Raw genomic sequence first — 69,516 nt, 5'->3', positions numbered from 1 at the left:
CCTGGGGTATCCTGTGAACTTGGGACATCAGGAAAATGTGAAACACATGACCATTGTAAGCTGGGGAATGATATGTCCACCTCAGAGTTTTCTGAGATCCCTGTGGCTGCTGTGGGGCTAATGCCATGAAAGGACTGGTGAGCACGTGGTAGGGGGTGGATTTCATTGTCTGGTGGAGAGATGATGGTGTCTCAGACACAGGGGGTGGCAGCAGAGAACGGAGACAGGGGAAATACGCAGGAGGCAGAACGAGCAGAGGTGGATTTGATGCGGGGGTGGGGGCGGTAGGGGGGTGGGGAGAAGAAGATATAAAGAAGACTCCGAGAGTTTCTGTGAGAACTGCCGAGATAGAAGATGGGGGTGGGGAGGGCTTGTTTCAGAAATATCCAGAGTTCAGTTTTGAATCTGAGCTCCCCAGGAGGCAGGGGATCCCACGAGTCTGGAACCTGGAGAGAATCTGGGCCGGAGATGCGGTGTGGGGACCAGGAGCCATGTAGGAAGCATCGGTAACCGTGAGACAGGTGGGGGTGAGGGTGGGGGAGGGGACGGAGAGGGAAGAGAGAGGGGTGAGCATGAATAGGACATGGAGCGGAGCCCGGAGTAGCTCCAGTGTTCTGACAGTGGAAAGCAGGCAGAGGAAGCTGGGAGCCAGTGGTGAATTCTCAGCCCTCAGGATTCCAGGAAGGCTCAGTGCCTGCCGAAGCCGAGGGAAGAGAGGTAGCTGACAAGAGACACGGTTAAGTCCCAAATGCAGAAGGACGACAAGTCAGGTCAGGACTTGGGGGGTGGAGCACCTTGGAGGTCACTGATGACTTTAGCATTTAACAGTTTGCTAGAGGATTGGTCAGGGCGGGTGTCAGATTGCCAAGGGAAGAGGAATGAGTGGGAGCTGGGGAAGAAGAGGCCGGGCGCGGGGACAACTCTTTTGTAAGTCTGGCTGTGGAGAGAGGAAAGATGAGCCAATTCGTGGAGAGCGACGTGGGATCCTACTTTTAAGACCAGAGAGTTTAGAAAGCAGGTTTAAACACTGATGGAAAGGGACCCGGCGAAAGATGTGGTGGGGCGGCGGGGGTGGGGTGGGGTAAGATTTAACCAACAGGAGGGCAGAAAGTGAAGGGTAATGGACAGCCGAAGATTCTCCAGAAGGCAGGAGGGGATGATCACACAGTTTGCCCACGCTGTTGGCAGACTAATGCCGTTGGTGGGGTCTGAGGATCAGAGGTTCACGGGAGGGATGTGATGCTGGGGGAACCCCAGAGCTATGTGCCCTGCTACTTCCCTCCAGCTTTTTCCACCTTAAAGATATTTTGTTTAATCAAGATGTGAGACAAATAGGCATGTTAGAGATTCGATATTCCAAAAATACAGCTTGGGAATTGACTACAGCAGACTCCGGGGGACATCCAGACTATGGAGGTATCTGCTGGCCAGCAGCTCATTGTGAGGGTCAAACTGGTAATGACCGTGTAATGTGACTATTGCCATACTTGCAGAGGACGTGGGAGCTACAGTGGTGCAGAGGAGGGACCTTACACACGGAGAGACTATTTCAGGAAGTCCTGGCGGTTGGTCTCAAGGAAAAGGGAGAGCAGAGGAGCTTTCCAGACAAAGAAGAGAGCAGGTATAAAGGGTATAAAGGGAGTCGTGTATGAGGACCTGCATGGAGCTCCCCCGGCAGAAGGGACAGAAGCAAGAGGCTGCAGAGAGGAGGTTGGCAGAGACAGACAAGGGCAATCTCCCAAAAAGAGGTGAATGCCAAACTAGGGAGCTGAGGTTTGCCTTGTAGGGATGGGGAGCCATGGAGGGTCATAACAAGTAGATCAGAAAACTGATACCAGCAACAGTGGACTCCACAGAATAAGTCTGAAGGTTGGCAGGTCCATTAGTTGGCCATCAGCTAAGGCAGGGGCCAGTGGGTCCGAGACAGGGCCTGGTCATCAGTAGAGAGAAGACACTAGTGTACACAGTGTTAAAAGGGTAGAATGAACAGGACTTAGTGCCCAAATGGATGTGGGAAACCCCGAGTCGAGGAGATCACAAGTCTCCAGCTTGCGTGGAGGGCTGGAGGGTGGGGCCATCCTCTGGGATGGGGATAATAAAAGGGGCTACATTGGGAGGGGAGAAGACAATGGGTCCTGATGTGGGCACACTGAGTTCGAGGTGACTCCATGACATCCTCATGGAAACGTCCAGCAGGCAGGTAGCAATACAGTCTGAAGTTTTGGAACAGTCACTTCTGGAAATAGCAAATTGGAAATCAAGAACCTTTAGGGGATGTGGAAGACTTCTCTTGGGGGAGGTGTATGGAGTGAGAAGAGAGTCCAAGTGAGAATCCCCATGGATCACCAACATCCTGGGGACCAGAAGAAGAATCCTTGAGAAGCAGTACTCAGGTAGGAAGAGAACCAGGAGAAAATTAGCTATACTGTCATAGAGCAGGGGGCACACCAACATCTCAGGGTCAGGACCATAAAGCGATCACCTTGGACAGGGGAGAAAAAGTGTCTGCAGGTCATAGCAAGGACACCGTCTTGCTCGGTGAGGGTGATTTCAACAATGTAATGACAGCAGAAACCAGGTTATAAGGTTTGCAGAGTGATCAGAAGTGAGGAAGAAGAGGCAGCCACTGCAGAAAGTTCTTTTGAAAACGTTGCCAGAGCTGGGAAGATGACAGGGAGCAGGAAGATGACAGAAATGTTCCAAGACATGGCGTCTCCAGTAGAAGCCCCATCACTGTCCAGCTGCAGAAAAACACATGTCATCTCCTCCTCATTCTGGAATGGCCTGTCCTGGGAGATTCAGAGACAGACGGTCCTTTACTTGGGGATTTTCTCATGGAAAGTTTGCTGGTAACATTATCCATTGATCCTACCTTTGTGTTCAGATATTTCCCTAAGTGGCAAACATCGATACAATAGGTAATATTTATGGAACACCTACTAAGCCCTGTGCCCTCAGTCTTACATGGATTGAGTCCTCAAGATATCTATCAAGAAAGTATCGACAAAGAAGGGAAACTGAGGTTTGGGAAGATTTAGAGAGCCATGTGGTTAGCAGAAAAACCAGCATATGGACCTTCCAACTGCACTGCCTCAGGGCTAGCTTCTCTGCTGTCTCTCTCCTTTCTCCAGACATGTTCTCTCTGGCCCTGGTGCCACTTCCCTGGTACCAGGGCCCAGTCCTTCTGGGAATTCAGCTTGCAGATGGAATCCTTTTTCCCTCCTGACCAGCTTGCCTATCTCAGTCCTACACTATCAGGCACAATGGATTGCGTGCTAAGATTGCTACCATTTTTCGAGCTCTTGTCTCCCATGTCCCTTCCTAGGGTACAGGGCTTGGTGCTATGTGTTCTTATTTCATTCCATCCTCAAGGCGACCCTATGCAGTCTCCATTACTTTGACCATTTTGCAGATAGGGAACCTCAAGTTCAGAGAGGGTACGTAATTTGCGCAAGATCACACAGCTAGTAAATGGCAGAGTTGGGACTGAAACTCAAGTCTGCCTGATGTAATAACTTCCCAAATATCCACTCTCCCTCCTATGGCCACAGGGCAGCTGCTCCCAACCCTCAGGTTTCAGGATCTTTGACACGCCACCCTATCCAGAATTCAATCATTTAGTCAGTCATCTGTTTGTTAATATTCCCTGAGCGTATTTGTCAGGCTCCCATTAGTTGTATGAGATAGAAACCCAGCCAAAGAAGTTGGAGCAAGAAAGGCATTTATTGGCTCTTCGAGATGGGTAGGATGTGGTTGCTGCTCCCAGGACTGAAAGAAAGACTTTCAGGCCATAAGAGTCAAGATTGGGTTCAGTGCCACAAGCATGCCCTCTAAACTCCTCTCCCCTCTGTTGCCCTGATTGGCTTCTCCAATTAGTGGGAGAGCTGACTGTAAGTAACATCTATAGCCCAGTAAGGAGGCTTCCCTCCCCCCAGTGTCCACATATCAATTCCAGGGAAAGATCCAGGTTTTGCTTGGGTAGTGTGCCCACGCCTTGGGCCGGTCACTGGTGCTAGACAAAGGATGACGTTCGATAATATGTGCATTTCAGGTCACTGGCTGGCAACGCGGTAGGATAAGTCAGCACAGCAATGGACAACCCACTAGGTCTCTGTGACAATAGGGGGAGTTTCCCAAAGGAAAGGGATGCCAGAAGTGGGATGATGGAAAACAGACTAAAGAGATAAAAAGTCACTAACTGTCACAGTCCATTACATTGGTCCATGCAAGAGACAGGGGCAGACACGACACAGACACCATCTTGGGGAGGTCAGAGCCTCACAAAGCTATTAACAAGAGCTGATAGCAACTATCATCCATGGAGCATCTATCAGGTACCAGGCATGGGGCCAAATACTTCCAGATGCATTATTTTATTCCAAGCTCACAATGGCCCTGGAAAGTAGGTACTATTATCATCCTATTTTTCTGAGTCAAAGAGACATTAGAAAATAACTCCCCTCCCCCCTTTTGGCAAGGCAGCCAATATAGGGAAAAATAAAAATGTTTATGGGCTAAGGATAAGGATATCCCGGCTCAGAGAGGTTAAGGGACTTGCCCAAGGTCACACAGCTAACATATTAAATGAACATCCTGGGAAACATTTGGTTAAGGGCCAAAAGAGTTCTTCTGTTTCTGTCTGCCAACCAAGGACTAGGGAAGTCTGTCTAGAGGTGGAGAGGGTGGGAATGTGGATCTTGAAGGGTAGGACATCTGGGCAAGTAACCAGGGAGGTCGAAGGGAAGAGAGAATGGGTCAGTCTCCAAGAACTAAGGAAGGCAGGCCTGAGGATCACCCAGAACCTAGTTATTCCCTCTCACCTGTGGTAGCCCTTTGGAGATGTATAATCAGAGATATCTTCTGACAAGCCTCTTCTCCAGTCTGCTCTGATCAGCCTACCCCATCTTCAGAAGACATATACACCAGTACCTCTGCTTTTCCATTCTGGATGCTCTCTTGGGTGTCTACCCAGTGGATGTGGGTCCCAGACATTTGATCCACACAGGTAGCAGAAGAAATATCACCTCCCTTTTCCTAAATAACTCACTTCTTTGAATGAGACCCCAAATCAAGTAAGTATTAAGCAGTCCCATCTTAGCCTCTGAAACCAAGTTCACTGTCTCCTAACAACTCCCATGTTCAAACACATCTCCCCCATCCTGCACGTGCACAGATGGTCCCGTGGACCCAAGGATAGAAACTCCTTCAATTTCCTCAGGCTCAGCCCGTTTTTGATGTTGGCTAGCCTTAGCATCAGACCTTCTGTGAAATGGTTGGTGGGACTATAGGAATCCATTTATCTGAACTGCCTAGAGTAGTGACATTCATGGACACAGAAAACACAATGATGCTTGCCAAGGGCTGAGGGAGACAAAGAATGGGCAGCTATCACCAGCTGGATTCAGAGTTTCAGTTTCTCAAGATGGAGAGAGTTCTGGAAATGGATGGTGTTGGTGATTGCCTGACACTGTGAATGTACTTAATACCACAGAACTGCACACCTAAAAATGGTGAAGAAGGTAAATTTTATGTGCATCTTACCACAGTCTTTAAAAAAAATGATGATGGGTGTGGCCTCTGGTTTCACCACATCCCCAGGAGAATATCTCCCCCCACCCGAGGCAACTAGACCCTCACCCGTACGGCTTCTGGAGGACCCGGGGCCTCTGGAAGACCCCGGTACACACCCCTCTGACTGAGAGAGATTGGAGAATTGATGAGGCCATTACTGGCCTCAGCACACTGCTGGCCCCAGAATTCAGAACCCCCCATGGGCCAGGCTCAAAACCACCATCTAGCCCCATCTCTCTTCATCCTTCCTCCGCCTCTAGTTCCAGATCTCTACCTCCCCGTCAACACGAATTTTTGATAGTGTCAGTTAGACTTACTTCTATTCCTCACCAACATTCAGCACCCAATGCCCCATGATAAGGCTCCTGCCACCTTCCTTCTCCTTCCTCCCCCAAAAGCCCATCACTTGTGGCCTCCTAAGTCCCAAGGCCAGCGGGTTCCTTGCATTCCACCTCTCCCAGCAGCTCTGCGCAGCCTTTGACATGGCGGAGCATGCCTTCCTTCAAACCCTGTCCTCCTAGGCCCACAAGATGCCCCGTTCTCTTGGTTCTTCTCCTACCTCCCTGACCATTCCTGCTCCATCTCACTCATGAACTCTTCCAAAATTCCAGCCTCGACTTCCCGCTTTGGGTGCTAGTCTACACAATCATCCTGCTTAATCTCATCCTCCCGAAAGACAATTCAATTTAAAACACAACACAACACACCTCTCAAGGCCAGCCATAGAACCGTATAATCAGTTGTCCTCAGGGTACCTCCCCCGTCCCAAACTGGACCCCTCATCTTCACCCCAGACCCATTCTTCCCCATGGTTCTCCAGCAAAACTGTGCGCACAACCATGCGCCCAGCCTCCCAAGCTATAAGCCATAAGTTCAAAGAGGCATCCTGGACTCTCCCTCTCTCTCAAAGTTCAGCCCTAAATCCTGTCCTATTTTCCTAAATTTTTTCTTAAAGCTTCCCCTCCTCTCTGTCTCTGCTCCCACTCCAGCCTCCGCCTCTCTCAGCCGGATTCTTACAACAGCCTCCTAACTGGTCTCCTCCCTGTGGCCTAGCCCTCAGCACCACAAGGCCACGGAGGAACCTCCTGAGAAGGCAATCAAGTCCAAGTTCCCATCTGACATCATTCCACCCCTCTGCCTCAGGAGAAAATCCTAGCACCTAACTGTGGCCTCCAAGCCCCTCAGGGATCTGGTATCCCTCTAATCCACTTTCCACAGAGCTGTCAAATAGCGCACAGTTTTAAAACGCACAGGTTGTTTTTTTTTTTTTTTTTAAGATTTTGTTTATTAAAAAAAAAAGATTTTGTTTATTTATTTGATAGAGAGAGAGAGATCACAAGCAGGCAGAGAGATGGGGAAGCATGCTCCCCGCTGAGCAGAGAGCCCCATGCGGGGCTCATCCCAGGACCATGAGACCCTGGGACCATGACCTGAGCCAAAGGCAGAGGCCCAACCCACTGAGCCACCCAGGAGCCCCTAAAACGCACAGTTTTAAAGCGCACAGTTGGTTCCGACTCCCTCTCCTCTCACTTCTGCCTCTGAGCCGCTGCTCTAACCCTTCCCCCCCACCCCCACCCCCCCAGGAGTGTTCATCCCCACCTCCCCCACACTGACAGTCACCTGGGTAACTCCTACTTCTCCTTCCAGAAGCAGCTCAGGGGTTGCCTCCTGGGAGAGCCTGCCAGCCCCTGACCTGGGTTGCTCCCCGCCCTCCCCAATCCCTTAGCGTTTCTTAAAGAACTTGCCTTTGTCCTGCAGTTTACCCCCCCAACTTCTCCAGGAGCTGTGAGCTTCCTGAAATGCTCTTTCCTATCTAGGACCCCAGAGTCTAGCATGGGGTCTGGTACACAGAAGGTGCTGAATAAATGTTGAGTAAATGGATGTGTAACTGAAGAAATGATCTATGTCTAACGCACACCTGTCACCAGAGCCTCCAACTCCCAGCTCTACCTACCTTAGAGCTTGGCACAGTAGGTGCTCAATAAAGATTGTCTGTATTCTATTTTCTGAATTAATCTGCTTCAAAGCAAGGTCTGGGGGAGGTTGAGATATGATGAAGGGAAATGGGGAAGGTCTGGGCAAAGAAAACTTCGCCAGAAGAGAGGTTTGGGGTGCACCGCAGTGGGGGAAGGGGCGATAGGGGTGTCTGGAAAGGCGGGAAGAACTAAGTGCCCAGACCGCTGCCCCTCCGCGCCCGGAGGTCAGACGGAGTCCCCGCCCGGCTAGTGCGCCTCCAGCCCCGCAGGCGTAGGACCCTCGTGGTCCCCCCGCAGCCAAACCCCCCGGTTCGCGCGCTGGGCGCTCGGCGCTGGGCGGCGTGTGTGTCGCTTTAAAAGCTCCCTCCCGGCGCGCAGGGCCGGCCCCTTCTCTGACAGCGCCGAGCGAGCCGAGCCGAGCGAGCCGGGCGGCCTTTGAGGGAGCCAGCGCCCGCCCGGGCGGCCAGTCGGGCGGGGGGCGGCGGGGCGGGCCGGGGGCGGCCGGGGCGCGGGCGGCTCGGCGGCGCGGCGCTCCGGGAGCGGGCCCAGGCCCGCGGAGCCCCGGCGGGGCAGCGCAGGGCGAGGCAGCGGAGGGAGGCCCAGCCCCGACCCCGCGCCGGTCTGCCCCACCGGCAGCGACCCGGCGCCGGGTGGCTGGCGAGGCGGCGAGCGGAGCGGGAGCGGGCCAGGGGGGCGGCGGGAGCGGAGCGGAGGCTGCGAGCCCGGTGCGCCCGGGCCCGGCCCGGGCCCGCCGCGCGCGCCCCCTCCCCTCCCTTCCCTGCGCCTCGCCTCCTCCTCCTCTCGCTCTCCTCGCCTCCTCTGCTCCGCCCGGCGCCGCTCCCGCCCGCGCCCGGGCCGCCGAACCCAGCCCCGCCTGGCCCCCTGCCTCGCGCGCTCTCGGCCCGGCCCCGCGGGGACCTGGTCCCCGCGGCCGCCGCCGCCCCTCCCCCCGGGTCCGACGGCTTCCGGACCTTTCCGACCGCAGACTGAGCGGTGGGAGCCTTCTCGCCCCCGGCGGACAGCGGGGCCGGGCTGAGCGGACTCTCGCGGCCGCTCCGGACGCCGCGGGTGCCGGAGTGCGGACCTTCTGGGTCCGGGTTGAGCGCGCCCCGGGCGCCCAGCGGTACCCGCTCACTCCGGGCAGGGCAGGCAGACCCCGGCGGAGCCCGGAGCCGGCCGATCTGGACTGGACAGAGCAAATCCCGGACTGTGCCGAGCCTGAGGGATCCCGGGCGTGGGCTGAGGAGATCCCGGCGCCCTCCGATCCCTCCGACTTTGGCTCACACGCTGGGACCGGCCCGGCGTCGCCTCGGTCGCCCGGCGCCCGGGTCACCTGTGGCCTCGGAGCCCCGAGCCCGCCGGACCCTCTCTGGTTCCCGACCCGGAGCCCGGCGGGGGTTGGGGGAGATTTTTCCGGCCCCTTTCCTTGGAGCGCGGAGGCCCCGCCCCCTCCCACCGTCCAGATGTCTCCCAAGGCGGCTCTGAGGACCTCCCTGTGGCCGGGGGCCGAAGGGTCCAGAGAAAGAAGCCCGCCCTAGGGAGCCTTGGGGGCCCCCCAACGTCCTCTTGGGGCTTGGCCCCCGACGCTGCTGAGAAGGAAGGCTGGTGCCCCTACCATTGGTGAGTCCGGGAGCAGAGCGGGGGTTCAGAGGGAAGGCGGGGCTGGGGAAGGGAGGAGGGTCCGCTGGGAGTGAGGGCACCCTGGGGGCACTGGGAGGGAGGACGGTGGACTGGAGAGGCCCTCTCATGAACCAGCGGGACCAGGCCTGGCTGGGGGGTGGAGGCACGGGGGACTGGGGGAGCTGGGGCAGGATGCCCCGTAGCAGGCTGAGGACTTCTGCCTTTAGAGCAGGGACTCCTTCATTTCCTTCTAGAGGAAGGGCTGTGCTGTAGATAATCTGCCTCCATCACCCCTCCCCACAAAGGAAAAAAAAAAAATCCCCAGCGACGAAGGGTGCAGGCTGTCGAGAGGAGGGAGGCAGCGGCATTGCTTGCCGGCTGGTGGTGCAGCCTGGGAGGGCTGACGCCAGGCTTGCTCTCTCTGCAGGGGGCTGCCCTTCTCCATCCAGCTCCCTTTTCAGAGCTGCCCACATCTGGAGCCCCCACCACAACCACATCTGGAAGACCCCAGCCACCGTCCCTCTGCAGGTGTCAGTTGCACCCGGAGACCTCTGCCTTTGCAACCTCCTAGGAGTTGTGAGGGATTCCTGCTGCCTTCCCCCATCCCAAGGGCATCTCTTACCCTTAGTCCCTGCAGAGTCATCCCCCTGCCTCGGTGTCCAGGCTCAGCCAGAGATCAGCTCAGCCCAGGCACAGGCACTCCAAGTCCTGGCGGCCACTCCTGAGACCCAAGGCCCCTCCCCCTGTCCTCCTGTGTCCTCACCTTGACCCCCTCCGTCAGACTCTGTCTTCCTCTGGGTGTCCCATTCCCCACCCAGAGGCGGAGGAGGCGGGGTGGCAGGGGGCAGGGGCTGGGTGAGGGCCACCCAGGGCCAGGGTGGGCTGGGGGGCCGTTAAGATGTGGAGCTCTGCCTGGCCGAGGGGGGCTCCGTGGTGGCAGACGCAGCGTGTGCCCGGCTGGGGGGAATATGGGCAGGCCTGCAGCGACGTGGTAAAGGATGAACATTCGGGGCGCCCCGGACCTCGGGCAGCCCAGTGACGACCCCAGCAGTGGTGGCCAGCGGGAGCGGATCCGACAGCGCATGAAGATGGTCATCGGGCAGCTTGAGGGCATCCTGCAGGAACTCAAGGAGGTGGCCAAGGAGCTAAGGGAGGTGAGTGAGGGGCCAGACAGCCCTCCAGACCAGTTTTCCTGGGCCTGGCCCAAAAAACACACATATGTGTTTCCATTTGTGTGTGTGTGTGTACTCAAAGCTGCATGCACACGTGTCACTTTGCTGGGTACTTCCTTTTCCTTGTTCTCCTTTCCCCCAAATCTGCTTTGCTAGGGACCTCAGCATACTCCAGGACTAGCGGGGCCCTGAGGTGGCAGAGCCAGTTTGGGCAACATGTCATGGGCCTAGGGTTCTGTGGTTAGCACTCGGGGCTGCCGAGGTGATAAATATAGACTAAATCCCACCGTAGCCTCTTAGTGGGAGACACTCTCCTGGGGCCCAAGCAGGCTTCTGACCCCACCATCTGCCTCCCAGACTCCGACCTGCTCAGAAACGGTTCTGGAAGTGTGTTGATAGCCCTACTGCGAAGGCCTAGCTCAGAGCATTCGCGAGAAGTCACACTTAGGCTACTCAGAACCCTCGATCATGGAAAAATTGAAGCAGCTATATGCTCCCTGCCCTGAGATGGGAATGCATCCAAGGGGCTGCTAGTGGGTACCAGGGTTCCTGTGTACTTTGGCTGGGGGCTGGGGGCTGGGGGCAGGAATCTCACCTAAATGTGTGCATCCCTGTCCAGAGTTCTGAATGTTTCTGCCAAGGCTGAAAATTCACTGAGAGATCCTGAGATGTGTGTTCCTCTCTGTCTCTCTAAGTGGAGCCCGGTTTAATTACTGCTTCCCACATCGCTGGGGTAATGAGGTACACATGTCCTCAGCCCTGCCCCCTGGGCTGTGTTCAAGCCCAAAATGCATGACCAGCGTTCTGAGCCACTGGCCTGAATTTGCCCACTGGGTGCCATTATGCCAGCCAGGTGGGCTTTAGGCAAATTTCACCTCCCTATAACCAGGGCCCCTGCAGAGATAGCAGAAAGAGTGATTTAACGGGAGTTATGGGTTCCTGCTTTCCCAGCTGTGCGGGAGGATGGGGGCTCTAGGAGGATTGAGAAGAAGGGTGAAGGTAGGTCCCAACTGCAGCCTGACCTGAGATCCAAGGAGCAGGAGATGTTTGAAGGGAGCTGTATCCAGAGCAGAGGGGTTGTGGAGAGGCTGGGACATGACCTGATGTGGGGCAGGGCAGGGCAGGGCAGCCCCTCAGCCCAGAATCAGCCTTGTGGTGAAAGCCAGATGCCCCCAAGCGACCCCTCCTCTCCCAACATCACTGGTCCAAAGAACTAAACCCCTCTTTGTCCCTCCCTAGCCCATCTTTTTCTAGACCCTCCTTGGGTTCAACAGGGCCATGGGAACCATCCAGAGTCTCGGTCTTGGGCAAGGGTATGGGACCTATGCCAGGAAAGAGCCCAACCAGAAAAGAGCCAGGACTGACTCTAAGTCTGGAAATCAGACAGCACAGAACCTACTCTCAATTGAGCATCTTCCCCGATCCGCCTCCCCTGTCCCCCCAAACATGGTCCTCCGGGTCATCCATAGGTCATCCATACCAGCCCTGCCCATTTTCTGTTTGAAGAAACAGGCCCAGAGAGGGCTAGGGCCTTATCCAAGCTCACACAGCCTACCAGGGACAGAACTAACTGGAACTCAGGTTCCTGTTGCCTCTTCTGAGGCTAGAGCAGGTGGGCCAGCCAACGACCTTTTTGCATCTTGACGGGGTCTTCTAGAATACTGCGTCTTCTAGAGATGCTATCTTATGCTCATGCCATGATGCCCTGAGGGGGGGCGCCCTTCTGGGGACGAGGCAGGGACACCAGAAGTACTAGGATTTATTTGCAGATTTTTAGATGTTCCCTCTCTCTCTTCTCAGCACATACACTCACCCACCCCCACGTCTCGAACAGCAGAGCCTCAGGTCCACAGGCTGTGCAGCCCAAAGGCCTGAGCCAGGACAGAGAGAGATGCATTCCCTCCCCCTATATACCCTGGAGGCCATGTGCCTCCACCCAAGACTTTGGCAGGTTGCTACGGCAACCAGCATCTACCCCGTATGCCACTGCCTGCCCGCTGCCAATGGCACCCAGCTGGGAGGGGGGCAGGCCTCAGAACTCCCCCATCCCCCAGGCAGGGTCTGGACACGGGGTGATGGGCCAAAGGGAGTGTTGAGGAAGGCAGGTGAGGCTCCGGGAGGCCCAGGCAGAAGAGGAGACACCCTAGCTGACTTCCCGTGGGATGGGATTTGTCAGGAATGGAGCTACTCAATGGGGATGCCATGACTTGGTTTGGTGTATGGGGTTATAGCCCTGTGATCTTGGTTCTTGATCCTCCAAGGGGGCTTCTAAGGCAGGATCTACCTGGCTCTTCTCAGTCCCTTTGGGTCTACCCATGCCCATGTGGGGCATGGATAGACCCAAGGTCCAGAGGGTAGAGGCAGGTGCTTGTTTGTTCATTATACCTCCTTCCCCAGACATGACCAGCTCAAAGCTCACTGAGCTGAGGACAGCAAAACACTTAGATATAAAGGCAAGATTCGCATGTAAGACTGCTGGGGGAGACCACAGGATGCTTGATTGAAGGAGCAAATCCATTCTCTTCATCCTGCTGCTCCACTTCCCTTAGCCCCAGATACCACTGATCAGGGCAAACTCTCCTTGTCCCATGGAGTATACAGCCTGAAATTCACAGAAAGACGACAGACACTAAAGCACTTCCTCCCCCAGACTCTGAGCCTCTGTCTCCTCATCTCTGAAATGGAGATGCCAATCTTCCCCATCTCAGGATGCTCTTACAAGGATTTCTCTGGGGCTTGGTATGTGGTAAGTGGGGCTAACACGGCCCTAAAGGTTTTGGAGTTCCCTCTCCCAAAGCTCCCCCGCCCTCCCAGACCCTTGCTCCAGCTCTCACCGGGCTCCCCCATGTGATAGGAAGTGAGGTCTGTCCCATGGGTGGGTAAAGTTCCTTAATGGACTAAGAGAGGTGAGGAATGTGAAAGTGCTTTGAAAGCCGAAACTGCCGCAGAGGGATGTGACAGTCGATCATTAATTAGCCCTCATTCTCCTAGGTTCCCCAATACTCCAGGATGCCAGGCCAATCTCAGCAGGCTCTCAAAGCTACACAAAATTCCATGCATCTTAACTCAGAGATGCAGCGCAGTCCAGAGGCTAAGAGCACGGGCTCTTGGAGCCAGAGGTCTCTGGTTCAAATCCAAGATCCGCTCCCTTCCTAGCTGTGTGGACTTGGTCAAGTTACTTCACCTTTCTGGGCTTCTGTTTTCTGGCAAATGAGGATACTGAATGTTATACCTCCGCGACCAGCCCCAGGCTGTTGTAAGAATTAAATGTACTACCGTGTATAAAGTACTTAGCACAGAGATGGACACAAAACTAGCTCCACATCTTTTCGATATTATTGATGAGACATTCTGGCACTCGCCGGCTCCTTACTCCATGTGTGGCCTTGTTCTTTTGGAGTCCTGTGAGCTTCTTAGCCATGATCGGAGTGATCCGAGCAAGGCCCCTGGCCTTCTCCTGCGATAGACAGTGCCACCCTCTTCCAGCATGGAAAGGGGTACGGAGTGACAGTGATGGGGGAACGGGGTCTTCAATGAGATGCCTTTGGAAGAGAGACCCGAAGGGCACAGGACAAATAGATATCCAGAGGAGCCTTCCGGGCAGTAGGTGCGGCTCATACAGAGGTCCCGAGGAGGAAGTGTGGAAGTGTACTTGGCATGTTCGAGATCAGCAAAAAGGAAGCAAGAACAGCTGGAGTGGGGTGAACCAGGAGGAGAAAAGCAGGAAAAAAGAAAGGTCAAAGAGAGAGCAGGGAGTCCAATGACAGAACCTTGTAGACCATGGTATTCAGATATACCCTCTGTGAGAACACCACAAGCTCTCCAGCAACCTCCTACTTGTGGTTCTGGGTGGGAATCTGCCTCCCCACTGCTCTCCTGGTTCCCCACCAGCTGCGGGGCCCCGAAGGTCAGGGTCAAATACCCTCATCCTTGCCCTCCAGAAGCTGAGTTCCTCCCCTTCCTCCTGCCCAAGATGTCACTCAGCATAGGGGCTCATAAATGAACCTCAGGTTCACTGTGGGGGGACATAACTTGGCATGCCTGCCCACCTGGGGTGGCCATGGAGGATCCCACACACACACCTGATTTTCACAGGGAACAGGCCTGCTAGCAGTTGTGCAGTCCCCTGGGCAAGGGGCTGCCGCTGGGGCGGCATGGAGAGCCAGGGGCTGTGCAGGCACGAGATGGTTGTGGCCCGGCCACGAAGCAGCAGGGCAGGAGAGGCTGGGACCACGGAGCTGTGCCAAAGTGGGTCAGCTCTATCACCCGCAGCTCAGCAAGAATTGTGCGGAGTTTTTCTTCTTATTTATTTATTTATTTATTCCTCACCTTCCTTTCCTCCCTTTTCCCTTTGCATTCTCTTCCTTTGGACAGATTCATGAAGCTCTCTGGCCAATTAGGCCAAATTGCAGGATGAGAGTCAGAAATCACAGTCAACTATTTCCCCCCTCCCCAGCTCCACAGCCCCTCCCCCTGCAAGACAATAAATAACATAATCACAGAATTAAAAAATAATCAGTGGTCATAAATAATGCAGATCTCCAGTTATGTAACCAGCTGCCTGGGGAGCTGGGAGGGAGGGGAGGAGGTAGCAGTTTGCAGAGGGAGGTGAAGGGGCCAGAGGTGAGGGAGATACCTGTGCTGGGAGTCCTGAGTCCTCAGCCCTGACTCTGGGGCCTTAGGGAACACAGATGTGCTTTCCTTGGCATGGAGGCTCAGCCAGGGCTGGAGGGAAGGCTGGGCAGGCGAGAGAGAACTGTGGAACTCCTTCTCCGAAGAGCAGCCCCCAGCAATTTGTTTGTTTGTTTGTTTTTGGTTTTGTTTTTGTTTTTCCCCCAGCAATTTTTTTAAGGCCTCTGTCTCACCTCATCTGCTCATCAATGGCTGTATTTGCCAACAGTGTGCCAATCTCTGTGCCAACTGGGGTTACCATGGTGGGCAAAACATTCACAGTCCCACCCCTCGGGGGGCTTACTGTCTCGGGGGTGGGGGGACATCCATCATATAACATACATGCGCATAAAAGTATAGCAGTGATAAATATCAGAAAATATTTTTAGGAAAGGCACAGGGTGCCTTGAGAGCCTGTCATAGGGAACCTGTCCTCAACGGAGCGTCAGAGAAGACTTCCTTCTGGAAGTGAGATGGATGAGTAGCAAAGGAGGGAGCATTCCAGGTGAGGCCCAGAGGCAGAAGCGGGCTCGGGGGAGTGTGTAGAGCTGGTGAGGAGGCCAGCCTGGCAGACTGGTAGCACCTGCTGGAGGACAAAGATCCTCCAGGCCAGAGTTGGTGGGGGTTTGCGTTCGAGAGGCTCAGGAGTCTGGGTAGGAGGGAAGCGCTGGAAGTGGAGGGGTGACATGGTCCCGTTGGCTGATTACTAAGTGCCTTAAATGTAGCAGGAGTGGGGCAGGAAGCTGCCACCAGACGGGGACAGTTGTTCAGATGAGCTAGCTGAGGCGGTGAGCAGGACAGCAGTTGGGGACGCCCTCGGGGTGGAGCAGGTTTGTCATGGCTCTCAGCCCCACCCTTCCCCTCCAGATCAGGCAAGTCTTGTTCTTAAGGTGCCAGGACTCCCGACCTGTGGGCTCCGTTCCGCTCCTCCAGTGCCTGGGGCTTACCTTAGTGTCCCCATCAGCAAGCACAGTGAGGGGCTGAAGTCAGCAGTGTTTCCAGTCCCTGTGGCTTTGAGGCTCCATGATTCTCTGATTTTTATGTTGTCATTTCTCTCTCCATTCTCTCTTCTCCCCCTCTCGGTCCTTCTGTATATATAATTATTTCCCTGCACTCCAAGACAATCCCAAATTATGTGCAGGCAAAATGATTATTAAATCTCAGAGAGAAATCACAGATTCGAGGCATCCGAAGCAGACAGGCAGGTAAGGTGGGGATTGCCCGCTCTCTGCCATCCCCACGGACCCCATGAAGTGAGGTAGAGGGGCCCTGCCTACCGTCTGTGTACACTGGGCACATGACTCCTCTTTCTGATCCTCACTTATGTCATTCAGCAAGTAGCTGTGCCTGTCCCTCAGGCTCAGGGCCAGATTTGCCTTTGAGCTTCATTACCTCTTGGCCATAAGACCCTCTTCTGCTTCCTTCTGCTCTGTCTGGAGACAGACCTACTTGAGGGAACATAGGTACCCCCCATGTGCTAGGATTTGAAATGCCCAACACGTCCCATTATTCTGCCACAGGCACTGGAAACTCCCATCCGCTCTTGGGCCTGGTGCGGGCGCTTGGTCCCGTAGGAGCACCCACGGGCGCACGGTGGGTACTGATCTAGTCTGTGTTGTTCTACCTGCTTCCCGTGCGTCATGTCATTAAATCCTCCCAACAGCCCTATCAAATAGATACAACTCAAATTCCCCTTCATGAAGACACTTAGCACGGGGACGCTGGGTAACTTGGCTAAGGTCACACAGCCTGTCAGGGTGAGGCCAGTGTTGGACCCTAAGTCTGACTCCATAGCCCGGCTTCTTAAGTGCTTGGTGGTGCCAATTCTGTGTTTTAAGCCACACCCATAACTAGTGAGGCCCTGTCACCCTGGTGAAGAGAGGAGTTTCATCCCACTTTCCAGGGAGGACACGGAGACTGGAGAGGGAAAATCACGTGCTTCAAGTTCCTAAGCTGAGATGTGGCCTCCTTGTCATGACTGCTAGTCCCCCTCTGTCCCATCCCTCCATACCCTGGGGATGAAACCAGAGAAGGGTGTTCTGATGGAGAAGGGGAAGGGGCTGAATGGGATGGTTGCCTGAGCAGGTGGCCAGCAGGAACTTCTTGGGTGGGAAGGAGAGTGTCCAGGCCTGACAGCTTTAGAGATACTGCCCCTTTAGAGATCCCTGACCTGTGTGGTCTTCCTCACAGGGCATTAGGAGCTCCGCTTCTGGGCCCAGCCTGGCCTCAGCCAACCCTGTGTGGTCATAGCCTGTCACTCAACGAGATTCCTATTAGCTGTGTCCCCACCCTGTGCAACAGCGGACTCAGGCTCAACTTGGTCAGGGTCTCATTTGAGGGTGTGGCTGTCCCAGAGACACAGGGCCTCTCCTCAGGCTGGCAGCACTCTGAGGTTCTGTGTCTTTGCCATCCCAGGCCCCAGGCCAGTGGTTCTCAAAGTATGCCCCTGGATTAGCCCCTGGAAGGTTGGGTATGTGCCTTCCCAAGTCCCCCTCCCCCACCCCAGGACCTACTGAATCAGAAACTCTAGGGGGTAGGCTGAAGCACACTCCAGTGTGCGAGCCCCCTGCTCTGGGCCGGGGCTCCCAGCCCTCAAGTGGGGCTCGGGCTGAGCAAGGGCATCTAAGGGATGTGAGCTTCTCTGAGGGAGAGGGAGTCACTTGGTGGTGGGGGACATAAGACAGGGTGGCCAGATTGGAGAGTGGGGCCCTGTCCCCATTGCCCAAGCCCAGAAATCACAGCAGCACCTCACAGTGGTGTGCAACTTTGCAGGGGAGCAGCAGGAGGGGCTGGGAACTGCAACCTCCCCCCACCCCCCGCAGTTACTTGTGCCTGTGGTATATCTTCTAGAAGCTCAGGAGAGGATGATCTCATGGGTGGAAGTCTGACACTTAGTAGGTGCTCAGAGATGGGAGATGATGACACTGTTCTAATCAGTGGCCCAGGGAGACTTTTCACAGCCCTCCTCATTGCTAAACATGAAGCCCTGGTGAGGATGGCAGGGCTGGGGTCATCACACTTGAATGGTTGAGGTCCAGAGAGGTTATGTGACTTACCCAAAGACACACAGAACAATGTCCAAGTTAAATCTGAAATCCAGATGTCCTAACTCCCCAGTTTGCAGGTTTCAGCCAAGTGTCCCTGCCACCCCTGGGGCCTCGGGCCATGAGGAGTGGATATCCCTAGGCATGGACACCCCAAAACAGCTTCTCAAGTCATCCCTATAAACACAGAGTTCTAAAATGTCAGAGATGGAAGGGACCTTAGAAATAAACCGTCACCCAACCTCCCCATTTGCAGATTGAGAAACTGAGCCTCAGAGGGAAAATGACGGACCAGGTCACCATCAGAAACCGCTCCCCCGCCCCAACTTCTGACCAAGTAAACGTCCTGCTGCCCCCAAACACCTCAGTCCATGATTTTTGGCTTTGTTTTCATCATGCACATTGGGGGACTCCCTACCCCATCCCTCACCGACCACCTAGCACACCCCTGGGTAGCAGTCATCCTCATAAACATCCGTTAGACTAGGGACTTCCTTAGTTCGTTCAGTAACAGACTGCTCTGACCCTGGGAAAAGGCCCCAGGGAGGTGCTTGGGACTGGATCCTGGGCTCAGTGACTCACTGTGTATGTCCTGTCCTTGGGTCATTTGGGTCTCTTGGTCTCTCTACTTGGCTATTATTGTTTGGCTGTTTTCAGTTTTGGTCATAATCATTTCTCCTTCTCTTACTCGGTCCTCTTCTGACATCTCTGATGTCTCCCTTTTCCCCTCACTGTCTTCATCCCAGTTTCTGTGCTGCAGGGCCTAGGCGAGGGGATGTCCCGAGGCAGGCCACCTGGATAGAGGCAGGGTGTCCCTGCACATGGGGTGAGTTGGGTGCCCTGAGCTTGGCAGCCAAGCTGCCCCCTAAGTGCTTGTAACCAGCGGCTCTGGGCCTGAGAGGGGGGTTTCCTTACTGCTTACCAGATGATGCTTGTGTTATTCCTTCCCCAACAGCCAGGGTTGATCTCCACTCATCAGGGCACAGGGTGGGGACGGAGGGAGGAGGCTCTGGGGTTTGTGGGGGTGCGGTGGAGGAGACCCACGAGGACAGTCACTGATCAGCAGCACAAGCTGGTCCAGGAGGGTTTGGAAAACGGGGGCAGAGTCTTCCTCATGGTCAGCCCATATCATTTCTTTTCCAAAGGCGTGTGGTCTGCTCATCTCTTCACTGAGTGGCCTTGCTGGAGGGTCAGCCCTGTGTAAACAGCTGCCTCTCCATCTAAGAAAAATGGAGCTCTGAGCACCAGGGCTGTGCCTAGAGCAGCAGCTGGTTTTGGGGGAGAGGGGTGTGAGGGTGCAGGGCTGGAAGGAGGGGCTGAGGAGTAGGAAATGGCCCAAACCTGCTCACCCTTGTCCAACATGGGCCCTCAACAGTGACCATCCTCTGGGGTCATCAGCCAGGCATCGAGCCAGGTGGGACGGGGACATGCTTGCACCCATGTGATGCTAGGCCCCCTCACCCCTCTCTCTTTCCCCGGCCAGGTGGTGAGCCAGATCGATAAGCTAACCTCAGACTTCGAATTTGAACTGGAGCCAGACGACTGGACCACGGCCACTGTGAGCAGCACCTCCAGCAGCGACAAGGCGGGCGTGGGCGGCCCCTTCGACCTGGGGCACCTGGACTTCATGACGGCGGACATCCTTTCAGACAGCTGGGAGTTCTGCTCCTTCCTGGATGCATCCACGCCCTCGGACTCCGTGGACGGCCCTGAGCTGACCCGGCCCGGGGCTGGCCCTGACTACCGGCTCATGAATGGCGGCACGCCCATCCCCAATGGGCCTCGGGTGGAGACCCCAGACTCCTCCAGCGAGGAGGCCTTCGGTGCTGGCCCTGGAAAGGGCCAGCTGCCCCAGCGGACCCCGGGCACGCGCGAGAGGGTACGGTTCAGCGACAAAGTGCTCTACCACGCTCTGTGCTGTGATGATGAGGAAGGGGACGGCGAGGAGGCAGTGGCGGAGGAGGAGGTGGGCCTGTCCCCAGAACCGCCCCGTCCAGAGGCCCATGTGGGCCCCCTCAAGCCCTCCCCCGCTCCCTATAAGCCAAGGCGCTCTCCATTGACTGGCCGCCGCCCAGGCCCCACCTTGGCCCCCGAGCAGACCCGAAGGGTCACAAGGAACAGCAGCACCCAAACAGTGTCAGACAAGAGCACTCAGACGTTGCTGCCCTACACGGCTGCCAAACAGAAAGCCAAGGGGAAAAACTAGGGGCTGGGGAGGGGCCTGGGGGGTGGTGGGTACATAGAGCTATAAATATATATATATATACATATATATATATTTAAACAAATGCAGTCATAATAAAATTTTAAAATGCTAAGCCCCAAAGGCCCCAGAGCTTTCTCGGAGCTCATCTTAGACACAGAGGTGCCCCCTCACCATCTAGGTCCCAGAAGGTGTGGCCAGAAGCGCCTTCCCTTCCTTCTCATCACAGGGCTCCTGGAAGGGGTGTTCAAAAGTATGTAAATTAGGTGGGATTCCTCTCTCAGGTTCCTGAGCATACTGGCTCTGGCCCTGGAGCTGGCCCTGTCCTGGAGGGGATTTATCTGTAGGTGGCAAGCCCACAAGGAGCAGAGTCCAAGGTCAGGATTAACCATTGGTCTGACAGGCAGGACTGAGGGCCTAGTGGGTCCCTCGGTCACCCCAGCCAGGCCCAAGATCATTTACATCCACCTCCCCCCATGTTTTCTGCTCCAGGGCAGACTTTTGCCTCTCCTTTCCAAAGGCAAACTTACCTGGAGATCCATAACCCTACCCCACCCCCTTCCATCTCAGCGTTACTGAGGACACAGAGCAGGAGCAAGCTGCTCCCATGGGCAGGCCTCCATGCTGGGAAGCGGGCTTCCCCAGACCCTGGAAGACCAGGCTAGGTTAGGCGGAGGCTTGTTTGGGGAGACTCGACCACCCCCAATCCTTCTAGGCCCCATCCTCATCTTTGTCCTCTAGGGACAGAAGACTCAGGGCAGAGCCCCAGCCAGTGCCTAGTGTGGCCTGAGTAGGCCCAGTGTAGACCTGAAGCTCATGTGAGAAAGCAGGCAGCAGCCACTGGGGGTGCTGTGAATGAGGGCTCATGGCAGGCACCTAAACTTCTCCAAGGAGGCAGACCCGGAGAGGAATCCAAAGGCCTTACGAGGCCCCTGCTTCTTCACACAAGGACCTGAACCCACTTTAACAGGTCTCGAGGGCCACCAGCAGAGACAACATGGGAACCCACAGGTAAAAAGGCTTCATCTGGGGCGCGGCCTCCACAGGGACAGCACTTGCCTATCCTTGAGCCAATAATCACAATCCCTGCTCACCGTTATTGGGCAGGTCTCTGCCGCTGCTATACTGAGTGTGTTTTAGAACGTTATCTCATTTGATCTTCCCAATAACCTGATAAGAGAGGAACTCTTACTGTCCCCAGTTTTCAGATGGAAAGACTGAGGTTCAGAGATGTTAAGTAACTGGCCCGAAGTCACAGAGCCTGTGCCACCCTGCCTCCCTTGAGTGTGTGGTTTCCAGGCTGACCCTGGCTTTGCTCTCTTGCAGCTTTGTGACCTTGAGCAAGTCCATTTGCCACTCTGAGCCTATCTACCTGGTCTAGAAAATGGGGCTGCTAGTCTACACCTACCTCACTGGCTGCCGTGGGCCTTTGACAAGATAAGAAATGGGATTGGACATGCACTGTGATCAATGTGACTCCCAGCCTGGTTTCCAGTGTTTTCCAAGGAGGGGAGCAGCAAGGGGTGTGGGGAAAGAAGCCACACACACCCGCAACTGGGAGCTGTCCCTGGGCCACTGCTTTGCCTTGCCCGCCCCCTCCCCCCCAAGGCAGCTTGAGGCTGGGACGGCCGCAGCTCCATCCACTGACCCTCCCTCAGAGCAGGGAAGTTGTGGTCCAGGCACAGCAAGGATGTCATTCCTCGGGGGGCCTCCCTGCTGCCCATTTCAATTAAGGTAGAGTTACAGCCCACCAGGACCCATTGGGAGGGGTCTCTGCTGAGACTGCCCCTGCCTGAGCCCAGCAGAGGGGAGACAGAAAGATGGTGCAGACCAGTCTGGAACAGAGGCTGAGGGTGCTATTGGCATGACACGGGCTGGGCCAAGGATGTGTGGACTGCAGCGTGGGGATCTCCCTTCAGGCCTGGACTGAGGTCAGGAGTCAGAGCCTGAAGAGCTAGCCACGGTGCAGCCTCTGGGGCGGAAATCCATGGGTGGGCTGGGGTGGGTGGTCGTGCTAACTGCCGGGGCCAGCCTGAGAGTTCGGGGTCTGAGCCCCTCTGTCAGTCCAAGGCCACTCTTGGGCGGTTCAGTGATAGGACGTGGCTCAGAGGATGGATGCTAGGGGCTCCCCTGAGGAAGGAGCCAGCTGGGGCCTGCCCTATCTGACCATGGGGACGGGGCAGGCCAGGCAGTCCCTTCCCAGGTCTGGACTCACCTAGCTCTGAGGGAAGACCTCCACTTCTACCTTCCAACTTGTTTTTCCTCTCTGATGGCCAGATTGTTTCTGGTCTTAACAACAGTCAGGGTAAAGAAACTACAGAATGGTCCCCATTTCACTGAGGAAGAAATGGAGGCCCAGAGCCAGAAATCTCCGAGAGAGCCCTGGACAAGGCACTGGCCTCTCCCAGAAGCCTGCCCCCCACCCCACTGCTACATACACAGTCATCCACTCTAGCTCTGGGAGTCCATGTGGGCATGGCTGACATCTGTCAGCTGTTCCCTGTCCCACCGCCTGGCTACTTGCCTCAAATGGGCCAAAAGTGCAAGGGGGCCCTGGAAGAGGAAAATGGGTAGAGGTTCTGGAAGGCCAAAGAAGTCATTGACTCCTCTTATAATTATGCTATATCTGCATGGGCTTCCCTTAGAGTGGCATGGGCTCCTTGTGGCTTGCTTGTGACTTGAAACGCAAAATGTGGCCACCCAGGGAAAGAATTGTGGCCGTCAGAGCTGTGGAGCTGTGGAAGACATGAGCCACAAGCTCCCTGTCCTTCAGACAGAAACAGCTGTCCCTGAGATCCTCCTCCAGACCTGCCTGCTCCTCCATGGTCAAGTCCCTCTCCCTCTACGAACCTCTGGCAGTTTCTGGCTCTCCTCACCCAATATGTCTATGAGATCTCCCTATTTCTGGGAAATCTTATTTTACCGACCACCGACTGTGTGCTCACGCTTGTGGCAGAGGGGGAGGGAGGCGAGCTTGTGAGCAGGAGGAGTCCTAACCGTCATAAATAGCTCACATTCACTGAGCATGTACTATGTGCCTGGCCAGTGTTCTAAGCATAAGCCTTATCTCATTTATTCCCCACAGCAAACATGAGATAAGCAATTTGATGCGTGCCTATTTTCCAGATGAGAGCCATGAAACTCTGAGAAGGTAAATAACTTGCCTGAGGGCACAGGGTGAGTGACGGCACCAGGCTTTGACCCCAAAGTCAGTGACTTGTCATTCTAACATCTGCGGCAGCCAAAATCCATGGTCGGGGAGCTCTGGGGGTGAGGGAGGGGGCTGGAGGTCTGAGAAACAGATGGCCTGGTGAAGACAGGGAGGTGTTGAGAGTGTGAATGACGTTCAGTCTTTAGAGAGCTTGGCGATTAGTGACATCAGTGCTGTGGCCCTTGACACAGAGCTTGGCACCAAATGGATCATGAATGAGCCCCATTTGCAGAGGGGGCATTCATCATGGGTTCGTTCAATCCAATTTTATTGTAGATCTCATATGTGTCCGGTCTCACGCTGCTTATGCACACACATACACACAAGCCCCCGTAGGGATCTGGTCTGGTGTGGCTGGGGGCTGGGAAAAGGCAAAAGGGAAGGGCGTGAGGCCTCAGGATGAAGGAGTCAGGGGTGACATTGTGTCCAGACTCTGGTCCCTGGGAGAGGAGCCAGGAGCATGAAGCTGCAGAAAAGCTTGGTGAGGAGACCACTCTGAATGAGGTGGACATTGTGGCAGTGCCCCCAGTGTCTGAGAATAAAGAGGTACCACTCTCTCCATTTTATAGGCAACGGACAGGTGATCCTGTCTATACATGTGGTCTGATGGGACCAAGAGGCAGAAAGGACAGAAAACCATTTAGAGATCCCAGCACCATCCACCACCCCCTCGCCCCCACCACCAGAGGCAAAGTGAGGCTGTACTGACAGAAGAGGGAAAGGGTAGGAAGGAAGCTGGGAAAGTGAGGCAGACCTAGCCTTCCGCCTTCCCCTCCTGAGTCCCCTTCCTCTGCGCCAACCCCTCTATCTCCCACTGTCCAGCTGTGACTTATATAAGAAAACTGACAGTTATTGACTACCTAGGATGAACTACCAGTAAATGACAGGTTTAGTAATGCCCAGCACGTCGTAAGTTGCTCCATAATTATTTATTGAATCCTTGGATGAAATACAATCTTCACTTCATAGATGACAGTGCAAATGAAGACACAAGGAATTTGTTCAAAGTCACACAGTCAGAAATTGAGGGGGCCGGGAACTTGACATTACTAGTATTATTTACTCTATATGTGTATGGAGTACCTCCTCTTTGGTATTGTGTTAGACACCATGTGTCAATGATCTCACCTACTCTAAACACCCATCCAGGTAACTGAGACCATTACCATTTTACAGATGAGAAAACTGAGACACAGACAGGTAGAGTATCCTGCCCCAAATAACCAGCTCCTAAGTACAGAAACAGGATCTGGATCGAGACTCCCACACGTTCCCGGTCCAAAGCAAGCTTTCCCCTTCTCGCGTCTCCAGCAGAGCCTGGAAGCCAAGGGCTTCAGCCACATCGATGCCCATCCTTTTCTGATCCAGGCTGAACTGGCATTTGTGAGGAGTTACAGGGTGTGGGAAAGACTTCTGGGAGGAGGACGGACTTGGAATGGAATGCATTTGCCACGGAGTAGAATTTGGGCACCTGGAAGAGGGTGCCAAGGGTGTTTGGGGCCGGCAGAACCTTACACAGATGGCTGGGACGCGGCCGTCCGGCGGAGAGTAGAGAGACCTCGCTACAGCAGAGGGTTGGCACCATTTGGGAAAGATGGGCGCACCAGCAGCAAGGGACTTAAGAGTCTCACCACCCTCCTCAGAGCCGCTGCATGCCCCTGACTGCGGGGGAAGGAATCTAGCTTTCCTGTCTAGTCCGGGACTGGGAGAATAGATTAAGAGAGCTCAGTCAAGCATTAGCCAGGAGAAGCGCTCATGACGGGGACCAACTGTAATGAATGGATAAGAACAGCACGTGATTAGCACATTGCTAAGTAAAACAGCACATTGCTAAAGCCCTCCAAAGTCATTATATCTTAACAGGTTAAGCAGTGCTCCAGCAATGCATTCTCACAGAACCTTCCTTTCCCATCAGGGTGGGGGTTGGGATGTGGGGGCCACATTGCCCCCTTCCAGGCAGATTAGCCAAAGACTCTGATGAGACCTGACTCTGCCCACGTGCCAGGCCCGAAAGCCAGCTGCGCAGAGGAGCACACTACTGTCAACATCCACCTCTCCCACTTCACCTGGCCCCGGCTGTGCCAGCCGAGGAGACCGAGGTGGGTGACCTCAGGCCAACGCTGTCCACACCCAGCACCATGGCTGATCAGATCTGACTCCCTGCCAGGAACATTCAAGCTCACACACCTGCCTGAGGCTCTCAGTTCCCTGTGCAGGCTGCTCCCTCTCTCTCCTATCCCTGCTGGAACATGCAGAGGGCAGGAGGTTCTTGCTGCAGGCAACCACACAGGGCTGCAGACCCTGCAGGGTGTACTCCCTGCCACCTGCCACGTTACAAATCCCAGTCTCCAGGACCAACTCACCTGCCGTTTGCTCTACCCCACTCATCCTCCACCCTCAAGAAGGCAACACAGGGCGGGGGTCACTATAGGTCACAGCCTGCAGAGGAACAGTGGAAAAAGGCTGGGGGACCCTGACTTCTGTGGGGTCAGTGGTAGGGCCTTCCTAGGAGACTTGTAGGGAGGCAGCCAAGCCATATACTGATTATGGGAAGGATTCCAAAGAAGGTCGGGATGCTAAGTCCGCTTTGGAGAGATGGGGAAGAGAAGTTCACTGGCAAGCCAGGAGTACAGGGGGCAGGAGAGAACACTGGCACCATCTCTCCCCTTTGGCCCCACCACTGACCATTCCCTCCAGGGACAATGTTGGAAGGAGGTAAATCTCACCCAGGGTGAGAGTGGAGAGTTAAATCCATAAAACTAACAAACAAGAAAGGATGATTCCCAGGAATGACGAGCCCAGCGTTTGGCCTGTGTGGAGTGAAGAGGGTTGAGTGTAGCCTGTGATCCCAGAGGCATGGGGTGGGGGGGGCGACAGGGGGTTTCTGGGAAAAGAGCCAGGAACGTGAAGCCAGAGATCAGCCTGGTGAGGAGATGGCTCTAGGACAGGGCCCAGGGGTGCTCAGCCTAACACTCCTTTCATGGGTGGCACACTGCAGTGTCCCTGGTACCTGAATGAGGGGCTGCACCTCTCAGGATTGGCTTCACCCCAGATCTTGCGTAGACAAGAGGAGGGATCTTTCAGGGTGGTCACCAGACAGGGAATACAGTCTTGCACATTCAGTGGATGGGTCTTCCTTGGGTTCCTGCCTCCTCAAAGGAAAACCCAGTTCAGGCCTGCCCTCTGGCTTCTCCACAGGAGAAGAGTTCCTCCGGCTCTGGCTGGAGGCTGGGCGCAGGTCAGGGAAGCTGCAGGAGGACCTCCTGCCCTGAAGGGGGCGCTCTAAGAACTTCTCTAGCCCAAAGACGCCCCCCTCGGGCCCCACCCACACTACTCACTCTCCAATTCCCCTGGGTATTTCTCTGCCTCTCCTGCAGAGGTTGGAAATTGGTGGCCTGAACACTTGCTTTGCTCCCCACACAGAATTTGAAGAGGATTTTACATAAAAATACAGATTTCAGGTTTCCGGGGCGGGGGAATCCCTTCACTTTTGCTCTAAGAAAATTGTCTTAAAGAAGTATATCTGACATTACTGGGCGAGTATCCCCCGCCCCCCCAGTGGGACGGGCACTCCCCAGTCCCCACACTCCGCCCCTCCCACTAACTCCTTTGGGTATGCAAGTCTGATTCCTCTGTGGCTCCCACCTGCCCTCAGCTCACCTTTTATCAGGCCCCTTCCAGAACATACCTTAGATCCACCCTCACTGCTGCACTGGCCTGTGTTTTCCGCATGCAATTGTCTGCTCCTGCGGACTGCAAGCCCTTTGAGGGCAGGAATGATTCGCCCGCTCTGGGGAGCTGGCACAGGTTCTCAGTGAATACGCACTGAATGGATAGGTCTCTCACCCTTGCTCAGGCCCTCAATAGCCCTCCTTTGCCCACATGGTTCAAACCTCTTTCCAGATCCAGAGTGGGGGCCAAGACACCTAAAATCTTTCCAAGAGGAGGGGGCATCATGCCTGGTCTTGGGTGGGGGGTGGGGGACAAAGGGACAAGAAGGACGCTTTGCCTGACATTCCTGCTCTTTGAGGTGTCCGACCCCTGCTGGAGGTGCCAAGGCACTCTCCCAGTTTTGTTTTGATTTTTTTGTTTTCTAATTCAGAGCATCATTACAGAGTTGAAGGATGATTTCCTACTTCTTAATAAAGGAATCTTCAAATCAAATAGGGCTTGTGTTTATTCCACCAATCCACTAGTTCTGGAAGTAGCCTCCTCCAACTTCCAGCCTCCTGCCTCCCCCAGCCACAGAGTTGCCTGTGCCCTGCCCAAGGGTACTGGTGAAACCTGGGCTGGGCTGGCCCTGCTCACCTGGTCTCCTCAGACCTCTTTTCATTAAGAGCCCTCCTGGCTGTGGCTGGGGGAGGACCAAGGGGCTGAACCTTCTCTGAGAGGCCCCACAGAGCACAGCGAGCTCCCGGTTTTCACTCTGCTCTCCCCACCCCCCACCCCCTCTGATTATCAGGGACCTCCCAGTTTGTAATGAGAGCTCCCTTCATTATAGAAAAAGCAGCTTAATGTTCTAGAAACTCACTTTCCTCTCTTCCCCTGCCTCTTCCTGTCCCTGTTTCTCCTCAATTCATCAGGTGCAAAGCAAGCTTTGTCTAGTCATCCTTCACCAGGAAGATGACACTTCTCTGCTTTTTAAAGATGTGAGCTCTGGGCCACGGACACAGCAGTAGAGAACGGCTGTACTGAGTGAACCGTTCTTTCATGAGAGCACCCCAGTGATCGGGGGCATTCCTGGGATAATTGGATGAGATAAGGACTCAGCTTCTGGACAGGTTCAGTCTACATTCAGAATTAAGGCTCAGGAAGAGGTCAGGGATAGGACTCAGTCTAGTCTAAAGGTAGGGTTCAGTGTGTGACAGGGTCGGGGTTCAGTGTGTGACCAGGGTCAGAACTCCGTGTGTGACGAGGGTTGGGCTTCCTTATGTGACCAGAATCAGGACTCTGTGTTTGACCAGGGTCGGGACTCCATGCGTGACCAGGGTTGGGTCTCTGTGTGGGACCAGGGTCAGAGCTCCATGTGTGACTAGGGTTGGAACTCTTGTAGGACCAGGATTAGGGCTCCATGTATGACCAAGATCGGGGCTCAGTGTGTGACCGGGATCGAGACTCCATGTGTGACCAGAATCGGGGCTCAGCGTATTCTGAGTCAGTTCCCCAATCTCTAGTGTAAGCCATTCTTTACATACAAAATGCGAAACAAGTTATCACCTTCCTGCTTTATAAGCTCTTGTGAAAGGAAGAAGGAAGAGGAAGAGGAAACTTCAGTGGCTCCTGGTGGCCTTTAAGATTACACAGCAGGACATTTGAGTCCCTCCATGGGCTGGCCTCTGCCGGCTCTCCTTGCCCACCTACCATCCTTCATGGAGGGCAGACGAGCGGTGTGCCGTCCTTCCAGTACCCAATTCCATCGTGCCTCTGTGTTCTTTGGGGCCATTTCCCCTCGTGGACTGACCCTGCTTCTCCTCTGTCCTGTGCAGTTGCTAAAATTCGGGCTCTAAAGTAGAGCACAGCTGGGTTCAGAGCCTGCCCCTTAGTGCATGCTTGTTGTGGGGCTTTGGGCAAAGAGCTTATCTTCGTCAGATTATGGGGGACAATTCAATGACACCCGTGCATGGGCCAGGGGGAGGCTTTCAGAGTGCACCCACAAACAGGTGTTGAGGAATATTACTCATTGTCATCATTCATTATTCCCCACTGGCTGGCATGTTTGCGAAACACCCGGCATCCCGTTCCTACCCCCTCCTAGTGGCCTTGCTGGACGTCTGTGGCTGGAAAGCTAAAAATGACACTTTCGGGCCCCCTTGCAGCTGAGGCTCTGTGTGTGAGCTAGGTTCCAGCAATTAGAGGCACTTTGGCAAGACTCGAAAGGCAGATTAGGAGACTGTATATGGCTGCTCTGGGCTGTTTTCGGCCAGCAGCCCAGTTGTGCAAATGCAGTAGCATTTGAGCATCAAGTCTTCGGACTCAGGAGTGTGGGGAGGCAGGAGCACGGTCCTTGATCCCTGGACCGGGCTACGGCAGCATTGAAACCACCGGTTCCAAGGATTCTTCCCCCACACCCCGTATTCTTCTGTTGCTATAACTGATTACCGCAGTTCAAAGGCTTAATATAACAAATTTATTCTCTTACAGCTATGGAGGTCAGGATCCAAAATCAATCTCACTGGGTCAAAATCAATGTCGGCAGGCCTGCGTTCCTTCTGGAGCCATGGATAAGAACCCATTTCTAGGCTGTTTGCATTCCTTGGCCGCTGGCCCCTTCCTCAATCTTCAAGCCAGCTTCTGTTTCTGACCTCCCATTCCTCTTCTGACTTTGCTTCCTGCCTCCCTCTTATGTAAGGGCCCTTGTGATTATACTGGCCCACCTGGATAATCCAGGATATCTTTCCATCTCAAGATTCTTCACTTAATAACAACTACAATGTGTCCCTTTGCCATGCAAAATAACATTCACAGGTTCCAGGAATCCAATGGGATATTTAGCCCACCACAGTGCCTTTCCGATTGTCACCATGTGCCTGCTGGTTAGTTCTGCGGTATTCTTTTTTTCTTTTTAAGATTTTATTTATTTATTTAACAGAGAGAGTGAGAGAGCACAAGCAGGGGAACAGTGGGGAGAAAGAGAGGTAGAAGCAGACTCTCCGCCAAGCAGGGATGCGGGGCTTGATCCCAGGACCCTGGAATCATGACCTGTGACGAAGGCAGGCGGCTAACCATCTGAGCCACTCAGGCCCCCCAGCTCTGCGGTGTTCTTGCAGTCATTCCTGGAGACCCAGCCTCAAGCCTGCTCCTTCACCCCTTCCAGTGATTTTGTAAATACCCAGTACCCTGTATTCAACCTCTTTCTGCCTAAAATACAGGCACTTCTGTTTCCTGCACCCAACCATGACTCAAATACCACGTAAACTCCAAGACTCAGTTCACACGTCACCCTCTCTGGGAAGCCTTCTGTTATTTCTCTGGGGCCCACAGCTCCTCCTACTTCAAGCTTGTATAAATGTTATCTCGCCTAGTGGATCATGACCTCTCCATCCCATCCAGGGATCTAACAGAAAGGAAGGCCGTGTAAAGAAACCAACCAGAGGCCACTGGCTGAGAGCAGCTTCCTGAATGGCAGCCTTGGAGATGCAAGCAGAGGCAGGCATGGCGTGGGAGCACGGGGATCAGCCAGGGTGGGGCCGGGCTTCCCCGGGGGGCAGCCAGCAACTCAAGGAGAAGAGCCAGGGATGGGAACACAGTCTCGACCTCACAAGCCCCCTGGGCTCAGAGGAGCAACAGACGGTATTTTCAGCTACAGAAGCAAGTCAGTAGGTAGACACACGTGAAACAGTACATTCGTCAACTCTAGGCCTGCTGCCTGGCCTGGGACTTTGGGGCTCTGAATGCAGAAATGCAGAAACGATGATGTGTGATAGGAGTAGCAGGCCTTGAGGGCGGGGAGGTCAGATCTAGAAGATCACTCGTGAGCAGAGGCTCAGGCTTCCTTCCCTGGGGGCAGAGGAGACAACAGGCCAGATGACGTCCCAGGTCCCCCGCAGGCCCCGACTCTACCTTCCCTGGCACAGGACCAGCAGTCCAGCCCCAGACTCCAGAAGGTTATGCCCATGCCTGGATGTAAATGGAGCCAGAAAATGGTCCTTGAAGGTGGCAGGTGCAGACAACAAATCAAAGGGAAGTCAGTGCATGGCCACAGATAAGGTTAAGTAGGAAGATAAGCCACCAGAGGAAGAACAGCCTGGCGGAAGGCCACCTCCGCTGGCAGGCAAGAACTCAAGAGCTCCAGTTGGAAAAGCCAAAGTCTCTGCACTGCCTGGGGCTGCTGGGAGCTGTGACCTGGGGCAGCGCCTTTCCCCCTACCCCGCCCCGCCCTCCTCGGTCTCCTCCGCCTGTATAGCGGGAACTATAGCCTCCCTGTGGAAGGACTCCGTCATTGAGGAAAACCAGAAAGAGCTTTGCCAAGCAGGAGGTGGGAAAGGGCAGAGACATGGGAGATGCAGGCCCTGGGCCACAGCAGGAAAGAGGCTCCGGCCGGGCAGAGAGGCCTGGAAGGCCCGAGGTGTCCCTAATGAGGTCCCAACAGACGGAGCCAGGCGTGAGTGAGCTGAAGGAACAGGGCCTCCTCCATCCCCACACTCAGCACACTTCAAATTAATAATTAAAATGCTTCCTGTCAGATTCCAGCCTGACACGTAATTAGAGCAGCTCCAGGCTTTAGGCGATGGTGATGAAAACAGTTCTTGTTAGAAAGAGACTTTTCTGGGCGTGAATAGGGTGATGATAGAACCCTTCTCTCCACATTTCTCTGCCAGGGCCTCCCCTCCATTCCAGATAGATAAGGACAGAGGTTTTCCTTTTAGTTTGGGGAAGGGCAGGGGCATAGGGAGGGGCATCTGTGTCCTATCTGTACTGGGGGAGGTTGGACAGGGTGACATCCTAGCTGACATGAGAAGGCAGCATAGGGCTTTGCGCAAGAAAGGAGGGTAGCTGGGGACCGCTTGGAGTTTCGAAGGCCAGACAGAAATATCTGGAGGCCAGGTGCTGAATCCCATCTCAAACATGTCCAAACAAGGCGCTGATATCCTATCTCCCCCCCGCCCCACCCCCAGGGCTGCTGGGGAGTCGTTGAGTTCAGCCACCAACTGTTTGGGACCCAAGGCGCCCCTGACCCCATCCTGCCAACCCATGGCATCCGTCACTTCCTTCTAGAGCACAACCCTTCCCCATTCCTATCAACAAAGTGGGGCACAGATCCAGGAGTGCTAGCTGTCAGCTTCCGGGCTTTTCAGACACCCCAGGAGCACAGCCCAGGGGTGCTGTCCACGGTCCCAAAGAAACTGACGTTTCAGGCTTCTCCCTTGTCAGTTCTCCCAAGAGCCTCTGCCAATCTGCTCCCTCCCTTAACCTATTCCTCCATACTTCACATTCCGGTCCCTGAGCCCTGTCAAACTGTCACTGCTCCACACCTGCCACGAGGTCAGGCCCCCCAAGAGAGGGAAGGGATCCCCACTGCTTAGCTCGTTAAAGGAGAGCCCTTTACCCTGATGGGTCTCCCCTCCAGAACTTGGGAATTGCCAAAGCTACCTCTTAGAAGAAAGTCATTTTAAAACAACATTGTGTTTCTTCACTGACGTTGCCTTCATAAATATTTTAAAGGTGTTTATTAAGAAAACTACAGGAGTGGAAGGGAGGCTGCTGAGGTTGGGAGGAGAAATGCCCTCAAAATCTCAGCTTCTGCTGCCATCACCACCAATGAAACACATACTCCTTTGGAGGGGTGGGGTTGTGGGGGCTGCAAAGAGAACTGCGTTCTGTTGGGCAGCCCTACCCCTTGCAGGAGGTGGCTGCTCAGATAACCATGTCCCTAGGCTCAGATCAAACCCCATAGGGCTATATAACCGAGTCCTGTAGACACAGGCCTGAGCTGGGGGCAGGGGCCTCTTGGGTTTTCCTCTGAGATCTGCTCCCAGTTGCTGGCCAATTGCTCCCCTCCTCTGAGCTCAACAGTACAGTGGAGAAGAGGCTGAGACTCCCATCCTGGGCAGGCTAATGTACCCAGATTGTGGATGCTGTCCTTTGCTCTCCTACCTCATCTCCTTCTCCCTCCACCCCTCCACCCCTCCACCCCACCCCCACAAGCAGGGGCCAAGTCAGACCAAGAGAAGCAGAGCCTGAGCAGGTGCACAGGGTCAGACTACCCCCAGGAGTGGCTTGGCTTGCCTCGCTCCAGTAGGCAGGGAGAGGCATGGGGCCTGGGGAGGGGGTAAGAAAGGTATATGACTACTGCCCCATCATCCTGCTGGCAGTGGTGGGCAGGAATGGGGGTGCCATGGCTGCCTCTGATGCAGCTCCTTTCCCTGGGAAAGAGCTTCTTTCTCTCCCCCAAGCCAACACCAACAAGCCAATTACACCCCGAGAAAGCAGGATCAATCTGCAGGCCAAGGGATTACATTGATCTACAATGCTGGTACCCAGGGGGCTGTGGCCGCTTCTCTCTTATACCTGGAGCTCCTTCAACTGCCATCTTCAGCTGAGCAGTGAGCAGTCCTCCCCGATCCCATCCCCCGCCCTGTCGGTCTGTCCCCTCTCCTTTGTCTGTACTGAGCCCAGCGCCCTCTGCTCAGACTTCTCTTCCCACGTTGCATGAGTGCAGGTGATGTGGCCCCATGAAGCCTTGGTCCTGTGGGTGATGTCTCCGTCTCAGCCAACCTGCGAAGGAGGGTGCTACTCTTGGCCCCATTTTACAGACACAGCCTGCGAGGACACAGACCACTTCCTCCCCAGCTCCCCAAGGGCTAGCCGGTAGTGTTTTCTTACCCCAGACCTGGGGGTGGGCAAAGGGAGCTTAGGGAACCTTCTCTGGTAAATAACAGAGAGAGAGAGAGAAAGAGAGAGAGAATGACTTGCAATTACCATATCAATTGTTTCTGGGTAAATAGGTACTTCTAAGAGATTTTTAAAATAGATTATTCCTTTAAATAGGTTAAGCACCCTTTGGCAGTCTCATTTACATTACTCATTCGCTAGGAAATTCTTTTTTCAGGGATAGTGCAGAAGCAAACTTCAGGCTCAGTCCCTGCCCTTCAGACAGGGTTCACGTGGTCTGGTTGCCTCCCTGCCGCCCACAGGGTCTGCTCTGTGCCCAGGGCTGGGCAGGGGAGCCAGACCTGCGGGGCTGAGAAGGAAGTGAACTCCCAGAGAACAGTGGAGGAGCTCGTGCCTTCCCCTGGCAGTGAAGCACCAAGGAGCAGGCAGAGGTGTGGGGGAAGGCACGGCGGAAGGGACAGAGGGCAGATACGGTGGGAGTCAGGGGGAGCTTGAGCGAAGCTTATAAATAGGACGGAATGTGGTGCGTGCAACTTCTGCCACCCTGCCAGTCATCTCTGTCCCCTTCTCCCTTGTCACGCATCCTCCAGACAGGGCAAAATGCCTTCCTCTCTCAGCACTGCAGGGCCCATTCTACAAATGCCCTATGTCTGGAATCCCTGGCTGCCAGCATTCTCTAGTTGCGCTGACCCAGATCCTCCCAGCTGCAGTGGGCAGGCGGATACCCGGAAGGGCAGGGTGGATAGAGACGCAGAGGAAATCAGCACCCCAGCCATGTCACCCAGGCCCTTAGCATGGTCCCCTTCGGGTTCCTGGAAGGTTCTCTGAAGGTGCCATCAGTGAGCACATGGACTTCAAAGCAATTATGAAAGCTCTAGGAAGAAAAAAATAGTACGTTCATTCATTAGCAACAAATGACACTACATTATCTTAGCAAAGAAGGCAAAATGTCAGGTCAGTGACTGGCAGAGATGCTTCTCTGGTTGCCTTCCTCCAACACCCCAAGACTGGGTGTCACATTCTTCAAGAAACATTTTAGAGAGGATACTGAGACATGAGACCAGGAAGGGAGCTGAGCAGGGTGCCGACGACAGCAACGCTCCCCTCGCCCCCGGACCCAAAAGCCTGATGGCCCAGGCAATTATGGGACCAGATAGAGAAACTCAGGAAGGACTCAAGTCCAGAGACCCCGCAAGATGACGGCGAGGGGCAGTGGATAGGAAGAAGGCTACATTCCCTCCAGTCACTGGCTCCTCTGTAGTACAGTAGAGGCTTGGGATACCCTGGGGCAGAAGGAAGTCTGAGACATGAAGGGAAGGAAGCAGGAGGAGCCCGAGGCTGCTTCTTTGCGCCTGGCTCATGCATGCACACTGACGGCTGCAGGGAGCAGGACAGATGGTCTTTGTCTCTGTGCAGAACACAGTGCTGGGGGTTGGGGAGGGAGGGAGGGAGCCAGAACCAGCCTCGTGGCTGTGCACATCTGGATGCCTGGGGGTGAGGGAGAAAGGGAGGCAGTGGGAGGAGGTGGGGAGGAGCCTCATTTCCTACATTGAACGAAGGGTCTGAGCCATCATCCATGACAGCCCAACGTTCCTCAATCCCCCAGAGCCGGGTGCCTGGTCTGACTGAGGGCAAGAATTTGGGGTTCCTGCTCTCCCCTGGGCCCCACAAAACAGGGCTCCCCCTTCTTCATGCACATAGGATCACAGATTCCCTCAACCTTTTTTTGCACCTGTATTCTCAGCACTCCCTTTAATGAGAAAATAAACACCCCTAGGTCTGATTCGGTGATCACTGAGAACAGCTGGCTTGTCTCTGGTGCCTGGTCTCAAAGGTCTCTGCTCAGGATTGTCCCTCTGAGCCTTATTTTGCATTAACTTATAAGCCAGGCTAGAGCTTCTGGGTCACACACATCAAATATTTTGCATCAGAACTTCTAGGGATAGAGCCCAAGCACCAACATTTTAAAGTCTCCTAAGTGATTCTAACGTGCAGCCAGGATTAAGAACTATTGGACTAATGGTATCTGGAGTTGTATCACTAGGAGCAAAGTGCTCAGGATCAAGGAGATAAGAGAACGATCTATTATGAGCTGAAACATTATCAGGCCAGGACCTCCATCTGGAAGGATGGTGATGAAACATGTCCAGAGGAGGCCAATGGGGTTGGGGAAATCATAGTCACTGAGGGAGGTTGAAGAGAAGAGGATGTGTCTTCTCTTCAGACACTGGGGAAAGGCTGGGAGCAAAGGTCAGAACCCCTCTGTCTCTGAGGGCTTGGATGGATCTGCCCCATGAGATCCTGGGTGTCCTCTGTTCTAACAAGCACCGCCTCCTTAGTGGTGAAATCGTCACCACTACGGACAGAGGCACGAGACTACCAGAAGGCAGAGACTGAAGGGACTTGGGGGAAGTTGGAGGGGGAGGTGAACCATGAGAGACTATGGAGTCTGAAAAACAATCTGAGGGGTTTGAATTGACGGGTGGATGGGAGGTTGGGGTACCAGGTTGTGGGTATTAGAGAGGGCACGGATTGCATGGAGCACTGGGTGTGGTGAAAAAATAATGAATACTGTTATGCTGGAAAAAAAAAAAAAAAAAAAAAAGAAGGCAGAGACTGAAGGGATGGTGGCCCAGAGCAGCTGGGAGAGGAGATGACTGCAGGCCCCACCTGCTCCTGAGTAGGGCCGCACCCCCGAGTCCCTTTAAGCCCAGCTGTGTGCTGGAATTCCCAGCACCCTTCCTGCCCTATCTAGGACCCCCGATGCTAGAAGCCCTAAGTGTTCTTTGCTTGCTCATTCTTGCTGCCACGGAGACTGGCTAAACAGGCTGTCCAAAACAGCTGGCAACTCCACCAACTTTTTTTTTTTAAAGATTTTATTTATTTATTTGATAGATGGAGATCACAAGTAGGCAGAGAAGCAGGTAGAGAGAGCGGAGGAAGCAGGCTCCTTGCCGAGCAGAGAGCCCGATACGGGGTTCAATCCCAGGACCCTGGGATCATGGCCTGAGCCAAAGGCAGAGGCTTTGACCCACTGAGCCACCCAGGCACCCCATGTCTCCACCAACTTTTAACATATACATGTGACCCTGAGATCCCACTTCTGGGGCTCCATACCATACAAACTCGAGCACAAATCTGTATTATCTGTATCCAAATTATAGGAACTGGCAAAGTATATTCTAGGACAACAGTACTGTGAGGTACTATGTAGACATTTGAAAAGAATGACCGGATGGGGCGTCTGGGTGGCTCAGTCAGTTAGGCAGCTGCGTTCAGCTCAGGTCATGATCCCAGGGTCCTGGGATCTAGTTCCACATCAGGCTCCCTGCTCTGTGGGGGAAGCCTGCTTCTCCCTCTCCCTCTGCCTGGCACTTCCCCTGCTTGTGCTTTCTCTCTCTGTGAAATAAATAAAATCTTAAAAAAGAAAAAAAAAGGAATGAGGGATGTCTTTGAAAGAAGCTAGACACAAAATAGTATGTACTGTAGGGTTCCATTTATATGAAATTGAAGAACAATTGAGTGGCTCGGTCGGTTAAGCTCAGGTCATGATCCCAGAGTCCCTGGATCAATTCCCACATCAGGATCCCCACTCAGTGGGGAGTCTGCTTCTCCCTTTGATCTTCCCCAATCTCGTGCTCTCACTCTCTCTCAAACAAATAAAGAAAATCTCTTTTAAAAAAGAAAGAAAAAAACAATATATATGGTTTCAGTTTTATAAAAGTGTTAGCCTAGGGAAAAGTCTAGAAGGATAGCAAACCCTTAACAGTGCTTCCCTCTGCATGCAGGGACTGCAGGTGAAGACAACCTCCCTGTACATTTCTGTGTTAAAGAACAAAATTCAACCGAGTAAATCTGAAGATCTAATTGGCTTTATTAAACAATTCAGGCCACGCTAGGAGAGGGAAGCTCCCAGGAGTTGTACAAAAGGGAAGGTTCTTATAGGAGGGTGGGGCAAAAAAGTTTTTGGCAAAAGAATTGTTCTAGGCAAGGCCACTTTCCCTGGCAGGGAAAAGCAACAGGAAAAGCCAGGGATTTTATCATGCAGATGACCTCATCTTCCTTTGGCAGACAGAGAAGGCTCACATGGAAGATTCATTGGCGACCCTACAGAAAATCCCTACTAAGACGATATTTTGGGGGGAGGTCAAAAGCGCAATTACATGACACATTAAGCCCCAGTGTAGGGACTTGGCCTAAGCGATGCCATTTTGGGCCTGTGGTGCTTTGTTTGTGTTTGTTAGTTTAACATAATATTGTTTGCATTTGCAATGTTCGCACACGTTACTGCACGCCTTCCTCAGCTCCTGCTTCTCTGCGAGTGCCCTGCACTTGGAGGTCCAGGATTTTGCTACTTGGGGCAAGCCTTGGCTTCAGATTTCAGTTTAAGACTTGGGCTTTGTAGAAGGACCTTTGGAATTGGTCAGCTCAGAAGCTGTGAGAGTCACTCTGCTCACTGGCCCACACAGTCAGCAACTGCCCGCTGGGACGGGCGAGTTCAGGTGCCTCCCCCCTGAACGGACCTGGGGAAAGCACAGACCCTGCTCTTGCACGAGCAGAGGCACGGTGCTCTGTTAAAGGACAATCAGGATGGCTCAGGACCCCCAGCCCTGCTGTCTTCACCTCCCACCCAGGCCCCTCCCTCTGAGCGATCAGATTCACTAATTGGTCTTCACAGCCCTGCTTACAAGTGCTCCTGGAGGTGAATTCTGGTCACACCTCGAGCCAGGCAAATGAACCCTTGCTCTGTCCCCTCTTTAATATGGATATGACACCTGCAGGCTACAGCTTGTCGCACTGTGAGAATTATTTCTCCATTAAAATGCAGAAGTTGGAGCTTTGCCCAGGAAAGGCAGCTAAAAATACTGCTCTCTGGGGCATTTATGACAGGGGACTTAGTGGCTACCTTCCTCACCCCTCAGTCCCCAGGAAAGCCCCCCCCACCGGCCGGGTCCCTCCTGCGAACATTTGATCCAGGCTTATCCTGGCTCTGTCAGAAAGAAAAAACACTGGTTCCCGTGCCTCTTCTACAGATAGGCAAACTGAGGTCACTGCGCTCCATCTACAAAGTCACCTAGGGAGTAAGAGTGCAGCCCCCAGCAGCAGGGAAGAAAACTAAGCCCCCACATGCACCCCGGCCTTTATGGTTTGCCTGTCTCTCTACCCACTATCTTGTCCAACCTTCAGAGAGATCTATGAAACATGAACCACTGCCGTCCCCACCTGGCAGGTAGAGCTTAGCCCAGTGGCGTGAGCAACGAGCTCGAGGGTATAAGGGGGAGTACGGGGCACAGGCAGAGCCCTGGTACAAGTCTTTTGATTCTAAAATCCATCCAGAGCACCCGTGGTGGGACTTCAAGCAGGGTGACCAGTCTCACTGCGAGGGCCACGGGCTTTCATAATAGGCGCTCTGGTTTGTAAAGATTGCAAACATTTCAGGGGAGGACTCGGCGCCCTACTTAATGGGTAAGGAAATCAGGGGTCAGAGATATGAAGGACTCGGTCACAAGTTAGTAGTGCAGCTGGGAACCAAAGCCAAGTGTCCTGACCTCCAGCACAGGCCCCTCCTGCTGCCCCAGCGCCTTGTCACCCAGGGGCAAACAGGCACAGTGTGTTCTGCAGGCTTCCACACCCCTGAACACAGCCCCCTGGAAACCTGCTTATGCCACATTCCCCCCTTCTTCTCAGTCTTTGGAGGTGGAGGATGGTGAAAACCTCAGGTCTGTTTCTTATGTAAGAAAAGTAAGGTCCAGAGAAACTAGATGCCCTGCTCAGGGTCACAGAGTAGAATGAGGTTCTGGCCCTGGACCTCTGATTCAAGTCCAGTGCCCATTCCAATGGGCCAGACACCAACAGCACGCAGAGCTCCTTCCTGGCATCAGCTTCCTACTAGGGTTCAGCTTCCCCATCTACAAAACGGGGTGCTAGAAGTGGCCCTAAACAAGTCCAGGATCTGAGCCTCACAAGATAAAGAAATTAGGTGGTGCTTCTGGGAAAGGGAGGAGCCAAGCCTTTCTAGACTGCCAACTTCACTGTCCCAGGAGGAAGACTGTGGCCAGGGAGGGGCTGCATGGTCACAGAGGCCCAGCCACTGAAGGATGATGAAAGGGTGGAGACACAGGCCTGGCCCACTCTGGCCTCAAATGTCCAGGAGGGGATGCTTCCTGCCAAGTCCTGCTGCCCAACCTTCTTCCACACACTTCTCGGAGAAAAAGCTTTCTACAAAGCCATTTATTTTTCCCAAAATACACCCCCAGTTAACAAAATTCCTCAAAGTCCCACATTTAAATTAGACATGTCACCTCTTCCATTCCCGGAGGAAGGAAGAAATGTCAGCGGGAGGACATCAGAAGCATTCTGGAGGCTGGGGGCCGGTGAGAGACAAGCCAGGAGGTATCCTCCCAGCTCCAGAATAGCACCATGGTAGGGGGTTGGTGAGGGGTTGCATCCCTGTGCCCTCCCGGCCCTGCCCCATCCCCAGGCTTCCCCTACACTCCTGCTCTCACCGGGTACCGTGGCTGCCTGCCCACCTGCTCCCACCTGGAAAGACTTCGGAAACCATTAGATTCTCCGACTGTAGCAAGAGGCTCTGCCCCGTCTCCAGGTTGCTAACCCTACCCCCTGCTCTGGGGAGGGAATGAGGATGCAGTGGGCATGAGGTATCCAGCAGGCTGTGGGCACAGAAGAGGGTACTGTAGGGAGCAGGGCAGGGGCCTACTCGAGAGCCACAGACTGTAGCGGGCAGGTATCTGTCTCCTCACAGGTCCCTAGTTGAAGGAAGATCTCCTTAAAGGAGGGGCCTATCTTCTCACACCATGTCCCAGGTGCCCAAGGCAGTGCTGACACCCTACGGATGTTTGCTGAACATGACTAGAATGGGTGAACAAAAGGAGAGGAGGGCAAAGCAGGGGGCTAGGGGCTGGCCCCCAGGGGGCCCACAGAGACACCTGGACACCCAGTGTGACCAGCACGTGCTTTCCGTGGGGAGGCAGTTCCCAGGGCACAGCCCAGGGCACCACGGGAGAGACTGGGCCAAGGGAGGTCCCTACCTGTCCTGGCACGTGTTCCAGCACATGCACCTGTGTGCCTCTGCGGGCCTGGGGGAAGGGCTCTGTCTTCACTTAGTGAGGGAGGGAAAAGGCTGGGGCCAGAGGAAGGGGAGGTGGGAGGGGAGACGCCTGTGGACTCGAGGAGATGCTGAAGCTGCAGTGTCCCTGTCTGAGGAGATGGGCTTGCAAGGAGCCCAGGGTGGGGGAGGGTGGAAGAAAAGGCTGAGAAATGAAAACTAGTGTATCAGGGCCACTGGAGAAAGAAGGCCAGGGGTGACTGTGTATCCTGTCTTTGGAGAAATAAGGCAGAGGATCAGTCTGAATATTGAGTCCTTTGGAGAAAAAGAGGCAGCCAGATGGTCCGTGCAGCATATCCATGGAGAAATAAGGCGGTGGGGTGGTGTCCGTAAGAAACCAGACAGCAGAATGGTTTATGTATCGTGTCACTGGAGAAATAAGGCAGCAGGATGACTTGGGAATCACATCCATCGGAGAAAGAAGGCTGCGGGGTCACTCTGTCCTTCAGAGAATGAGCAGACCTGCTGGAGTGGGAGCCGTCTGTTGAGGGCAGGGCTCACACGGAGACCCCAGACTGGAGCAGCAGCTCCCTGGCCCGCGTGGTCAGGCTAGTTCTTGTCCATCATCTGCATTTCATGATGGAAAGAAAACATGAGGGAAAAAGCATTAAAGGCAAGAGTTCTACTCTTGGGCGGCTCCAGAACCCCAGGCGCATGCTCACACACTTCCGGGTGCGGAGGGCGTGTGGGAGGGGCCACCGCAGTCTGACTAGCAGCCGCCCCCCACCCTCCTGCGCTCATCACGGCCCTGGAGGCCCAGACGGACACAACACAGGAGCTGGGCATCAGACAGACCATGGGGCCCCCAACGGAGGCTGCCTAGTCCCCGCCAGCCTCTCTCTCCAGCCCCACGGCTGCCCCCCCCCACACCTTTTCCAACCACTTTCACTGGCACACTTGTCCCCTCCACTCTCCCCCTCCTTTCTATCCCCCTCCGTCTTTCCTGGCTTGGCTCCCTCCCCTGCACTAGCAAGAAATCCTGTCCAGCTCCCCTTTCCACGCTGCTGAGTGCCTCTGGGTCTTGTCTCCACATGGGGGCACCAGTGGACTGGCCCCGCCACTCCCTGACCTGGCGGGGGCTCGGAGTGTGTGTGATCCTGCCGCTCCCTCTCCCATTCTTTGGGCTCTGTCTGTTCCAGGAGAAGTAGTACCAACCCCCACCCCTGCCGCCCCCGCCCCAGCCTCCGGGTGCAGCCTCTGTGCACACAGTGTGACCAGAGACTGGGGGGTCAGCCTGACCCGCTGGGAGCAAGACGGGGAAGCCCACTGCACCCTGCACCCAGGCCATTCTCCTGCAGCTCTCTTCTAGAACCAAGCTGACATTTTCATCTCCATCTGCTCAATCCTTCTATGCCTCATTCAGTTCAGAACAACAAGGAGGCAGATAACTTATCTCCATCCCTCCAAACCCCAACATCGACCTCTTACTGCCATGGAACATTCTACAGCATTTAAAAGGACTTGCTTTACCAAGCCCTTCCGCATTTGTCACCCTGCCTAGACCTCACCACCATCTTGTAAGTGTGGTGTGCATTCCACTCATGAAGAAACCTCCCCGAAGGTCAGAGGCAGAGACTAGACCCAAGGTCTCCCCTCCTGACCCCAGGGCCTCTTTCTTCTGCCCAATGCTGCCTTCCCAAAGCCCCCTTTACTGACTGTTGTGAAAGTCTGAGTCTACGATCCTCCCTTATCACATATTTTGTACAGGTTTCTGAGGGCCCCATTGCACCCCCGCCCCCCCACCGCCCTGTCCTGGCCTCTGAAAGTTTCCTGAAGACAGGGGCTGCATCCTTCCCTTCTCCTCTAAATGCAGGGATGAGCATCCAGGAATTCAGTGAAAGTTTTCTTTCCTGAAAGGGACACCCAGGCCACCTGAAAACGTTTCCATAACCTTTAGCAACCAACTTTGATTTTCTAGGTGGAAGCCACTCACATTGAGTGGCAAATCTGCTGCAAGGAATGTTTTGTTCAAAATACACACGCACACACATTTCCACACAAATACGCATACATAGATGTCACTGTTGGTTACTTTCAGTAAGAAAGAATCTCACACTTATTTCCAAGCAACTACTTCCTACTGTAACCACCGATGTTACGGAATACAAGTAATAATGATTGTTAACATTCACTAACTGCCTACTACATATCAGGAATGTGGATCCCCAGCCGAAAGCCATAGTCCCTGGCCTCCCCTGAGCTCAGGGTCATGTGACTAGATCCAGACCAATGGACCGAAACTGGAGTAACAGGAGCTATTTCTAGTCAAGTCCTAGAAAAAAATAGTCCCTCCTTCTCCTCCCTCCCCCTTGCTTCTGGAGAGGGCATGGGAGCTGGAACAGCCAGCCTGGACCCAGGGATGGAAGTTCTGAGTGGAAGAGGGCAGAAACCAATAAATGGAACCTAGTGCCAGGACGTCAGTGGCCTTAAGGTCACCTACGCTTAGACTGTTCCAGGAGAGAGAAAAAAATCCCCGTCCTTGTGAAGCCGCTGTCACATCTGCACCCACTTAGAGCAGCTGGGACCATGGTTACTCCGCCCTCTGCCATTCCGCCAGAGGAGAGTCCTGGCTGCTCTCCTGGGGAGGGAGCCTCAGGTCACCAGTGAGCCTGCGATGGTGACCCCCACCGCCAACCATCTTCTCCCACCTCCCGCACACAGATGGGCCAACCCAAAGACACCATCTCAGGCACCACATGTCTTTACCTTCTTTGCTTTCAGAGTGTTTCAGAGGCCGCAGGGCTGCAAAAAAGGAAGGAGCACACAGTGAGGGGGGACCGTGGCCAATGGCGGGGTCAGGAGTCGGGCAGAGGAATGGGAGCTGAGAAAGAAGTGAGGCGACACGGACTGGGAGAAATTGGGAGGATGAGGGCAACCTCCCAGCCCCAGGGAAGGGGCCCTAGGCTGCTGTCCTAAGGCCCAGCTCCACTCTGTATCCTGCCACTCCTTTCTCTAGGCCTCAGTTTTCCACATCTGTACAATGGGAACAGCTACCCTGCCCTCCAGTGAGCTAGAGATATGGAAGTACACCGAGTCTGTTCTGCAAATAAGGGTGACGTGAGAAGCTACAGGAGGCTGCAGCCGTTCCCAGGTCATGAGGTCATGAGGGGTCATGAGGAACAGAGACTGAGAAAATCTCTAGGCCATGCTCCACTCCCTACCCCCTCCGTCTGACAACTACATCTGCCTCTGAGCAAGGAAAATGAGGCCTGATCCCAGGGCTATCGCCACACCAAAGGCAGAGAGTTAATTGGCATCATTTACAGCAGTCCCCAGGTGTCAGTCTCCCGCTCTTCCTTCACCGGGGGTGGGGAGGGGACCGATGTCAACTGACACTGTCCCAAATGGCTCCTCGGGAAGCTGGCCCAGGAGCCCCAGGAGGGAGGGCGGTGAAGCCTCCAGTAGCCACGAAACACCAGCGCCACAGCACTTACCCCAAGCTGGGCTCTAAGTTGGTGTCTTCAAAGCACCATGCCCTGTGCAAACCACCCCTGGGTCCAGTCACTCCAAAGAGCCTCTGGTGTCATCAAGGCAGGGTCAAGAGAACATTTTACAGAGGGACACTGAAGCCCAGAGCAGCAAAGCACTGTGACCAAAGTCACATAACCTCTAACCAGAATGGGACTGTCTTAAATTGTGTGCCTACTAACAAGGCTCCAAGCTATCAAGCATGGACCAGGCACCAGGCCTGGTGCGAGGCCTTTTATATACATGATCTCATTTAAAGAAGCCCACACAATCTATGAAGTAGGCAGTTATTAGGAGGAAGCCAAGACTCAAAGATGAAGAAACTGAGGTCCAGAGAAGCAAAGTGACTTGCTCCAGGCCGCTCAGTCCACAAGCGGCAGCTGGAACTTAAACCCAGGCCACCCTGTCCCCTGAGCCCTCCTTCCCCTAGAAAGCCACCAGACCCCACAGTGCAGGGTCACTCAGAGTGGAGCTGGCCCAGTTAGAAAGGTCAGGTGGGCAGGAGAGACAAAACAACACCTGGGAGAGAGCCAGGGGAGACCCATGTCCAGGCCTCACACTGAGTCAAGACCAGACTTACCAGGGCAGGAGGCCACAGACCACAGAACACACTGCATCCAAACCCCAAGCAAACATGGTTCCTCAGGATCCTAGAGTTCTCCCCCCATCCCTGCGTCCTTCCCTCAGCCAATAAGGCCCACTCGAAGCTCGGGCTTACCGGTCTTGGATCCTTCTCCATCCCCATCCTGGTCCTCAGCACCTGGAAGAAAAGGACTCCATAATGAGACTTCCTCAGCCCCCAGTCATCCCTGCACATCTCCACCTGGGAGTATGGGAGGCAGCAAAGTGGGCGGAGTAGGCCTGGCTTGTGGTCCAGATGTTGGACAGAGGGTGGGAGCCTGAGACCAGCACAGAGCAGAACCCACCGCTCCCCCATCCGAGTACCATCTCCTCCCCCTCACCCCTCCTCCCAGCCACACCCACTGCTCCCCCATCCACCCACTTACCAAGCCCCCCTACCACCAGCGTCCAACACCCGCGGCACCCACCTAACCAGTGCTCCTGTCCTTCTACCAGCCCCCTCTGCCACCCACTGCCCGAGCCGCCACCCGTCTGTCCCTTCTCCTCTACATACGTACCCTCCTTCCCGACACCCAGCCAGCTCCCACCTCCGACCATCTACTTCCATGTTCACCGGGAAAACCTTTGTGTAGCCGCCTAACCACCCACCGGCATCAACTCCCGACTCACCAGCGTGTGTTCGCCACCCACCACTCCCCAGAGCGGACACGCTTCCCGACCAAGCTCAAACCGCCCGCCTACCAATGTCAGCTCACCACCTGCCAATCACCAAAGTCAACTCCGATCCCAGCCCAGCTAATGGCAGCCGCTTTCAACTCTGCCCACTGGGAGGCACACACACCCTCACACAGGGCCACACACACCATACGGCATTCACACGTGTGCCACTAAATGTCCACGCTCTCCCCCACGCATCCACGCACAGACACGCTCGTGTGACTTCCACGCTCACCATCACACCGCAGGCCCACACATCCACCTCTCAACTCCGGTCCTGCTGCTACCCGCGCTCAGCCTGCCATAGTCCCACCGCGATAGGCATGTTTACATGTACAAGACACATTCAGCCTCGGGGTCACACACACACAATTTGCACACTCACGTTCATTCGGTCACCAGAAAGCGACCCACATGCTGATGCCACAGACACACCACCACACGCAAAGACACGTGTGTGCGCGCGCCCCCTCTCTCCCTCACCTGCATTCTCCTCCTCACAGCTCTGCTTGATCTTTCTCCAGCACACGAAGGCCAGGGCCACCAGCAGTGCAACGAGACAGACAGAGAGCCCCACGGTCACCCACAGGGCCTCAGGAGGGAAGGTCATGGGCTGCCCTGGGAGGGAAAGTGGGGAGAAGAGGAAGAGATGGTCATGCCTGGCCCCTGCGGCCCTGAGGACTGCACACCCCTGGCCAAGAGGTGTGAATAGGTAGCTCCCACCCTCACTAGGCTCCAGCATTATGAAGAGAGCTCACTGGTGTTCCCATGCCCCTCCCCCCCCAAGACACATCCAAGCCCTGATCCAGCTGTAGCTGGTGTGGACATGCCTCAACTTGGCAGGGGCGAAAAGTCTACAGTTGATGATGCTCTAGAACCTTCTATGGTTCCCCACTGACATTTGAATAATGCTTCTATCCTCTCAAGGACCTCTATTATGTGGCTGCTCCTTCCCCTTCTCCAGCCTTTCCTTCTGCATCCACCTTAGGAACCTCTGCTCCAGCCAAGCTGGTGAACTAACCACTCTCTGCGGGAACAGCTGGTGCCTTCCAGCCCCCAAGCCAGTGCTGTCAGGTTCCCCTACTTTAAAAAATGTCCCCAAACGCTCACCTACTTTAAGGTTCACCTCCTCAGAGGGCCCTCCCTGACTCTTCCAGCCCTGCCTGATGATATCCCCTATCTCAGAGATCGGGAGTCAGCAAATTATGGTCTGCGAGCCAGGTCTGTCCTGTGGTCTGTTTTTGTACAGCTTGTTGGCTAATAATAGTTTTCATATTTGTAAAGGGTTACCAAAAAAGAAACAGGAGGAGCAGAAGGGGAAGGAAAAGCAGCAGCAGCAACAGAGATCGTATGTGGCCCACAAAGCCTAAAATATTTACTATCCAGCCCTTTACAGAAAATGCTTGGGGAGCCCTGCATGTAGATGGGGGTGGGAACTGAGGGCGCCATGGTGAGGTTCTGGGTTTACCCCAGAGGGGGAGACTTGCCAGGGGAATGTTTCCGTGAAACGCTGAGAGCCCTTCTGTTAGCTCTCTCAACGGCAGAGGGAGGGGCTCGAGGCACCCGCACCTGGGTCTGGGCCAGCCACTGTTCTGAGCTTGCCAGCCAGCAGCCCAGTCCCTGGGCCCATGCCGAGTCCTGGGCAGAAAGCTTGGGGACCTCAGAGCTAACAAAAGACAGCACTGCTCTCCTCTGTTGTCTGCAGACCACAAGTGCCCAGGCCAGCAGCAGCAGCCAGCTGGGTCTGCAGAAGGCACGGTCAGGGCCGACAGCACTGCCAGGAGAACCTTCGGCAGCAGAGGCCCTGCCAGGGACATGGGCATTTGCAGCAGACATTCCCTCCAGCCGGTATGGTTGGCAGAGCTGCTGCTCAGGATGTTGCAAACAAAGGGACCCATCACCCAGGGGAGCGGGAGAGGACAGCAGCTGAGACGAGGGGCCAGGAAGGCCCGTCCATGAAGCCCAGGAAAGAAACACCTGGGGATCCGGGCACGGCCCTTGCAGCAAAAGAGGGAGAAGAGCCACCAAAATACTCAGGAGGAGGGAGGATGTCTGTCTGTGTTCACCCCCTGACTGGTGTTAGCGCCTGAACACCAGCCAAACTGGCCCTGGAGTAAAGAGCAGGGCTCGGACCAGGGTGTTGAGGCTCCACTCCCAGGCAATGCTCCATAAAGCCCCTTCCATGCACATAGCATGCTCGATGTCACGAACCTCTCCAGTAGGTGTGGGAGAGCCCAGGCTGGAGGACTGACATTCTGAATCCTAGAATGTTTTACCAGGCATAAAGCTGCCTGAAGCGAAATACAGGCCAAGGGCTCCAAAGTAGGCCAGACCTGTTCTTACGAAAACAGGAGGCTGGGTGGTGGGGAGGAGAGAAAATTAGGCTGAGAGGCTAAAGGTTGGATTCTGGTCCTGGGTCATTGGCTCACCACTGGGTGCTGGAGCCAAGGGCCACACACCCCTGTGCATCTTCTAAACATGCAAACTATTGCATTTACTGTTTATCCAATTTTCAAAGAGGTGCCTGGCCCCCGAAATAGAGCCACTGTTCTAGTCTGCAGACTTGGGAAAGTTCTCTCTTCTCTCTGGGCTTTGGTTTCCTCATCTCTGAAAGCACTTTAAATGTTAGCTACTGAAGTTTAAAATAAAAGTGTTTTTCTCTTAGATGAGGTAAGCGTTCTCCTTACCATTCCATTGACACCCATAAGCCCTTTATGTACAGCGTGGCAAATACCCAGTTCAACCCCGGGGGCAAATGATCACAAAGTCCACCTGCCCTTCGAGGCTCTCTCAACTCCCACCTGTCCCTGGAGACTTCTCCCGACTGCTCCAGCCCACTCTGGCCCCTGCCTCCTTTCGCAGAAATCTTCCCTTTCTCTGTCAATGTCACTCTACCTGGTATTTCTTATTCTCTCAGGAAACCCACCGGGGGTGGAAGTCACAGGAAGGGAGGACAGGACAACCAGATAGACAGAACCTGCTGTCCTGATTCCAGAGGCTGTGGGGAGGCCCGTGGGAAAGCTGAGTTGCCTGAGGGGCTGAGGAGCCAACCTCATGTCCCAACACGGATGGAGACTGCCTCCCTTGGCCTGAGTGTGCGCCTGAGCTCTCTTCACGCCCCCAGGCACAAGGAGCATCACTGAGGTGAGCAATGCAGGAAGGGAAGGTGTTTGGGCTGGGACCCCAAATCAGACCCCAAGCAGATGGAGGGAATGGCCAAATGGGCGACATCAATCTGGTGTTTGGCCACACGGGGGCAGCAGAGATTGCCTGGGTTGAGAGCTCCGCTCTAGAAGTGCGGACACCGTGGGGTCCGGTCCGGAACACCTGGAAATCCCTAGCTGTCTCTCACGGCCTCAGATCAGACGGTGCCATGGCTCCAGCAACACGTTCCCGTCCCCCGAAGCAGTTGCAGTAGGAAAGCCCTCCCTCACCATGCCGCGTCTGCTCTAGGACTCCCTGGAGCACCTCCAAATTCCGGCAGCCACTCCCCTTTCTGCGTGCGGAGCACAAGTACCCTCTACGGCGCTCGTAGGAGGGCCAATATTATACATGACTTTCACCAGCTCCTTAAACCAAGTCCCTCAAGGACTTCTCGGTGGAGGCTTCTGACCACCCCGATCCACCTAAATTCTAACTCAGGGTCTAGATAAAAGGCAGCAGCTCCCTCCATCTCCCCGGCTGCTCACCTGCCTCCTGCCTACCTGTGATGGTGACCGAGCCGTGCGCGTCCTGCCGCAGCACAGGGTTGCGCACCAGGCAGCTGTACGTGCCGTTCGCGCCCAGCACCACCCTCAGGACGCTGCGCACGTCGAACAAGCCCTGCTCGTTGGCCATCTGCGACGTGGTCACGTTGCCCGTCAAGGGTGCGCCCTGCCCGTCCTGCCACAGCACCTCGGCCTCCGGATAGCCCCGGTAGCTGGAGCATGTGATGGTCACCGTGTCCCCGGGCCGCAGGTCCTTGCTGGGCTCCAGGGTCATGCTGGGCTTCGAGTAGGGAGCTGGAGTGGGGCAGGCGGTAGAGCACAGAGGTCGAGGTCAGTAAGGCAAGGACGGGGCGGGGGCAAGGGGGTGTCGCAGTGGAGGAAAGGACACCTGCAGGGCTAGGGGTCAGCAGTGGGGCTTGAGTTGCGGGGTCAGTGGGGGCGCGGTGGGTGGGGAGGTGAGTGACAGGAGGTGAGTGACGCAGCCCGCGAGGGCGCCCCCTGCCGGCGCTCACCCGCCACCTGCAGGCTGACTGCTGCGCTGCCGAAGTCCCTGATGCTCACAAAGCAGGTGAAGCTGCCCTCGTCCGCCACGCGCACGCGCTGCAGCCTCAGCGACGCGTTGCCCTGGGCCAGCAGGTCCGGGAAGAGTGCGGTGCGGTTAGCGTAGGCGCTGCCCTGGTCGCGGCCCTCGGCGAAACTGTGCACCAGCTGTTTGGTGTCTGTCAGCTGCCAGATGAGGTTGAGCTGCGCCAGGCTGAAGCCGGGTTCGGGCGAGAAGGAGCAGCGCAGGGTGGCATCGGCGCCCACCAGGGCCACCACGGGGTCCTCGGGGACCTGGACCTCCACGGCACCTGGGGGTGAGGTTAGATAAGACGGTGAAGGGGGTTGGGACGCTCCGGGCTACCAGCCCACAGCCTCTCAGATTTCCTCCTTCATTAACCCCCAGTTCCTGTCCCATCGTTCCGCTTTCTCTCCAGACCCAAAAGCAGATAGGGTCTCCGGATTCCCAGATGTAGAGTCCCCCTAATCTTAGGACAAGAATCACTGAGGTTGACCGTTGACCTTGCCCTGACAATGCCTGTTCCTGGCAGGGGATGGGGGAGGTTTGGGAGGGAGAGGCCGGGGACAGCATCCAGTCCTAGCAAAACCCCCCTCCTACATGATGGAGCCTTCTCCTATCCTAACTCTCTTTCCAGGGGTTTCCGGAGCCCTGGAGTCAGTAGCCCCGGAGAGTGAGGAAGGTCCGTGATGGCTGTCCTCGGCCCCTACCAGCAAGGTAAGGCTCCCAGCCTAGTAGCCCTGTTTGCCTTTCCCGTCGCCCTTGCTGGGAATTTCACCCATCTGGGAAACGGAAGGTAGGGAGCTAGATTAAAATCCTGCAGCCCCTGCTGATAGGACAAGCCTTTCCCTCCCTCATGGGGACATTCAGGCACAAAACAAACCTATGGGGCTTCTGTGGGGCGTGATGGTGACCGAGCCGTGCGCGTCCTGCCGCAGCACAGGGTTGCGCACCAGGCAGCTGTACGTGCCGTTCGCGCCCAGCACCACCCTCAGGACGCTGCGCACGTCGAACAAGCCCTGCTCGTTGGCCATCTGCGACGTGGTCACGTTGCCCGTCAAGGGTGCGCCCTGCCCGTCCTGCCACAGCACCTCGGCCTCCGGATAGCCCCGGTAGCTGGAGCATGTGATGGTCACCGTGTCCCCGGGCCGCAGGTCCTTGCTGGGCTCCAGGGTCATGCTGGGCTTCGAGTAGGGAGCTGGAGTGGGGCAGGCGGTAGAGCACAGAGGTCGAGGTCAGTAAGGCAAGGACGGGGCGGGGGCAAGGGGGTGTCGCAATGGAGGAAAGGACACCTGCAGGGCTAGGGGTCAGCAGTGGGGCTTGAGTTGCGGGGTCAGTGGGGGCGCGGTGGGTGGGGAGGTGAGTGACGCAGCCCGCGAGGGCGCCCCCTGCCGGCGCTCACCCGCCACCTGCAGGCTGACTGCTGCGCTGCCGAAGTCCCTAATGCTCACAAAGCAGGTGAAGCTGCCCTCGTCCGCCACGCGCACGCGCTGCAGCCTCAGCGACGCGTTGCCCTGGGCCAGCAGGTCCGGGAAGAGTGCGGTGCGGTTAGCGTAGGCGCTGCCCTGGTCGCGGCCCTCGGCGAAGCTGTGCACCAGCTGTTTGGTGTCTGTCAGCTGCCAGATGAGGTTGAGCTGCGCCAGGCTGAAGCCGGGTTCGGGCGAGAAGGAGCAGCGCAGGGTGGCATCGGCGCCCACCAGGGCCACCACGGGGTCCTCGGGGACCTGGACCTCCAAAGCACCTGGGGGCGGTGGGGTAGGGTAGTGAGGAGGGGTGGGGCCTGGGAGCCTCCCTAGTCCTCCCCCGGCTCTGGGTTAAGTGCAGGCCAGTCCACCCATCCTTTAAGGCCTGAGACGCAAAGCAAAGTTTATTACCTGTGGTCCTCATTCAGTCAACAAGGCTACAGCAAGCACCTACTATTGTCGAGCAAGCTTACCTTTTAAAGGGAGGTAGGGACAAACTAAGACACAAATTCTCATTAGCATGGGATTAGGGGTATGAGAGACATAAATAAGCCAAAGGATTAGAGGTGGTCGCTTTTCAAATATCTCACTGTGGCTTTTCACATAAGTGTGTTGTCTTTATTAATTAGAAAGGGGAGTCTAAAAAGGTATATATCAAGTGTTAATAGTTGTTTCCTCTGAATGAGAAAGGATCACAAGGGCTTTCTCTTTTTTATTTTCCTAAATAAACATGATTTGCTTTTATATCCGAAGGAAGGAAGGCCCACACCTCTCAACGGGGCAGTGAGGCACATTCTTACTAAGAGGATATTAAGTTGAAATTTAAGGGAATGAGAAAGAGCCTGACACGCAAAAAAGCCAGTGTAAGAAAAGCCAGTGTAAGAATATTCCAGAAGGAATAGCAGGTGGGAAGGCCCTGAGGCAAGATTCAGCTCCCTTAGTGAGATTACCAGGTAGCTGTCCACTGTGGCCCGAGAGTCTGGATGGGAGGGCTTTGCAAGACCAGTAAAGAATGTAGTTTGCTACATGCAATGGGAAGTCACTGCAGATTGAGGGGGTGGTAATCAGGCATAATCTGCCTAACAGTGCTTACAGCTCACTCTGGCTGTTTGGTTTAAGAACTATTTCAGTTCGGTTTGTAAGAAGTGACAAAGTTGGCTTAGCTCCAGAGGGTGACAGTGGTGTTGGAGCACACGGGACAGAGTCAGGTTTGTTGGTGAGGGCCTGCTGATGAATGGAAGGTGAGGGGAATACAGGAGCAGGAATCCTGGAAGCCTACTGTCAACTCATCCCTAGAGCCAGATTCCCCTTCGTCCTCTGCCCTTGATCCTGTGGGTTGGCAAGCCTCCTCACCCAGCCACCTCTGCCTCCCTTCTAGCTCTTCTTTTAGAGCCCTGGGAAGTTAGTGAGAGGGGGCGGCTTCCCTGAGCCTTTTCTTTGGGGAGACATGCTCCCTACTCTGGCACTGCCATTCTTGGGTAAGTGGGTGCTCTGGGCACTAGCAAAGCAGGAACACTCAAAAAACGTAAAAACCAAACAGTCTTGATACAACGCTGACTGGATATAGCACCCATTAAAGGCTTCTTGCATTTAGAAAAATAGTATTTTTACTGCGAATTACAGGGAAAGGCTATCATGATCTTTCCCGTGTGTAGAGGTCTCTAAAGGTCTTATGCTGGCCCTGGATCTCTCGCTGCAACCACATGTCCCAGGCCGCTCTCCAACTGGTGTCCCTTATAGGGGGCATTTAGGAATGTAACCCAAGGAATCACCCAAAGCGCTTCAGAGAAATCAGAGCAGCCACAACCAGAGTTGCTCCTCCCTATGACCAGCAGGTGGCACCAGACACTCAGCTTTGTCTTCACCTACGGCAGAGGAAGGCAGTCCTGCCCTCTGCCAGGGGCTGGTAAGGATTTAAAATAGGATGAGGACGTTGTTATTAAAAATAATGCCGTTATTGAATGCTGACTCTGTGCCAAGAGCTGTGTGGGAAGAGTTACATCATTTATCCAACATGGTTACTGAGCAGCTACTATGTGGCTGGAACCAGTCCTGTCACTGAGGACAGACCCTGCTCTTTGAGCAGAGCGGACAAGAAGCAGATGAATGTACAACATGTCAGGCAGAGGTAAAGGCCAGGAAGCAGCATGACAAAGTAAGGTCGAGGGTAGGGAGAAGTGGTGTGCTGTGTTACACAAGGTAGCCAAAAAAACTTTGCTGAGGAGGTGACATCAGAGCAAAGACCTGAATGAAATAAAGGATCAAGTCATGCCTATGTGTGGGCACAGAAAGTTCCAGGCAGAGGGAACAGTACATGCAAAGGCCCTCAGGAGGGAGCATGCACACTGTGTGTTCAAGATACACATTATCACAGTAAGTGCTCACATGACCAAATTATAGTAGAGGAGATGGGTTAAGAAATGCAGAGTAAGTTGCCTATGGAAACCCGGTAGAAATGAGTGGACAGGCAACAGGGGACAGTGGGAGGACGTTGGCCAAAACCCTCCCCATCCCTGCTACACAAAAGGGCTCGGCAGGAGCCCTGCTGGGAATGGGTGCCCCCCCCTCCCTCCAGCCCCCACACTGCTCCCCTCACCTGTGACGCAGACCCACAGCGCTGCCAGGGCCGTGGCCAAGGGCACACGCATGCCCACACCCGCGCTGGCCCGGCAACACAGCATCTTCCCAAGAGGCAGCTGACAGCTGGGCTCTCCGTGGTGGAAGGCTGCCCCTGCCTGTGAGGAAGAGGAAGTGAGGCCTTTGTCTCCAAGGGTCTTCCCCAGGCCCGCCTTCACTTCATCCCCGCCCCCTAACCAGCTCAGGGAAGTCTGCAACCGCCCAGTGGCGGGTCCTCCCTTCCACACTCTACAAGGCTCCCCACTGAGGGCTTTTTTTTTTTTTTTTTTTTGAGACATGCTGGCAGGAGGGAACTGAGTCACTGGGGAGGTTAGACCAGGGCACACTGGGCAGGGGGCAGCTGGGACCCACCCCTTCAGAACTGAGATGTTGGTACAACATACGAGGAAGATGAGGCAAGGTGGCAAGTAGAGGCAAGGCTGGCCGGCCCAGGGCAAGAATGTGCGCAGATCAGTTTGCTCAGTTTGACTCCAGACGCCAGCTGGTGGGGAGAGTAAAGGCTGAGGCGGGAGCCAGACGGAAAGACAAGCTGAAAGGTCTGAAGCTTATCCTGAAGGTAACTGGGAGCCTCTGACAGTTCTGGAACAGGAGAAAGGATATGGTCGGAGCTGTGCTCCATAAAGACGACTGTTAGCATCTGCAGGATACAGGAGAAGAGATAAAGCAGGTCTGGGTGAGAACAACAGCGTTGGAGGGCGTGGGGAGAGAGGAAGGGGGCAGTCAGGCCAGCGGAGGTTTTGAGCCTCATGAGAGGGATGGGCAGTCACTGAGACAGAACATGGAGGTGGTCAGTGTTGCACGTGTGAAGTTAGCAGTGTTTGTGCAGACACCTCCCGGAGAGAGTACTAGGAGGCAGCTGGTATCAGGGGATGGGGCCCAAGAAAGAGCACACTTGCTAATCGGACACTCAGAGGCCAGGTCTGGGGCGAACACCAGAGGCTGGAGTGAGGCTGAGTGAGAGGCCGTAGAGGAGACCTCCCTGGGCCCAGCCCTGCTCCTGATCCTGGCTGCCCCCTCACGGTGTCTGACCCGGGGGGCTGAACCCACCTTCACCCCATCCCATAGCTGCTGTCTGATTGTTCCCATGTCCCAGGGAAGCCACATAAGCAGTGTGGACTTAGCTATCCAGCACTGTTCAACAAGAACAAGGTCGAGGGTGCTTGGATGCTTAGTGGGTTAAAGCCTCTGCCTTTGGATCAGGTCATGATCCCAGGATCCTGGGATAGAGCCCCACATCAGGCTCTCTGCTCAGCAGGGAACCTCTCTCTGCCTTCCTCTCTGCCTACTTGTGATCTCTGTCAAATAAATAAATAAATAAATAAATAAAATCTTTAAAAAAACAAAACAAAACAAAACACAGTTGAGTTGACGTTTTCACAACCACCCAGGGAGACAGCCAGATCCACTCAGTCCCATTTTGCAAGAGAAAAAAATAAAGCCCCTGTAAGCGAGGTGCCTTTGGTAATGTGATATAATCTGCTAGTTAGCGAGCTGCCAAGGCTTCGGGTTCCAACCGCCTGCCGCGGCTTTCTGCCCTCCCCGGAGCAGACCATCATTTTGGTCTGGGCACCAGGCCTCAAGCCTTCCAGTCCCAGGCAAGCACACTCCGGGCCCCGCCCCGCCCCGCCCCGCCCCGCCCCACCCCACCCTGCCCCACCCCGCCCCACCCCCAGCAGCTGGGCTGAGGGAGTCCCTCAGCCAAACCGGGTGCATCCTGCACACACCCCCCCCCCACTCCAGCTGTCCACAGTGGGGAAGCCCTGAATAGCCACTTCCTTCCCAGACACTTCCGGTCCAAACCCAGAGGCCTCAAAGCCTTGCCGCCTGCTGAGTCAGCAGGCTTGCTGCTCCATTCATAAAGGCACCCTTGGCGGGCACCACATCCTGCCTACAAGGGCAACCACTGGCCAGAGGAAAAGCTAGCAGGCTGCAGCTTCTGTGCTGCGCCCCCATCTCTACCCCCATCCCCACCCCCAAAGAGGCACTAGGACCTAAGGATTAAGAAGCTTCCAGATTCTAAGACTCCTTTTCTCTCTTTCAGCCCCAGAAGAAAACCAAGGCCTGTCTGTTCTTCCCAAGCTACCTCCCTCCTTCACCCTCCCACGGCTGCTCATGCCTGCCACTCCCACCCTGACCCTCCTGTGACCTTCCTCACTGGCCCTGCTGTCTGAACTCTGCCCCTACAAACCCCTCTCTCAACAACGTCTGCTCTCAGGACCTAAGATAGGAATCTGCTCACAACCTTACCTGTGCTCAAGAACCTTTCATGGCTCCCCATTCACTATAAAAGTAAAGTCACTTTCCTCTGCCTGGCACTCAAGACTTCTCTTATGAGATCTCCATATGTCAAGCTTCTATTCACCAGGGTCTTTGGGGAATGCCTGCCACCTCCATGAGTGTGGGGGAGGTCAGGGAGCACCTCCCTCCTGACCAGACCTAGCAGGGCTCCCCAAAGGCCAAGCTGTCCCTCACTCCAGAGGGAGAACGAGAGGATTTCCAGGGGTGGGCGTTAGGCTTCCCCACTTTGGTTACCTTCCTAGACTCTGAACCCAGCAAAGTTCCCACTGTCATGGTTCACGCTAGGGAAAAACCTGACAGCCTAGAGCCAGGAAGACCTGAGCATTCCAAGAGGTTCCTACCCCAACAGCTGGGGCCCCAGGGACTGAGAGAGGGATGGAGAAATACCTCTTGGAGACAAGGTGCTGCTCAGGGAATGGGAGCATGACCTGGGAACAGAAAGCCCGTCACAGCTCTTTGGGACAGACAGGCTGCCCCCCCAGAGACACACTGATCTCAGGCTGCATTGTCACCACCCTGCCCACCTCCTCTACAAAGGGGAATTTTCATCCCCTGGCTGGACCTGCCCTGGAGTCAGTATGTACCACCCCTCCCAGTGAGTCACCAGCCAGCCCTCCCTCTTCCTCTTCCTTCATCCCCATCTCAGCCAAATGTGGGAACTCCACGGAGTCCTGCCAGGAAAGAACACACAGCGCCTTGGCTTTCCCTGGGAAGCAGGACTGAGGAGCCCAGGCCACCCTTGGCCTGAAGGTGCAGCAAGTTCATTCAACCCCTGCAGACGTGCAACCACAGAGAAGCCCCCAAGAGAGGACCCAGTATGCGCCCCCATTAAGCCCAAACCAAGAAACAAAGGCCGAGACTGAGGTCTTCGTATAGAGCTCTTGGATCAAGAGGAATTCCTTGCTCCCACCATGACCACCCCATATCTCTTAACCCCCTGCCTCCTCCCAATCCCTGCAGGGTCCATTTGTACAATGCTTCCCACCAAGAGGGCAAGAAGGAGCAAAGCACATGCCAGTGTTGATCTACGCTAACCAGTGTAGCACAGAGGCAGAGCTGTTGCAAACAGCAGATAAGCACCTGGATCAAGCTATGCCTGAAGCGAGTGCACACCGAGACAGCCCAGATACTTGAGCCGATCTTTTTTTCTTCCTCCTAGTTTGGGCTAAGTGTCTATTATCTGTGATCAAAAGACTACTTGAATATACATTCGTTCGTGTACTGAGAAGTGCATTTAACTGTTCACTGAGTACCTGGTAGGCAGGCCCTGGGGCCCGAGTGATGACGAAGCTGTGTGTCTGTCCTCAAGGAGCCTGCAATCGAAGAGAGAAGTGCATGTGAATCACTGCACTTCAGTTCAGGACATTATTAAGGTACAGTGAGGGCTACTTGCCACTACCTGAGACATAATATAACCCTAAAGGTGAGTCCAGAAAAAATGGTGAGCAGCTCCCCAGGTAAACAGGCTGGACAGAGTGGCTTCTCCCCAGCCCCAAGACACCTGTTCTCCTGGCACTACCGGGTGCCTCTCAACCAAATCCCTTTGAAATAGTAGAAAATGAGCCCAAAGTTCAAGATTCAGTCCCAGCTCTGTCACTGCTGTGCAATTTGTAACAGGTAACTTCTCTCTAAACTCTATGTTCCTATGTATAAAAGAAATGCTTGGCTGGATCCTAGCAGAACTACATTAGTACGTTAAATCTTCATGTACTATATCCTTGAGGTCGAGCCAATTAGCTGCCAGGCAGGTCACACTGAAATGTACAAAATGACTGTGGCAGAAACCACTCATTCCCCCCTCATATCTATTCTCTTCTTCTGTAGAGTTTTTAGTTAGGCACATGGCCACTCAACTGAAGACTACAGATCCCAGCCTGCCTTGCAGGGAAGAGGTGTGTCCTGTGACCATCTTCTGGCTAATAGAATGTGAGAGGAACTGATGTGTACAACGTCTGGGTCAGACCCTTAAAGAGAGCAGCATCCCCTGTCTTGTCTCCTCCCCCTTCCCACCAGCTGGAACACAGCCGTGGTGACCATCTGAGACCATGCTGCCAAAGGCAACACTCTGGGGACTTCAGAATGGCAAGACACGAGGCCCTCGGAGAGGCTGCAGGATCAGCCCAGGACGGACCCACACCGTCACATGGGTGAGAATAAGCATCTACTCTAGCGTCACTGTTATTTTGGGTCTTTCTGACAGCATCTGAAGTGACTAATTTAGGGAGCCATCCCTCCCCTCCTTTCCCTCCTTCTCTCTCCTGCTCTTCCCACCCCATAAAAATTACCACTGCTCAGAGCGGTGGAAGGAAACAACATCTAAAATAGGTGTTTCAAAATACGACCTGGACACTATCTCCTCTGAGTCACATGGTGATCCCTGGGCCCGGCTCAGGAGATATTTCAAGGGTAGGCGCGACCTGGCTTGGGAATTGTTCTGTCTGTAAGGGAGTGAGGGGCTGAGACAGTCAAGGAGGTCTTGAAGGCTTGAACAATTGGGCACATGGGGGCACACATCATAGGATGGGGACACCTGGAAATGAAGCACGTGTAGAAGGAAGAACAATTTCTACTGGGCTTGAGCTACACAGAGCATCCACGCCAAATGCCACATGGACTGCTGGACACATGGAGTCAGAGATCAGAACAGGACGGGAGCTACCCATGCATTGGGAGTGATGGGAGCCCAAGTTGGGATCATTGAGGAAGATTATGGAAAGAGGAGAGATCCTCCAACCAATTCTGGAGAATCTGCAGAGGGTAATGGTCACATATCAGAACTGGGTGCCTCTCTCCGGCCACCCTCACAACCCGTCTGACCCCATCAGTGCTGGGTACCACGGGCCTCTGGAAGAAATCCACTGGCTTTGGGGCAGCCTCACTGGCATAAATCTCTGCTTTATCCAGAAACCAAACCCGTCTCGCGTACCGCCTACCGGTCCTCCTTCAACCTTATATTACAAGTCCACCCCCTCCCTGCACCTTTTCGATCTTCTCCCTTGACGAGGCCACCCTGGGCAGCCGTGCCACATTGTTCATCAAAATAACCGAAATCACAGATGATCACATCTGTGGTCAGTGACTGGGAACCATTCACTCTCCTCGCCACAGACCCTCGTCTCTGCCGTCCTCTTCTGATGGAGCTGGGGAGGGGGTGGTACTTTCTGGGATACTTCATTTGTGTCACTATTTATTACATTTCATCCAGTTAAACCTGTTCCATCACCCCAACTGCCACGACCTTTTCTTTTAAATTGTGGCAAAATCCATGGAGTGTGAGGTTGACCCTTTCGACCATTTTCAGTGTACAATTCAGGGGGGGGAAGTACAGTCACAGGGTTGTGTGACCATGCCATGATCTTTTGCAGTATTGTTGTGACAGTTCCTGGCCCCTGGAAGGTGCTTGATAATTTTGTGATGGAAGGAAAAGAAAGAAAAATGAACGTCACCCAAAAAGGTTACCCTCTTTCCCCTGCTTTGTTTCTTGTGGCATTGCGGTCCTCAGGAAGAGGACAGGAATAAGGAGACCCCACAGCACTAGGTTCTGCCTCTGGATCAATGCCCACCCACTGTTCAGGGCTTTGGGATTAGGAATCCCCCCTTCCTGCTGCCACCCAACTGCGCATCACAGGTCTTATCCCCACTTCTGGTGAAGGGCCGGTCAAATGGGGAGGAACCAGGAAGAAAAAAAAAAAAGTCTCCTCTGAAGAAAATAGACTCTTCTTCAAGTGCTCCATTAATAACTGGTTCCAGGATTTTGTCAGGGGTTAAGGACACAATCCCCAATCTGTCGCTCCCAAAATTTGCCGTTTTCCCTGTAAAACCGGTTATTTGCCCATCTCAAGTCTTCCAGCATTCATCTATCCACTCACACGCCAAACATGATGAAGTATTATGGGCATGGAGGGTCAAGCAGTTCCCTGGAGGAGTGAGCCCCCCCAGCATCCTCTGAGAAGAGAGGGACTCTGGGGAGTGGCTTTCGGGAGATGGGGCACGGGAGGTGGTCAGGGGTTGCCTAAGGACGGATTCTGTACACAGTGGGAAACCGTGGAGGGCTACGCCCCCACCCCCACCATCTACCCCGGTTTTCCTGAAATACCCCAAACAGCTTCCAGACATCTTATCTCCAAGTTCACGCTGCACCGGGACAATCAAAGGGGCCAGAAGACAAAGCCATGGAATCCACCAGATCATCACCTCCCTACCTGGCCTGAACTTCAGTTCCTTCTCAACAGCCTCTGCAACTTCTTTCTTTGAGAAGGAAACACAACAGACGCTAAGCAGACCCTCTCTGTCTTCAGCAGTCAGTCTTGAGGCTCTTAGCAACTTTCTTCCACGTCCTTTGTTCTAGAGCTCCTCTCTTCTTTTATACCGATTCCTTCTAATAACAGGGCTCCCCGGTTCTGCAGGGAACCCAGTCCCTGTGATGCTGGTGTGACTGACCCCTAGCCTTGGGCCTCAGCAGGTGACTGGACCTGACTCAATTGGAAACCCTCAGTGACTGGCTCCAGAATGGAGCTGATGAGCCAAACCACACCCAGCCGGGCTTCCCAGGGCTGTTCTGTTGGCATGAGTGGAAAAGACTCTTTCTGTAAAGGTCCGGATAGTAAATATTTTAGACTTTCCAGGCCATCTGATATCTGTCACAGCTACTCAACCCTGCCATTGTAGCAGGGAAGCAGTCATAGACAATGCATAAATGAATGAGCAGAGCCGTGTTCCAACACAACTTTATTTATGGACACTCGGATTTGAATCGCATGTAATTTTCATGAATCACATGATTTTTTTTTCAACCATGACAAATGTAAAAACCATTCTTAGCTGTGGGCTATACAAAAAACAAGCAGCAGAAGGTTTGGCCCATGGGCTGTAGTTCATAGGAACTGGTTTAGGGACACACCAGCTCCACTCTCAAAGACACCCAGCTAGCAGCAAAAATGGGAACCAGTTGGGAACTGGTACATTAATGACGGCGCCTCTGTGTAATGGAGTAGCACACAGCTTTTTAAAAGAATGTATACTGATATAGAAATAAGCCCATGACATGTGTCACGTCAGTCAAGCATACTGTCAACTGTATGACCTCATTTCTGTATTAACAGATGGCCCCATGGCTGCAGGTCTGGTCCCCTACCTCTCTCTCCATCTCAGCATCACCTGTATTTCAGCGCCCAGCCTTCCTCCTCCACCACTGAACCCCTCGGGGTTGGCTCCTAGACCTTCTCCTCAAGTCTCTCTACTATTTTTCCCTAGATGATTTCACCCACTCCCGTGGCTTTAAATATCGTCTATATGCTGGCAACTCCTAGATTTTCTTCCCCAAGCCCACACCTCTCATCTGAGCTCCAACTGTCCCCTAAACTTCTCTTCGCCGGTGACTCACAGGCATCTCCCTCTTCACATGTCCCTCTTCAAACTCTGGATCTCCCCTCCAACCTGTTCCTCCTCAGCTCTTCCCGCTCGGGAAAGGCACCACTCTCCACCCTCCGCTCAAGCCAGAAACCCGAGTTTCTCTTGCCTCTACAGTCCATCACCAAGAACAACCATTCCTGACCCCAAACTACATCGACAGCCGAGCCCCAAAACCAGCCTGTTGCCTGCTTTAGTTCAGCACGCCCATTAAGAAAGGGTTTACTTTTCTAAACGGTTGGAAATCAAAAGAGGATTTCATGAGACACAGGAATCGCACGAAAGTCAAATCTCAGTGTCCATAAATAAAGTTTGGTTGGAACGGAGCCACATTTCATTTACGTATTGTCTGCGGCTGCTTCTGCAGACGACAGCGGAACCGTGCACTTGTAATCCACGCAAAGCCTGAAATATTTACTTCTGGCCCTTGGCAGAAAAAGTTTGCCGATGCCTGATACGGCTTCACCCTCTGTTTGTCTCCACCTGTGCTCTCTCACTGCTTTGCCAAGTCCTTGTCGTCTCTTGCCTGGCTGACTACAAAAGCTTCACTGGTCTCTCGACTTTCCCTCTGTCTCCTCACCCGGTTCTATACCCCAGTCTTGACTCCACACAGCAACCAGAATAACTGCTATGAAAACATAAACTGCATCAGGCCATCACTTCCAAGATGTCATCAGCTCCTCCAGGGCCCACAGAGCCCTACCTGCTCTGGCCTTGCTCACCTCCCCAGTCTCACCTCCTCCCATTTGTCCTTCCCCCACAGTCGCCTCTTCTGGATCCTGCAACAGGGGATCCTCTTCTCGTGGGTTTTTGCAAACACAGTTCCTTCCTCCCGGATGACATGTGTAACACCACTTTATCCCGAGAGCCACCTTGGCAGAAAAGTCAGGAAGCGATCGGCCACCCTAGGGAAGTCCCTGTTACTCATTGCACAGTTTCCTTTTCCTCGTGTCATACTGGACCCTCCCTGACAAGGAACAGTGTCTGCTCTATTGACTATTGTACCCTTGATTCCAGCGAAGACCCCGCACATGGTGAGTGCTCAGCGCAGTGTGAATGAATGAAAGTGACCATGTGTTTAGAGAGAGATGGATGTTTGTATATGGGAAAGGGGTCTGGAAGTGTGACAGTGAACCCAACCCTGGAACGTGGGAACAAGGGCAAGCATCTACTCCTACTTCTTAGTTGATATATTTCTGTGACTTTGACCATGAGTGTCTAATTCTTTCGTTAATACGAAAAGGAAAACAGCAACTTGGGAGATTTTTATAGATTTCAGACCAGGCTCCATTACTCACTTCCTAGGCTCCCTCGGCTCCCATTGCCTCTCTGGGTCTTTGTCTCCTCAACTCTCTAAGGTCCCACCACCATCCTGTGCTCTAACCATGATCACATGCTGGGCTGTTGTCCTCACAAGAGGCTTCATGGGAAAAGTGAGCCCTGGTGTTTAAGGAGATGACTTTGGTGTAGGAGACACAGTTTCAAATCTAGACTCTGCTACTTCCTAGTCATGGGACTTTGGACAAACATCCTCTCTGACCCTCAGTTTGCTCATTTATAAAATAAGGACTTCAAATTACCCTCTTAGGGAGAGTACAGGACAGCTGGGAATAGCCCCCTGTGGACCTTGCTTTTTAGGCCTTTTGTGTTGTTAAATGGAATCATTAAGCCACCTTGCCAGCCCCAGGGTACAGTTTGGGCTCTGGAGCAGGCAGCCCTGGGTTCAAATTCTGCCTCAAAAGTTTTTTTAGACACATGACCAAATATAAATGATTTAACCTCTTTGAGACTTGATTCCTCATCTCTAAAGCAGGAGTAACAACCCCTACTCCACAAGGGCTGCTATAAGAATAAGACCATATGCAGAAAGGACTTAGGAAAGCACTTAGCACCCAAAAGCAGCAGTAACAAATTATTCCTGCTGTTATTATTGCCATAGTCATGCGGACAAGGCCACCTGGGCACCCCCACCCCCAGCCAAGAGCTCCTCTGTCGGGCTATATACATCTAGGTCCCCCCACCCCCAGTGCACATTCCAGTATCTCCCCCGAAAAGCCCCGGTTCCGGGGAGCCCATGTTGACTTTAGGGTGACCTGGGAGCCCTGCTTTTCAGAGGTACTATCTTTTCCTACTCCAGGGCTCCCAATAAAAAATGCTTCTCATTCCCCACTCCTAGCAGGTTTCCCTCTGATACTCTCCAAATGCCTCAGGAAGGCCAAATGCCCAAAGGAATTAGGGGTGTAGAGGAGACATCCATTCTCTGGACCACAAAGAGAATGACAGAGTGGGGGCAGCTGGCTGGGAGCACAACTCAGACCTGGAGGGTTGAGAAGGGCCTCCGGAGGCACAAGGGTGCAGAAGACCAGGCTTCTGGAAAAGCAAGCGCTCCCACTGATACTGGGACTGGGATACCCAGGTCAGGCCTGCCCTCTCCCCAGCTCTCCAAATGAGATCTCTCCCTGTTCTGGGGACGGACAGCAGCCCAGGTCCAGCATGTGCCAGCTGTGTGTCTTTGGGCACGTGACTTCCCCTTTCTGGGCTCTGGCTTCCCCATCTCTACCACGGACCTAATGACGCTCGACTTTGGAGAACTGACATGATTAAACGAGGTGATGCTTGTGAAGCATCCAGCACAACCCCACCTCCAACCTGGAACCTCCGTGTTTCTAGCTGGAACCTCATACTGCAGGGGTGGCAAAACTGGGCTGTGGCAGCCGGGGTTGCCTTGGCCCAGACGTTTGATGCATCTGAGACCAAAGGAAATTTCTCACGGATCACATCAATCAGTTCCCACCCTCCTACTTCCCGCAGGCCCAGGCTATGCCTTCCCCTGCAGCTAGTGCCCACCCCGCCCCCCAGTGCCGCCACCCGGCACTTCTGCCCTGGGGTCTGGAAAGAGGACAGCAATGAGAAGTGGCCACCCACTCAGAGGATAAGCTCATGGGCAGTGACATCATTCCGCCTGCCCTTCCTCCTCCTCTGACCCCATGACTCAAGTCCACAGCCTCAGGCCCGATGTGGTCATAATCTTAGAGGCTGTTTGTATTTGGACCATTTTTCTTCACACTCAAACCCCACATGTCCAACCAAGAACCAGCCAGCAGCAGGCCAGAGATGTGTTCTACAACACTTTCCAGGAGTGTCCTTAGATGCGGTGGAATCCCAACTCACAGGTCTACAGCCATCCTGCCAATCTGACCCCAAGCAGTACTGCTTAGCTCATGGTCAAGGCCAAATCCTGCTCCAAAGAATCAAGATTTATGGCTCCAGACAAGACAGGGCTACAGATTAAGGACTGAGGAGTTCCCCCAGAAAGGCTCAGAAGTCATCCTCACAGGAGGAGGGACACCACCTCCTCAGAAGAGACGATGCTTCTATAAATGTCCTTTCCACAAATGTTCAAGCACCCTGCCCCCCTGTCAGGCATCTGAGCATCTCAGACATGCAGCTGGTCTGCTTCCAGCGGGTGACTGGTCAGAGCTGCAGAGGGCCAGGGACAGGAAGGAACGCCAGCTCCACAAATCCCAGCACCCCTTCCCATCTCAGCCTTGCATTAACACACGCTCCTCACCTCTTACAAGCTGGATGGTCTGATTTCTTGCAGCCCACAAGTCTGGAGTAAATTGGAAAGCTCACTGAAGGCAAGCAGGAGAAACCATCAGTGATGTCACTGAAGAGAGGAAAAAAACCTCCAAACAACAGTCAAGTGATCAGTAAAAGTGTGGCTGAAGCCACTTAGTGCAAAGCTCACTCCCACAAGAGTCCCCTCACCCTACAGCCTGTTAGTGCAAAATCTGACATTCACACCACTGACCCGAAATCACGAAGAAAAATTTCACTGACGTCAGGAGTGTCCTGATGTCAGACTGTGATGTATGTAATACGGCAGAGAAAGATTTCCATGCTCGATAGTTAAAATAAGTGTTAGTGCTAAGGCTCAGGAACTCTAGATATCAGGGAATGTACTCACCCCAAATATTCCCATTCCCAATGAGCTGGAACTATGAGCCATGGCTCACACCCTGCAGCCCCAGAGCCCTCCACCCCGCCCCACCACTCAGATGGGCCCAACCCATCAGACAAGTTTCAGCTTCAATTTCAAGTTTAGACTTCAATTTTTCCCAGCTTCCAAAAGCGTCCCACCTATGTACAGGCCCTCAAACTGCAGGGAAGGCTGCACAGCATCAGATTTCCTAGGCATTTCTGAGAGGCCAGAGGGAACGAGAGGAGGCTGGACTAAATGCAGACCTCTCTTAAAGACAGAATTGCTTCATTACTTTCTAATACAGAGGCCAACAGCTAAAGACATGCATGTAAGAAAAGGACCTGGGCCTTAATTGAATGATGAAATTGACTCATTTACAACTATCCACATCCAGTTTGAAGGCCAATTGTTTTTCTCAATTAGATCAAGCAAACTCTTCCCCTCTTCCCCCAATCGCTCCTGCACTACCATTTGCCTAAGGTTTTCCCTGAGTGATAGATCCATCCATTTCTGAGTCATCTGTCACGCATTTCTCATTAGGGCAGGTCTGGCTTAGAAATAAATCCCCTTTTCTGGCAGTTCGCTGCCTTAGGCCACCAAACCTGCCAACTCCCTGGTTAAACAGCATTCTGAGGGCCTTGGGACACTGAGGTTCAACTCCCCCCCCCAGTGTGTCCCCCATCCTGGGTCCCCACCTTTGGGACACCAAGTTTCCTACCTCCTCTCTGTCCTACCTCCCCCACCATCTCTTGGAGCATTTCAGAGCCCAAATTGCCCCATCCTGCTCCCTCGTGTTCGTGCCTCACCCCCAACACCTATTCACCCCTTCCTCCAGGTCAGCTTTCCCTACCTGTTCTTTTCAGAATCTGTCCCCCTCCCGCCCGCTGCTGCCCCCGTAAGCCCTCCCTTCAGGGCCAATTAGAGTGGGCCCCCTTTCCCAACCTTCCCCCGCAGCTCTCCCTCCTCAGAGCTGGGACTCAGGGTGTTTTCCTCTGCAGGGCCCTCTGGAGGGCCCGGAAGACCCTGCTTCCCCGCCAACCCCCGCTGGCTTCGTTGAGCTTTCCAGAATAATCAACACAGTGACAGATCTGCCCCCACGCCCCTGCAAGCCCAGGGCCCGGGGAATCACAAGCACCCACCAGCCTCCTCCAGGATCTCCCGGGCGAGGGCAGGTCCCACTGTGCCCCAGCCCCCTCGGCGACAAGCTTAGGGCGGGGTTGGATTGTGGCGGCCCCCGCTGCCTGGGGGCCCAGAGCCCGGCTGCGCCGCGGACCCGGGGAGTGGGCCGGGCGCGGGCGCCCTGCGAGGGAGGGCACAGCACGCGGTCCGGCTGCCCGGCACCGCTCGGCCGCAGACAAAGGCTGCCCCCACCCTCGCGGGCCCGCGCCACGCAAGCACTCACCGCGCCGCGGCCGGCTCTCAGGACGCGGGGACGCGGCGGAGCGCTGTCTAGCCGCCGCCGCCGCCGCCGCGAGGCCGGGCCCGAGTGGGGGTCGGGGACGACCGGGAGAGGCCGAGGGGAGGGGCGGGGCGGGCTGGAGGAAGCCGCGGGCCCGGAAAGGCAGCCCGGGTGCGCCCCAGAGGCGGGATTGGCCCCGCGGCGGCCGTCCGGGGCAGAGGCCTGAGCCCGCCCGCTGGGCAGGGCATCGTCCCGGACCCCGCCCCTGACCCCAGACCAGATTCTGGACTCGGGTCAGGGGGCGCTGGTCTGCCCGTTCCCCTCCCCCTCCCCGTTCCCACACTCTCAAGATCCGACGTTTATATTCTGCGAGAGGGGACAGACAGGTGACTGCCCGCTGACCACCCCACCCTCCAGGCGGCTGGCGGCAGAGCCGGATCTCGAATCCCGGATCCCTCGAGCCGACCCCAGTCCTGTGTTCTCCCTCCGCCCGGGGCTGGTACCGCGGCCTGGAAAGGGTTAAGTGGACTGCGAGGAATTAAGAGCTGCAGGGAGCTCTCTATAAATACAGTGTCGTGGGCGCCTAAGCCAACCGCAGGGTAATTTCCACTGAGTTGGTTTTCCTCTTTTCCTCCCACCCACGGCCACCCGACCAGCCCTGCCCCCAGCCCCGGGCCAGGTTCCAACAGGGGGAGCAGCTCTGATCCCCGTGTCTGGGCTCTGTCCTTAGAGGCCCCAGCTCCAGCCTGGGAGGAGACTGGGGGCGGGGCGGGGGGGGTGGCGTTAGGAGCTTACCTTTGCACATCCCGTCCCTGCATCTGCTCTCCGACCTGTTCTTCATCAGTTACAGACAGGAACAGCTCAGGTGTAGCAAGGTTTCTGGGGGCCAGGATCTAGACTCGGAGCTTTCCCTGCTGGGACCCCTTTAGAGCCTCACTACAGTCCCACCAGATAGATAATATTAGCTCCGTTTTACAGGTGAGAAACCTGAGGATGAATGGAAGGATTCGAACCTCGTGCTTTTGCCAGGCTCACCACCAAGTGGCAACAGAGAAGGAGGAGGGGGCTCAGGAAATAGAATGAATGCATGCGCATCTCTGGAAGGTGTAACCACTTGTAAGTTCTCTACTTTTTATCTCATTTAATATTCACAACTCAGTGAGTGGAATGCCATGATTATCCTCTTTGACAAATAAAAAAAATTGAGACATTGATTAATTAATTACTAAAGGATAAAAGTAGTAATTGGAGGAATAAGATTTGCCCCCTTGAATTTAAGTGCTGAATGAAAATTTAATTCTGTGCCTGCTTGTGTGTGTGTGTGTCAGTGGTGTATAGGTACGGATGTTTGTGTGAGCAACTCTGTATTTGAATCTACGTACACATGTGTTTCTGAATTTAAGTTTGATAGCGGCTATGTCTACGTAACTGCTTCTAGGGATGGGAGCAGAGAACAGGGGTTCAAGGCATGACCATCTGGCTTGGAGGTCATGAGCTTCTCCACCAATGCGCACTGCTCCCCCTGCCCTATCAGGTCCTGTTCCAGGCTGGACCTGACTTCATAGATCGTAGGATGAGCAGCCCCCACCAGGCGCCACAACCTGGGGAGAAATATCTGAGGAAGAGGTGTCCTTAGACTGAGAGAGCCAGGATCCCTCCAGCAGGACCCTGGAGGTGGCATAGAACTAATCTAGAAGAATGGAGTGTCCTTCCCTCCACCAAGAGTCAATCCTGTGCCTTGTGCCCTGCAGTGGTGACACAGGTCGTATCCCAGAGGACTTATAGTGTGGAAGCAGACGCTTGACTCAGCCATGATGGACAAGGAAGGAATAGCACAGGACAGTTTATATGGGTGTGTGTGGGGAGAGATATTTTTTCATAATTGCTTAAGAGAACAGGTCAGGAGGAAAGAAAGTGAGTATTGCCTCACATTTCTGGAAGCAGTGGCTTGAGAGGGTGCTGATCCCCCTGAAAGGATAAACAGCTAGGGAAGGGAATAGATAGAGTGTCTGAGATGGGCTCGGCTGAGACTCAGACACCTGCCTTGAACACAAACAGCTGGAGTGACCGTCCCTAATATACAGGAATCTCCACATCGCAGAGGGTGTTTTTCTAGGCCTAGTCAAAAATACATCATTTCCCAGGCTCCCTTGCAGCTAGAAGTGATCACGTGATCCACTGTGGCCAATGAGATGGAAGTGAAACTCTCAGGTTGGGGCTTTGAAAAAAACTTGTTAAAGGAATGGGCTTATGGAACAGAAGACAGCATGGTGGTTCCTCAAAAAATTAAAAATAGAATCATTATGGGATCCAACAATCCCACTTCTGAGAATAAACCCAAGAGACTGAAAGCACAGTCTCAAAGA

At 54.4% G+C, this 69,516-nt stretch overlaps 2 protein-coding genes across 9 annotated transcripts; one reads left to right on the top strand and one right to left on the bottom strand.

The window, feature by feature from the left end:
• Positions 1-8,604: 8,604 nt before the first annotated feature.
• Positions 8,605-20,305, top strand: INSYN1 (inhibitory synaptic factor 1). 2 transcript variants are annotated; one of them, XM_044231181.1, is made up of 3 exons: positions 8,605-9,167; positions 9,595-10,321; positions 19,538-20,305. In XM_044231181.1, the coding sequence occupies exons 2-3, from the start codon at positions 10,166-10,168 to the stop codon at positions 20,258-20,260; spliced, it is 879 nt and encodes a 292-aa protein (XP_044087116.1). In that variant the 5' UTR covers positions 8,605-9,167; positions 9,595-10,165; the 3' UTR covers positions 20,261-20,305. The 2 variants fall into 2 exon arrangements, with proteins under 2 accessions (XP_044087116.1, XP_044087118.1); XM_044231183.1 differs by lacking the exon at positions 8,605-9,167 and having other exon boundaries at positions 10,308-10,321; positions 19,538-19,612; positions 19,704-20,305.
• Positions 20,306-40,016: 19,711 nt separating this feature from the next.
• Positions 40,017-67,270, bottom strand: CD276 (CD276 molecule). 7 transcript variants are annotated; one of them, XM_044229617.1, is made up of 13 exons: positions 67,154-67,270; positions 65,338-65,401; positions 57,611-57,670; positions 54,411-54,638; positions 54,019-54,157; positions 51,362-51,700; positions 50,843-51,157; positions 49,913-50,251; positions 49,398-49,694; positions 46,177-46,311; positions 45,113-45,154; positions 43,633-43,668; positions 40,017-41,493 (listed from the first exon to the last, which is right to left on the bottom strand). In XM_044229617.1, the coding sequence occupies exons 4-13, from the start codon at positions 54,438-54,440 to the stop codon at positions 41,471-41,473; spliced, it is 1,695 nt and encodes a 564-aa protein (XP_044085552.1). In that variant the 5' UTR covers positions 54,441-54,638; positions 57,611-57,670; positions 65,338-65,401; positions 67,154-67,270; the 3' UTR covers positions 40,017-41,470. The 7 variants fall into 7 exon arrangements, with proteins under 7 accessions (XP_044085552.1, XP_044085556.1, XP_044085553.1 ...); XM_044229621.1 differs by having other exon boundaries at positions 54,443-54,638; XM_044229618.1 differs by lacking the exon at positions 67,154-67,270 and adding an exon at positions 66,891-67,116.
• Positions 67,271-69,516: the final 2,246 nt, after the last annotated feature.

The sequence above is a fragment of the Neovison vison genome, chromosome 13 (genome assembly GCF_020171115.1).
Source record: "Neovison vison isolate M4711 chromosome 13, ASM_NN_V1, whole genome shotgun sequence".
NCBI classification, from domain to species: Eukaryota; Metazoa; Chordata; class Mammalia; order Carnivora; family Mustelidae; genus Neogale; species Neogale vison.
The sequence above is the reverse complement of the archived record's forward strand: the minus strand, read 5'-3'. Positions and strand labels throughout refer to the sequence as shown.

What these genes read in the sequence shown, in the direction of transcription:
- INSYN1 (XM_044231181.1), top strand. Translation starts at nt 10,166, where the DNA reads ATGAACATTCGGGGCGCCCCGGACCTCGGGCAGCCCAGTGACGACCCC. An exon ending in TGGCCAAGGAGCTAAGGGAG is followed by an intron (nt 10,322 to 19,537) that starts GTGAGTGAGGGG and finishes TTCCCCGGCCAG; the next exon opens with GTGGTGAGCCAGATCGATAA.
- CD276 (XM_044229617.1), bottom strand. Translation starts at nt 54,440, where the DNA reads ATGTTGTACCAACATCTCAGTTCTGAAGGG. An exon ending in GCCCCACAGAAGCCCCATAG is followed by an intron (nt 50,252 to 50,842) that starts GTTTGTTTTGTG and finishes CCTCACCCCCAG; the next exon opens with GTGCCGTGGAGGTCCAGGTC. An exon ending in AGTCAGCCTGCAGGTGGCGG is followed by an intron (nt 49,695 to 49,912) that starts GTGAGCGCCGGC and finishes GCCCCACTCCAG; the next exon opens with CTCCCTACTCGAAGCCCAGC.